Genomic DNA, 64,533 nt, shown 5'->3' with positions numbered 1-64,533 from the left:
CCTTGTTCCACAGCCTCTTCTGAATCTGGCTTGAACCTCTGAAAGTTCTCTGTCAATGTATTCTTGCAGCTGTTTCTGAATTACCTTTAGTAAAACTTTACTCACATGGGATATCAAAGAGATTGTCCAGTGATTTCCACATTCTGTTGGGTCACCTCTCTTTGGAATCGGCACAAATACAGATCTCTTCCATAGTACCCTTAATATTCTCCAACACTGTAATGCAAATGCATCAATTCTTTTATGGTCTTCCTTATTCACTGTTCAACTTTCATATGCATATAAAGCCATTGAAAATACCATGACTTGGGTCTGGGGCACCCTAGACCTCAAACTGACGTTTTTGCTTTTCAACACTTTAAAGAAGTATTGTGCGGCAGATTTGCCTAATGCAATACATCATTTGACTTCTTGACTGCTGCTTCCATGAGTGTTGAAGGTGGATCAGAGCAAAGTAAAGTCTTGGCAACTTCAATCTTTTCTCCATTTATCATGTGCCAGGGACCAGCCTCGACAAATTATTAGGAGGCTTTCGAGGGGGATATGGAGTCGGCGAAATGAATTACACGGAGTCAATGGGTCATTTTGAGTCTCAGGCAGATGATGGTGATGACTCTCTCTTTACTTAAAATTTTTGCTTCTTATATACCATTTAGAATATACTACGATCTCACAATAGTCACGTATAAGCAGTTACAAATCAATCAAGTATTATATTCTTACATCAAAGGTACAAGAGGAACACAAGGTCATCAAACATTCCTGCATCTCTATACTCCTTAGCTACTTTGATAATATCTGTCTCTTGTAAGTGATTTTGTTTTTCTCTAATCCTCCCTAAAATGTCTAGTTTGGCCTTGATTTATTTTTCTCTAATCCTCTTTAAAATGTCAGGTTAATTTTAAACAAAGTTCTACGTCTTAACTTCTAACTTTACTAACATCGATTACTTTCTATAGATTCATTAATTACAACTTACAATCAACAACATAATTTTTACTACTGGTCATACATATAGTTAATTTAACAATAAAAACAAGAACATAAAAGTACCCTAAAGTTTCATAGTTAATAACAAAGCAATAATTCTCTTATACTAACATTTTCTCAAAACCTCTAATCAAATTTTTACTTCTGTTCTTAAGCTCCCACTGCCCTTGACTGTTTCTAAGCTGCTTTCTAAAGGCCTTAATGTCCTTGACTGAAACTACATGGAATGTTTCTTACAATCTTAAGCTTGGATTGCTAAAACTTTAGCTAGTGTGGTTATCTCTAATGTTAAAACGTACTGTTAATGTAAAAAACAATTTTTATAACTACATAAGATTGAATATGGTGTGAAAGTTAATGTTAATGTGAAAGGCAACTATTATAAACTGAGGTTTGTTTAAAATATATTTATATTTTGTTACTACTAAAGGTATCTAATGATTATGCAAAATTTTCTAAAACTTCTTATAAGAAAATCAGAAATAAACTATTTTTCCAAAGAAAAGCTAGAAACCGCGGGGCCCCTGCATGAAATACCCCTTGTGGCTTTGCCAACCAAGGGGACATTCATTGTCACTTTGCTAAACAATGAACTTTTCATGCATAAGGCTTCTCGCTGTTCCGTTCCTTGGCAGGATGGCATCCACCAATCATGATATTATTTATGGGCCCAGTGGTGAGGATTTTTGTTTTCTGTACATTGAGGTACAACCCATTCCAAAGACTGTGGTCTTTGAGCTTCATCAATAAGTATTTTAAGTCCTCTTTGCTTTCAGCAAGCAAGGCTGTATCATCTGCATATCACAGGTTGTTAATGAATCTTCCTGCAATCCTGATGCCACATTCTTCTTCATATAACCCAGCTTCTCAGATTATTTGCTGAGCATACAGATTGAATAAGTATGGCAAAAGAATACAACCCTGGTGCACATCTTTCCAAATTTTAAACCATTCAGTGTCCCCTTGTTCTGTTCAAATGACTGCCTCTTGGTCTATGTACAGGTACCTCCTGAGCACAATGAAGTGTTCTGGAATACACATTCGCTGCAATGTTGTCCATAGCTTGTCATGATCCACATAGTTGAAAGACTGCATAGTCAATAAAGCACAGGTAAACACCTTTCTGATATTTGCTTTTGCCCAAGATGCATCAGTGGTCAGCAATGATATCCCTCATTCCATGTACTTGTCTGAATCTGGCTTGAACCTCTGGCAGTTTTCTGCCCATGTACTGTTGCAGACATTTGAAAATTAGCTTTAGCAAAATTTTATTTGCATGTGATATCAATGATATTGTCCAAAGATTTCCACATTCCATTGGGTCATCTCTCTTTGGAATGGGCACAAAAGTGGATCTCTTCCAATCCGTAGGCTAAGTCTTCCAAGTTTCTTGGCATAGATGAGCGAATACCTCCAGTGCCGTGTCAGTTTGTTGAAAGATTTCAATTTGGATTTCATCAATTCCGGAATCCACACCTTGGAGTTCTTCCTTCAGTAATAACATTGGCTCTTGATCATATGCTACCTCTTGAAATGGTTGAACACCAACCACTTCTTTTTGGTACAGTGACACTGTGCGTTTCTTCCATCTTCTTTTGATGCTGCCTGCATCATTCAATATTTTACTCAAAGAATCCTTTAGTATTGCGAGTCAAGGCTTGAACTTAGTTTCCTTAGTTCATTCAGCTTGAGAAATGCTGAGCGTATTCCTGCCTTTTGGTTTTCTGACTCCAGATCTTTGCATACTTCATTATATCTGACTTAGTCTTCCGGCATTGCCATTTGAAATTTTCTGTTCAGCTCTTTTACCTCATTTCCTCCATTTTGCTTTAAATAGTGATAAATACACTGCCTTGAAACAACAGTGTGCTGTGTGTAGCTACATAGACAGAGACACAGGCTGAATGGGCATGGGAAGAAGAGTGGATATGCATTTGAATTGTAATGTTGGCCAAGAATACTGAAAGTACCAGGACCACCAGAAGAATGAAGCTGTGTGGTAGGAAGCCCCCAAAGAAATGGCCATAGCAAGACTTGGACATGCTGTCAGAAGAACTAGTCTGTGAAGGACATCACACTTGGTAAAGTGGATGGTCAGCGAAAATCAGTAAGACTCCCAAGATAGGTTGGCAGTGGCAGCAGCAATGGGCTCAAACTTGTGAGAATGCTATAGGACTGGGCCGTGTTTCCTTCTGTTCTATGTGAATTGAATTGAATGTGAATTGACTGGGTGGCACCTAAAAACAAAAGCTTGTTAAGTGCTGTTGAGTCGATTTTGACCCATAATGACCCTGTTATTTAGGGTTTCCGAGGAGCAACTGGTGAGCTTGAACTGCCGACCTTACGGTTCAAATAGACTTTGCAGTCCAGCGCATTAACCCACAGCCCCACACCGGGAGGTTAAATATCTCCTTCAAGGCCATCATTTGAGTGAAGGGGTTGGGATTTGAACCCAATCAGACTGAGAACTTGATCTTAATTACCATTGATACAATTGCCTGTTTTTACTGACCACTTCACTGTCTCAACACATAAAGCTGCACGGGACTGGGTCTTTGCTGGGCCATCCTGCAGCCTCTTGGCTGCACAGATCAAGCATGAGTGTAACAGCAGGTGGCAAACTTGTGTCCTTCTGAGCTACCACTGGGTGGTGCAGCTTCCATCCTGCATTGCTTGCAGGATTTTAGGGAAGCATCACTCAGGCAGTAGGACTTGGCACCAAGCAACAACCTTCAGTGGGCTCGCTAGGCTATAACCCTCATAGCCGTCTTAAGGTTTCTGTTTAGAACTTCCCAACTAGGCCGGAAGTTCTTTATTATGTGTCCCCCATAGCTGATTCGTTTCACACCAGAGCACTTATAACTCGTGCTTGTGCCGCTATAACTTGAACAAGGCGGCCTAATGAACCTAAAGCCAGAACAAGCAAAACGGCTGAGAAATCTTCCCAAGGGTCTCCATGGTAGAGGCCCAGAGGGAAGGCGAGAGACAAGTCGTGACGCCGCGCCGAAGATAGGACCCAAGAGCCGGCTACGTCCACAGCTACGTCACCAGGACTCCGCCCCCGGGTCACCCGCTAAGTCCAAGCCCCCAACTAACGCCGCAGCAGCCCGCGCCCCCTGGTGCGCACGCTCAGTTCGAACCTGCCAGTGCACCGCCCACATAAGTCCTCAGTGCCTTCGGGTGTGCTGAAAGGGGAAACTGAGGCGGGGTATGTGCGTGTGAGCTCTTTCCTTCCTCAACCCACACCTCAGGGCAAAGCTGTCTCCCCATTTCCTAGAGCCGCGCGGAGCAGCTGATTATAGGACGAAGGGGAGTGAGCCCAATGTAAGCAGGTTCTGAGAAGCCAGCCGAGCTTGCCACACTCAATATGGCGGCGCGGCCGCGGCGAGGGCCCTCAGAGGCGGTACCAGCGCATGCGCAGCGCGGAGTCCCGGGCCGGGACACAAAATGGCGGCAGCGGCGCTGGGGAGGGCGAGGCGGAGGCGGCAAAACGGGCGGTCGAGCAGAACGTGTAGTCGCGTCCCCTCGAGTCCGCTCCGGGCAGGTAAGGGTCCCAGGAAACCATGGTCCCATCGCGAGCTGCGCCAGAGTCCGGGGATCCGATGCTGGGAGACGGCGGCCCCTCTAGCGCTTCCCGCTCGAGGCTGCCGCTTGCCCTGTCTCTGTCGCCGCCGCCATCTTAGGCCCGTGCGTGGGCGGCTGGGCCGGTGGCCGGAGGGAGGAAAGTGGGCCTGGAGAGCGCAGGCGGAGCGGCCTCCCAGGCCCCTCCGCTGCTGCCGCCGCCACCGCCTTTGTGTCGGGCTCCGACTCTGAGTCGCCTCAGCCCGGGGGCGGGAGCGCGCGGCGGGGCGGGGGGCGGAGCTCGGGAGATGGGCCGGCGCGCGCGCGCCAAATAACCCGCCCCCGCTAAGCCTGACGGTGGCGGTCGGGGGGAAGGTGCACGCGCTGCTGCTTGCCCCACCCCACTTCGCGTGTCCCTGCGCCGGCTCATTTTGCCAGCTCTTTGACTCCACCCTGTGGAGCCGGAGGATTCTGATTGGCGCATTCTTGAGACCCTCCCATCCCATCTTCCACCATTCCCGGAATCTGACTTTTTTGCTTTCTGGTTGCGCAGATACAGTTGTTTATACTTTAGCTGCTCTGCACCTTACTAACTGTGTTATGCGTCGGGAAGTCACAGGCCCAATAAAAATGTTATCTTAGGAGTAGCTATTTATTTCTGAGTGTGTACAATATGCTGGACCAGAAGGTCGAGTGGTTCTGATTTATAAAACGGATAATAGCTGAAGGATCGGACATTGTTTCGTTCTGCTGTGCATGGGGTCGCTATGAGTCGGTTCCGACTCGATGGCACCTGACAACAACAACTACAGCTGAATGATCTGGAGCCCGAGTCGGCCCAGCCTTAGAGCTGGAGCTAAGGCCACAGATCTACTGTCCCCAAATCACCTGGGAAATTTAAAAAAAAAAAAAAAAAATTTTTTTTAATGGTAAAAAATTTTTCAAACGGCGTGAAGTGAAAAAATAAGTCATTCTGTTTCCCCTTACTGCTTTTAGTGTACGTTTTCAAAATACTAGTTATTGTGTCCTTCCTCTCCCCATTTCTTAGTCCTGAGATTTGGACTTAGGTTCAGGAATTTGAATGTTTTCCCAAGCCCCCAGGAGATTCTGATAGCGCAGCCAGCGTCCTCATTTGCCTCTTTGCTAAACTGTTGTCTGTACCTCTTCAGCATAGTTCGACCTCCTGGCGCATCAGCATCATGGACTGTTGCTTGCGAGGGTTGAAATATTTTCAAATAAAGATGGAAAAGATGTATTATATTTTATATACATTGTTGTTGATAAGTGCCATCTAATCAGTTCCGACCCATAGCGACCCCTTAATAGAGTTCAGAGCAGCTGGTGAGCTTGAACTGCCAATCGTGCATTTCAAACTGACTGTAGTCCAGCGCATTAACCCACAGCGCCACACTAGGACTCCTTTATATGCATATATATGGTGGTGTGCCATGGAGTTGGTTCTGACTCATAGCAACCCTGCATAGTGTTTCTGAGGCTGTAAATCTTTAGGGGAGGAAAAAGCCTCAACTTTCTCCTGCGTAAGAGCTGGTAGTTTTGAACTGCTGACCTTGAGTTTAAACAGTACGACTTGTAACCACTACGCTTCTGGTGTTGAGCTGCCTGGTGTTGCACTGCCGGTTAATGCGCTGGACTGCAAGGTTGGTGGTTCAAGCTCACCAGATGCTCCTTGGAAACCCTATACAGGGTCACTATGAGTCAGACAGCCCTTAACAAGAACAATATAGTTAATTACTGTCAAGCTGATTCCAACTCATAGTGTCCCTGTATAAGGCTTCAGATTTGATATGTATGGAGTCCTGGTGTGGTGATGTAGGATAAGCACTGAACCATGAGGTTGGTTTTAACCACAAATTCTGCAGTTCAAACCCACCAGCCTCTCTGGAAACCTTGTATGGGGTCGTTATAAGTTGGAACCGACTTGATGGCATATAACAACAAACAACATACATATGTTGTTGTTGTTGTTGTTGTTACGTGCCGTCGAGTTCCGACCCATAGCGACCCTGTACAGGGTTTCCGAGGGTGTAAATCTTTACGGGAGTAGAAAGCCTCATCTTTCTCCCGCGGAGCAGCTGGTAGTTTCGAACCGCTGACCTTTAGGTTCGCAGCCCGATTCGTAACCACTACGCTACCAGAGCTCCTTTGTATGTATGTATATATGGAATCCTGGTGTGGCACTGTAGGATAAAGCACTGGGCTGCTAACCACAAAGTCAGCGGTTCAAACCCACCAGCCACTCCTCAGAAACACTATAAAGGGTCCTATGAGTCTGACCCAACTCGACTCTACTGCACTTAACAGCAACAACATGTAGTTTAAAGACTTGCTGTTGGTAGGTAGCTCAGGGTTGTGACCTCAGCTCTCGGACTGGTACGCCTGTTCAGGGAAACCCTGTACAGGGTCGCTGTGAGTCGGAACCAACTTCATGGCACCACCACCACCAGCAGCAGTTTATGGGAGAAAGACCTAGTGATTTGCTCCGTTAGGGTACCGCGAAGAACACCCCCTGGGGCATTTCTAGTCTGTCACATGGGGTCGCCGTGCTATCAAATTGACTCCTTCGGACAGAGCAACAGCAACAGGGGTCCTTTGCTTGGCTAGACTGGGTACCAGATTATCAATGAAAGCGTGGAGCTCTCTGTTAAGAAATGAAGAATGGGAAGACGCGTCAGCCAAACAGTAACTCGAGTGCAGACCCCCTCGGACTGTGGGAGCCTTGTGAGGCTGCGTACCTAGGAATCTTTGAAGAATGAAAAGTGTCAGAAGTACCATTTTCATTCCCTAGAGTACCAAATATCTCCACAGTGTGTTCTGCAATGTCCCGGGGGCTCCTGACTTGTGTCCTTGTCCCTCTTGCTGCTGTCCTGCCCTGTGTCATTTCACAGGTGTGTGACTTGCCTTCTGTTTGCTCTCCAGCTGCTGATACAAGGAGTTCCCTGGGCCCCCGTCTGCGCCACTGCTGACCAGCCCAGTCACGTGTGCTGAGCCTTCCTGCAGACCTCCCTTCTGCCTCTGGGATCCTGTGACAGAGGGTCCATCTGGCCAGAGAAGAAGCCCTCTCATGCTAGCGTTGCAGACCCCAGAGGGTGAGAGAGAGAGGGACCTCATTCCGTCCTGAGACCTGTGGGCTCAACTCCCAAGGCACTGGGATACCCTCTTCCCCAGAGAACCAAGGCAGCTACAGCTGTTTCTCCCCTTGGTCAGTGATTCCAGACCTTTTTGTTACAAAGACCTTTTGTTGTATACATGCCTTGTTGTCTTGCAATTTTTTCTGCCAGACTGTACCAATGAAATAATCATTGCTTGATCCTTCTCCAAATTAACAACTAATATTTATGCCAAAGTATAAAATAAAAATCAACGTCCCAGTGATTTCTATGATGTTGTCAACAGCCAATCAGAGCTTCTGATAAGCAAGAGAGAATGTGGCCGTACCAAGTTGATAAAAATTTCAGCAAGCAAAGATAATTCATGTTTAATGTTGCCTTTGTGGTCTCTTTGTGGTAACTGATTTCTGTTGGGTGTTGTGAAAGCAGCTTCAGCCTCTCCAGCCCCGTCTCCTTTGACTCCAGGAGTCCAGCTTCTCCACCGTTGGAAGCACTTTAGCATTGAGGCTTGTGCCACGGGTGCAGTGGGTGGGGGACAGACACAAATCTGAAGGAGCTGACCTTGTTGGGACTTCAAGTAAAATTTATCTGGGGATTATGAAGGACAGAATTAGATATTCCTTCTCAGTCTCAGTATCATATTGCTTCCTGTTCTGGTCCAGTGTATAATGGGCCATCCATTTACTTTGCATGCCCCTTCCCCAGCTGTGCTGGGCTCCAGTCCCATGTTAGTGAATGGAATGGCGGCTCAGGGCTACTTCTGTTCTGTTTGCCACTCTCGGTGCCTTGTGAACAATTGCAGAATCGGCTGCATTCGTATTGGAGCTGGTACCAAGCTGAGCACTGGAGAGCCAGCTGTGCCGTACCTAGTGCCTCGCTTTGGGAGAACTGGCAGCCTATGGGAGAGGAGGGGGAGCACCCCACCTTGATCAGAATGCAAAGGTGGCACCCCAGGCCCTGAGGAAAGACTGACCGCCTGGCTAGGGAATCAGGGAAGTCTTTCAAGGGGTGGTGAACCACATGGCAAGCCAGGCAGAGAATTGTGGGGAGAATATTCCAGGTCCGGGCAACTGGAGCGTGCTCCATTTTATCATTGAGGGAACTGCAACCTAAACCCCAGGGCTTCTGTGGCACTATGCTCACCCTGCAGGAGAGGACTGGGTGTCTCCCACTTGGGGTGGTCCCCAGAGTCCTCAGTGGGTTGAGATGGGTGGGTGGGGCTGGAGCTAACTTCCATATCTTGCTGGCCCTGACCCCCTTTGGTCCTCTGTGTGGCAGGTCCCGTGTGGGTGCTGAGATGGCCAATGAGAATCACGGCAGCCCCCGGGAGGAAGCGTCCCTGCTGAGCCACTCCCCCGGCACCTCCAATCAGAGCCAGCCCTGCTCTCCAAAGCCCATCTGTCTGGTGCAGGACCTCCCAGGTACTGGCAGGGGGCAATGGTGGGGTGGGGGTGTGGGGCAGGGTTTGCAGGAGGGCCCTGGGAGCAGCCCTGAGCCTGGCTGGGTGCCTGTTTGTTTACAGAGGAGCTGGTGCACGCAGGCTGGGAGAAGTGCTGGAGCAGGCGGGAGAACCGTCCCTACTACTTCAACCGATTCACCAACCAGTCTCTGTGGGAGATGCCTGTGCTGGGTCAGCACGACGTAATTGTGAGTACAACCTGGGGGCTCCACCAAATGTACCTTGGGCCAGGACCTGGGGACGCAGTGACAAGCAAAACAGAGCCAGTCCCTCTCTGTCCCTCACTTACTCTCAAACAGGGGAGACAGGACAAGCAAACAGACAGTTAACAATAGCATATGGGGCTGCACCGCACCAGGGATGCGTTCGTGAATTAGATGTGGTCCCTGCTCTCTCGGGGACAGGCATTGACCACATGTAGGATGACAGCTGGACGAGTGGACGTTAGATGGGTGGAGGTGGGAGTGGAGTAGAGAAAGCTGTTGTGAGAATGGTGGAGGGGAGCATCCGGGGATGGAACTGTCAGTTTGTGTGTGTGTCTTGGGGGGAAGCACAAGCTGGCTGGCAGCAATCGAGGGACCTTTAGGTCCCCCACTTGGGACAGACTTTCTTCACTGGACACAAGCCACTGGGCACACATCCATTTTTCAGATACAGAAACTGAGGCAAAGAAAGGGGGAGTGACTGGTGCAAGTTTTCACAGAGCAGGCCTTGCACATTTATCTGACTCAGGGCACATGCAAACACGTGCTCTCAAGGTCACAGAAATGCCATCAACAGGAGCCTCACCTTTTCTTTTTAAACAATCAAGCCTTTCTTGAATTTTTCCTTTTGTTTTGGTTGTGAAGGAAAAGGAATTAACAGCCTTGGTTCTGACCCATTAACAGCCCTCCCTATGTGGGGCAGTGGGCTCTGTGGTGTTTGGAAGGCGAGGGAAGAGGAAGGGGGTAACTTGACACCCATGGTCTCACAGCTAGTGAGAAGCAGGCCAGAGTGGAATCTAGGTCCCTGCTCCAAATTGAGTTGGCCTGCATCCTGGCCCCCTCTGCTCCTCTCCATGGGGTGGGCGCAGGAATCCACAGGACTTGGGCTCCCACACCGCTGGCCCGAGTTGCAATCTGCTGGTCTCCTCCACTAGTCGGACCCTTTGGGGCTGAATGCGACACCATTGCCCCAAGACTCAAGCTTGGTAGAAACCCCCCCGGCTGAGAACAAGCCCCGAAAGCGGCAGCTCTCGGAAGAGCAGCCGAGCGGCAATGGTGTGAAGAAACCCAAGGTGAGTGTCTGCCTCTCATCACTTGGTAGGGTGTGTTCAGCTCCATGAGGAGTGCCTGGGAGGGCAGGATGGGGCCTGCTGCTCAGGAGGGGGCCCTGGGACAGGGTCACTAGGGCTGGAGTGTTGGAGTCTGTCTGCTAACTTCTCAGCCTGATGATTCCTGTGTTCTCTTGCTGCAGATGGAAATCCCAGTGACACCCACAGGTCAGTCAGTGCCCAGCTCTCCCAGTGTGCCAGGAACCCCAACACTGAAGATTTGGGGCATGTCACCTGAAGATAAACAGCAGGCAGCTCTCCTCCGACCCACTGAGTGAGCCTTGGGACACCTGTCAAGGATGGTAGTGGGCAGGGCACCCCCTCAACTTTCCTTATTGCTTCTCTGTGCCCCAAGGGTGTACTGGGATCTGGACATCCAGACCAATGCTGTCATCAAGCACCGGGGGCCTTCGGAGGTGTTGCCCCCACACCCCGAGGTGGAGCTGCTTCGCTCTCAGCTCATCCTGAAACTTCGGCAGCACTACCGGGAGTTGTGCCAGCAACGCGAAGGTAACCACCCTGGGCCTCGGGCTAGCAGGGACAGACCTGCTGGAGCTCCAGCTCCACTAACTGCTAGCTCTGTGACCTGGGACTCTACCTCAGTGTCCTCATCTGTAAAATAGGAAGTAAGGGGGCCTGCTTAGAAGCGTGGCTGGCATCAATGGCAGCGGCAATTGCAAATGCTTCCCTTGTGCTATGTCCGAGTCCTCCTCCATATCTAGAAAGATGCATTGCATGGGGCTGTTATCAGGAATAAGTGGAGTGGATACGTGCAGCCTTTATTAGTAGTAAATAAAGTCACCAAACTTCGTGGAAACACGACGCCCCCCTGCCACACACACTTTCTTTTTCACAAATTCCACACACTTGAAACCAGTGATTCTGAGTCTACCCTGAAAATACTGCCTAGGATGTAGACTTCTGTCATGCCAGGATCTCGTCTCACTGGCTGTGCTCCTCCACGGCTGCCTCTCAGCCCAGGCTTTCATCAGCTCTCCTGTCATGCAGGCATCGAACCACCCCGGGAGTCTTTCAACCGCTGGATGCTGGAGCGCAAGGTGGTGGACAAAGGGTCTGACCCCCTGTTGCCGAGCAACTGTGAGCCAGTCGTGTCACCTTCCATGTTCCGTGAAATCATGAATGACATTCCCATCAGGTACCGCTCTGTCACGGGGAAGCCGGGCACCTGGCTTTTGAGCCCAGGCACGTAAGGAAGGGCTCTGACACCCCCTGCTCTCAAACCCAGGTTGTCCCGCATCAAATTTCGGGAGGAAGCCAAGCGCCTGCTCTTTAAGTATGCGGAGGCTGCCAGGCGGCTCATCGAGTCCAGGTTTGCCTCTCCTCCTGCCCCAGCAAGAGGGGTCCGTGACCAGAAGGAACTGGTCCACATTCACTCAGGATTAGTCTGTCACTACTCTTGGTGACAGACGTGGGACCAGCTCCCCTAACCGGCTTGAAATGTGCAGGTGGACGCCCCTTTGTGGAAGTGGAATGGAGGGGGCAGCAGACATAGAAGTGTAGGCCCTGTGCTTTGCTGAGCCACCTCTCTCCCTGTCACCTGGCAGGAGCACATCCCCTGACAGCAGGAAGGTGGTCAAGTGGAATGTGGAAGACACCTTCAGCTGGCTGCGGAAGGACCATTTGGCCTCTAAGGAGGACTACATGGTGAGTGGGCCCTGCAGCTTTGCAGCCACTCCAGGAAGCCCCTACCTGTCCAGTAGCTTGCTCTCACCCAACACAGCAACCCCAGACTCATGAATATGCAGACGTTTACCCCGGCTCCCAGTCTTCTCCCAAAGAGAACTTTGTGTGGCCATACACAAATAGCTGCCTCTTGACCTCAGTGTACATTCTACACCTCCCTTGAGGACATTTTGCTCTTTCCTAGTATGTGTGTTTGTGCCACAGTTAAGAGCTACCACCAAATTTGTCTTTCCTCTTAAGTAGCTGATAGCTCAGATTTCAAAGCTACAATGACCACGGATCCCCCAGTTGTAATGTCTCTCTGTAACTGTCAGTCAGTCAGTTGGTCTATTGCCCCAGTATTTATCGTGGTCTAGGGCAGTTGAGTCCTGGTGTGGCGCTGTGGGTTAATGTGCTAGACTGCAAAGCCAAAGCTGTTTGAACTGCAGGGTTGGCGGTTCAAGCTCACCAGCAGTTCCTCGGAAACCTGATAACAGGGTCGATATGGGTTGGAACCAACTCGACAGCACTTAACAACAGGGCACTTGAATGACCCCCAGTAACTGCTGGCTTGTGCTTCGGCGGGTTTCCTGCCAGCCTTGAGCCTTGGTGAAATGGTGGCTCTCAGGCTCAACAGTCTTATTAATGGAGGAGACTGCAGTGTTATGCCAGGGACTCAGTCAGCCTACACTGTACAGAGCTGTAAGCACATTCCTTGATGGTAGAGAGAGGCTTAAGAGAAGCCAGGGGATTTACCCACAGGACATAACTTGCACGGAGCAGGGCCAGGTTCACACTGGGGTCTGCCTTTACCTGCTGGCCTGACAGAGGTTCTCAGCCCTTGCCAGAGCCCTGACCAGCAGCCCTCCCCCAGGACCGCCTGGAGCACCTGCGGAAACAGTGCGGCCCCCACGTCTCAGCAGCAGCCAAGGACTCAGTAGAAGGCATCTGCAGCAAGATCTACCACATCTCCCTGGAGTACGTCAAACGGATCCGAGAAAAACACCTTGCTGTCCTCAAAGAGAACAACATCTCAGGTAGGGGGCAGGGGGCTGACCCCTGAGGGGAGGAACAAGTGAGACTGAAGTAGGGCTGTAGCTTGGCTTGGGGAGGCCGCTCCTTTCAGCAACAAGAGTGTGCATTGGCTCGGGTAGGGCATTGCAGCATACCCGGAAGGATGAAGAGAAGGCCATTTGCCCCACCCTTGGCACCTCAATCCCTACACCCTGTGCCGTGCCTGCCCTAGACTTCAGGGAAAGCCAGAGGTAGCCCCAGAGGACCCCTAAGGCACTGTGGCTATGGAGAGGAAGGAGACCCCTAGGCCAGATGGCACAGTGCAGCCTGTTCAGTACTCAGCTTCTATCGTGCCACTTGTCGGGGGTTTTTCCCATGCTTTTGTACTATGCCTCGCTGAGCCCCAGCCGACTCCTCTGGTTACTGGGAGGCTTTGGTGCACACTGGAGAGAAGAATGAGCTGAGCCGAGGCAGACCACTCTTCAATGCTGTCCGTGCCCACAGAGGAAGTGGAGGCCCCCGAGGTGGAGCCCCGCCTGGTCTACTGCTACCCTGTGCGACTGGCCGTGTCTGCGCCCCCCATGCCCAGCGTGGAGATGCACTTGGAGAACAGTACAGTTTGCATTCGGTACAAAGGCGAGATGGTCAAAGTTAGCCGCAACCACTTCAGTAAGCTGGTAAGAGCTGGGCATGGGCTGGCCAGGCAGGGAGAGGCTAGAGGGACAAATGTTCTAGCTGATGGGCCAAGGTGATCACACCAAAAAGCTAGTGGTGAGCATAGGGGCCCCTGTTAACCCCCACCACTCTGTCCCCAGTGGCTCCTTTACCGCTACAGCTGCATTGATGACTCTGCCTTTGAGAGGTTCCTGCCCCGGGTCTGGTGTCTCCTCCGCCGGTACCAGGTACAGGCCTGGGCAATGAGGGGAGGACACCCTGGAGGGAGTGGGGAGGCCAAGCCAGATGGTGACCGCGCCCTTCTGCAGATGATGTTTGGCGTGGGCTTCTACGAGGGGACGGGCCTGCAGGGTTCACTGCCCGTGCGTGTCTTCAAGGCCCTCCACCGGCTCTTTGGCGTCAGCTTCGAGTGCTTTGCCTCCCCCCTCAACTGCTACTTCCGCCAGTACTGCTCAGCCTTCCCTGACACAGATGGCTACTTTGGCTCCCGCGGGTGAGTATGAGGAGTGCTCCTCAGAGCACAGAACCCTCGTCAGCCAGCTGCACAATGTTCTAGGGCAGTGGTCCTGGGGTAGGCACGCGGGACCCCTAACGGGCCTGTTACTCAGGTTGGAAAAGGAGAGGAATGAGAAGTGGTAACAGACCCCCAAGATGTAAAAACTTAAGAGGTGGGGGTGAGCATGAACGTAAGGAGAGGAACACAGACGCGGGGTGGGGACAGCTACTAGAGGATTCTTGGGCCTGGCCTGGAGTTGGGCTTGAACCTGCATGTCTCCCCCACCTCCCTGTGGGCTTGGGCAGCCAAGCCCCTCAGGCTCTGTGGAGAGGGCCACAGCTCACCCCAGGGTGGGGCAGGAGGGAAAGGGTCACCTCGTCAATGCTCATGTGACGGCTCCTGTTTTGGCTGAGGGACCCGGGTGCTCACCTCTGTCCCCAGGCCCTGCCTGGACTTCTCCCCACTGAGCGGCTCCTTTGAGGCCAACCCACCCTTCTGCGAGGAGCTCATGGACGCCACGGTCACTCATTTTGAGGTGAGAGGACTGCTGCTGCCAGCTGGCCAGGTTGTCACTCACCAGGAAGGCAGCCCCTGATGTCCACCCCTCCCCTACCCCCACAGAAACTGCTCGAGAGCTCCCCAGAGCCCCTATCCTTCATCGTGTTTATCCCTGAGTGGCGGGAGCCCCCCACACTGGCGCTCACCCGCATGGAGCAGAGCTGCTTCAAACGCCACCAACTGGTCCTGCCCGCCTTTGAGCACGAGTACCGGAGTGGCTCCCAGCACATCTGCAAGAAGTAGGTGCCCAGGGCGGCCGGGGTCGTTGGGCCAGGCTGGCTCCGCCCTGGGGAGCTGGCCCTGAGTGCTGCCTTTGCCCCGCAGGGAGGAGATGCTCTACAAGGCGGTGCACAACACGGCAGTGTTCTTCCTGCAGAACGAACCGGGCTTCGCCAAGTGGGGGCCCACGGCTGAGCGGCTCCAGGAGCTCAGCGCCGCCTACCGCCAGTCCAGCCGAAGTCACGGCTCCGGCTCCTCCTCAGAAGCCAAGGACAGGGACTCCGGCCGCGAACAGGGCCCCAGCCGCGAGCCTCACCCCACTTAGCACATTGTGCAGGGAGGAGGAGCCCAGGGGTGCTCATATGGACTGCTGGGACTCAGGCCTCTTGACTGAGCAGACTCCAGGGCCCTCCCCCTGGGGTGGCAGTGGGTCATGCTGCCGATGACATAGGAAGATGATGGCTCTGCCAGGGTTCCCCTCCCTGCCCCAATGCCACACCTTGAACTCACTCCAATCTCCTTGTAAATAGACCCCGGTGCCCCACCCCCGTACCCAGCCCTCCTTTGACCACTTGTTTTGTTCATAAGAGGAAAATACAGAAACCCTCCCCAGAATGTGTGAGGGTCTTGAGGGCAGAGAAGGCTGAGGAACCTGGAGCAACTTCTAAGACTACACCCTGGCTATATCGTGGTCATATAAGTTCACCTGCCCACCCTGCTGATCCCTGAGGCTCAGCCTGTGCCCAGTGGCCCATAAAACCTGGGATCTGCTGTGACACTTGAGCCAGAGGCTGTGCTGTGCCCACAGTACAGCCAGATGCCAGCAAAGCCAATCTTCCACGTTCAGGCCTCAGTAGCCGTGTACACTTACAGAGGTGGGGAGGAAGCTGCCTGGTGGGGCCACTCCCACCCTTGAAGGGTGTTAACCATGCTCCACCTTCTTCTGCTTCCCAGGTCCTTGCCTGGTTCAGGCTGTAGCAGCAGTGGACAAACAAGCCAGCCAGGGCTGGACTCTGGTCCCTTTATTGAGACTGAGAGGCCAGTGGTTTCATCCAAATGAAAATAAAGTTCTCTCCCAAAGCCTGCCTGCAGGCTAAGACTCCCAGCTAGTCCTGGCTGGGGCCTGGGACACCCCCAGTCCTTGGCTCCTTCAGAGTCCCAGCACCCTGGTAGGGAGCTGAGTTCCTAAGGCCCCTGCTGCTCCCAGCCAGGTTGGCCCCAACATCCATGGTTGGCGCCAGGGCTCAGTCATCAGTCAGGGTGATGACGTCGTACTCGATGCCCTGGTGCTGCAGCTGCTGAATGTGCTCCGGCACCGTCTCCTCCGAGCTGAACAGGCCCTGGGCCTGGGCCATGGCAGCATCGGCCACAGCTGCCAGGGAGGGAGGGGGGTGAGCCTGAAGGCCAGGCACTGGGCCCACACCCACATCCCCACGGTCTGGTCCCGTACCTGTGACAGCCGAGTGTGCTGCGGCCTCCAGTTGAGCCTGTGTGACAAGCTGCTGGCCCGGGGACACAGGCACATACTGGATCTGTGGAGGAGGGGGGTGATGAGCTGTGGCCCAGAGGCTCAGCCCGTGCCCCTGCTCCCCAACCTCAAGGGCCCACCTGGGACTCCTGGAGGAACGGGGTCCCTTGTTCGTACTGGATGTGTGTGATCTGGCCCTCCTGTACCTGCAGAGAAGATAACCTGTGAGCCTGGGAGGAGACTGCGGCTCTCCCCACAACTCTCCGCCCTGGCCCCAAGCCTGGCCCACCTGGATGTGATGTCCCTCAGGGACCACGACGTACTCCTGGGGAAGCAGATGCTGGACCCCATCCTGGGAGATGATGTACTGCACCTGAGACAGCAGGGCCAGAATTAGAGGCAGCCGCCTACTGGTGGGGGCTGAAGGGCAGGCAGGCAGGGCAGAGGTGCTCCGCAGGTGTTTTACCTGGTTGTCAGAAGTTACCAGGTGCTGTACAGTCTGGCCGTCGGCTGTGGTGATCTCCTGGATATAGGTGGCTTCCTCCTGTCAGGGCCATGCCATCATTCCCAGCCTCAGTGCTCAGACTCCCCACCCCTGCCAGGGACGGTCAGCAGGGACCACTACCCTCACAACCTCGCACCTGGTTGGTCACTGTCTGTTCCTGGGCCACAATTATGTGGTCCTGACCCAGTGCCTGCTGCAGCCGCTCTGGACCCAGGACCCCATGACTGGACTGGAGGGCTGCTGGGCAGAGAGGGAGGACATGAGCTCAAGGACTCAGGAACCCTGAGCTGCCCTGCCCCCACTGAAGGCTGCCTTCTGGGCAGCGGCTCAAGCCCCTGGATGCCCCCAGTGTCCACCCTGTGGTCCCAGAGGCAGCTCACTGTGGAGTGTGGCCAGCGTCTCCTCATCGCTGTTGAGGATGATGGTCTGAGTGGGGGTCCTGGCTGGAGGAGCCCCTAGCTTCCTGCCATCAGGACTGTGCAGACGTTGGATGTGGAACTTGAGGTGCCCGTTACGGTTGAACCTAAGGGGAGGGGCAGAGTCTCAGGACTGGCTCAACCTGGGGGCCCAGAGCCCCTCCCTGGCAGCCTGGCCTCACCGTTGCCCACAGAGGCGACACTCAAAAGGCTTTTCGTTGGTGTGGGTCAGCATGTGCCGCCGCAGGTCCTTCTTGTTCTTGGAGGCGAAGCTGCACTGGTTGCACTGGTGGGGCCGCAGGCTCGAGTGCTGCGCCATGTGGGCCTGCAGAGGGCACAGGTGACCAGGCAGGCCAGTGGCAGCAACCCCCAGCTCCCCCGAGAACTGTTCTGAGAACTCGTCCCCAAGTGAAGTGGACCTGGGGGAAACTCACAGCAGACCAGAACCTTCTGTTCACGGGTGAGAAAAGCGTGAGGCCCTGTCCCTAGTTCACCTGGACAATCCTGACCCTGCTCAGAATGTTTAGCCATAGCTAGTCTCCCGGGTGGGTGAGCAGACTTTGACAGTGCTCTCAGGCCCCCTGGCACTTGAGGCACAGAGCCCATTGGAAGGTGAGGCTGAGAAGAGGTTCATGACTATTCTGAAGACTGGAGAGAGCCCACAGTTCCAGATCTGACTCACTTGCCTTCTCAGCAATGTCTTCCCTTGAACTTGAACCTCTGCCCTCAGTATTCTAGACAACTTAAATTTCCCAAAGCTCGATGCCCGTCTCCACACCTCTGTGCCTTTGGTCCGGAGGGCCGAGTTCAACTTCCCTGTGTATCTCCCCCAGCCCTCCTGACTTGTTCTCCGTTTGTGCTCTCGTCCATGTGCACTTTGTCCTCACTGGGGAAGCTTCTGGTGTGTGTCCCATTATGTCTGGTCTGTGAGCGGGGACCTTACAGTGAGAGGGCCGAGCTTGAGGGTGTACGCAATAAAGGTTTGTTACAAAAACAAGCAGCCATGTGAATGACATCCGGGCCCCACCTACCCGGACCTCGGGCCACTGGCGGGCACTGAAGGGGCAGTCGGGACACTTGAAGGCACTAGGCCCAGCATGGGCCCGTTTGTGACTCTCCATCTCGGCTCGGCCAGGGAAGGCCTCAGCACAGATCTTGCAAGAAAATTTCTTTGACGTGGCAGCAGCTGCAGACGGTGGGGACGGGGGCACTCCGAGGCCCAGTGCTTTGTTGGTTGCAGGAGACGGGGAGGCGGCGGCCTGGAGGTCCCCGCCTCGGTGGGTCCTGGCTGGAGACGGGGGCTCAGGGCCGTCTCTGGGCAGCCCCCCACACTGCAGCAGGGGCCACTTGGTGCCCGAGGCCAGGGCTTCAGTATTCGGGAAGGAGATGGAGCCATCAGCGGCCAGCTGTTGAGACACAGGGGGCATGAGGGGCCGAGGGAAGGGAGGCTGGGGGAAGTGAGGTAGGGCCACCCAGGGTCTCACCTCAATGTGGTGTAGCTGGGTGCCATCGGCTGCCATGATGTAGTGCGTGCCAGCTCCCTTCAGGGCCTCGTTCACCACCACAGCCTGGGCTGCCTCCCCGGGGGGCTCCTCACTATGGGCAGAGGGAGGGTTGAAGTGGGCTTCTGGGAGAGGGTGAAGGGCCACAGGTCCCCTTCCCCAAGAAGCAGCCATCCTGCGGGTGACGTCTACCACAGAGGACTCGGGAGTCAAAGGACCTGGTCCGTAGGCGCTGCGAGGCTGACCCAGGGCACAGCTACTGGGGACTCAGGTTCTCCCTGAGACCGTGTCAGCACTCCATGGATATATGAGCATGTCTGCCCAAAAGGTGCTCAGGGCAGGGAACGCTAGCACCTGGAATGCTGGGAAAGGTGCTTGGAGTATGGAACCCTCAGTGGAAGAGAACATGGGTGACTAAAAGGCTAGTTCACCTCTTCTTTGGAAAGCCGGGGATACATGCGTCTCAAGGACATGAGACAAGTGCCTGGTACAAGTGGCCCCACCAGAGCCCAGGCACTTTCTACTTAGCAGGGTTTTGCCTCCTGCCATCTAGGCTTGGAAGGGCAGAATCATCTGAACTCACGTACCCTGCCAGCATGCTTGTAAAAGACTGGAGGGGTCCCGCAGGTTGCAGGTCTCACCTGTAAGGGGTGCCAGGAGCTGATGTCCCTTCCTCCATGGGGGGTGCCGTGATGACACTGTAGCTAGACCCCCCAAATGACCCAGATGCCAGGGTGATCTGCTGTAGGTCTGGGGTGCCTAGCTGGCTCTCGGCTGACATGCTGCTCCCGGGCTCTGCCACGTGCAGGGTCACTACCTGCGGAGCAGCCCCCGCTGGGGAGGGCTGCCCACCAGAGGGCGCTAACTCTGCTTCCACATCCCCAGACTTCACGACAGCCACCTGCAACAGGATCACAGGGCATTATGGGTTGGGCAAGGGGTGGAGAGCTCTAGTTCTCCCAGTGCCCAGGGCCATCTCCACCCATTGCACAATCCAAGTTCCTTATAAAGCACACTCTTTGCAAACCTCACCTACCAACTGGAAATGGGCTCAACGAGAATAGGGATGGAGGGGTTTGTCCTCCAAGGGGCATGTGGCAATGTCAGTGTCACAATTCAGGTTGGGCTGGGGGCGGTGCTACTGGTATCTACTGTGCACAAGGCAGAGATGCCTCTGAACATCCTTCCTTGCAGAGCAGCCCCCTCCTCAAACAATGATTTGGTGCCAAATGGGAACAGTGCTCAGGTTAAGAAACCCTCCTATTGATGAGAATAAGATTCTTATGATTCAATAGTGAGTAATTGTTACCATAACTAATCACTATTGTCACAACTGTAAAGATGGAGGTTTTGTAGCAAAAAGGGGGGGGAGTAGTTAGTTTTACATTCCAGCAATGTAAGGTCCATAAGCGGACCCCTAGGACCATCAAGGGAGAAGAGCAGGAACGGAATGTGGGCCCTATCTAGAGAAGTGGTGATGCCGGGGTTGGAGGCAGAGATGATAATGTGGAGAGATGGAGCAGCTGAGGACTGGACTCATGGAGGGAGAGGGGCTGTGTATTGGTGGCCAGGGGGCAGGCTTGCAGTGTGTGCCCTTTGGTTGTTTGGATGATGTATATTCCTGAGTCTTTTGGTGTACATCCCCCGCAAAAAAAACCCAAAAACCCAGAAGGAATAGAGGCAGGTGCTGCTGAATGATGAATCATGGAGGGGATTGTAATCATTGCAATGATACAAAATATATAGGGTGATTGTAAAATTGATGTTCTCCCATGTAAACTATCACTCAATTCACAATAAAAACTTTTAAAAAAGGAAAGAAACCCTCCTACTATATATGAAAATGAACTCAATATGGATCGATGGCCTAAATGCAAAAGCTTAAACCTCTTTAAGAATGAAACATAAGGATAAATCCTCAGGACTTTGTACTTGGCAACAGATTATTAGATATGATACCAAAAGCACAAACAACAGAATAATATATTTAAAAAAAACAAAAAACAAACAGATCACTTGGGCTTCATCAAAACAAAAATGTCTATGCATCAAAAACATTATCGAGGACTTTCAGGCCAAGATGGCGGAGTAGGCAGACTTGTGGAGCAGACCCTCTACAAGGCCATGAGAGATGAAGTAAAACAAATACAGATTGTGATCCTGGAATGCGGAGCTCTGGAGGATAGGGACAGAAGCACATTCAGTGGTAACTGGAAGGCGAAGCTGAACAGGAACACACACCAAAAAGGAAGCAAAAATGGTGGTGGTAGGCTGGCCTGGAAAGACCTGGCTATTATGAGCTTTTGAAGGTAGCTGCTGATACAGTGGTCTAGAAACACAGGACAAAGCTGGAGGTTGGTGGCAAAGAGAACGCAGTTCTTCCTTGCTCCCCATGCCCTTGCCAGCCCAGCCGTCTGTAAGACGCCCCCCCTTCTGTACAGCCCCGGCTCCGTCTGGGGTTGGGTGTTGGAGGTGCACGAAGTTGCCCTGAACGATACAGATGGTAAACAGAGAACTCGGTTCATACTCCCCGTCTGTCACACCCACCCAGACTTGGGTGGTCAGTGCCTGAGAACACACCAAAATCATCAATTAAATAAATACAATGTCTCCGAGAAAACAATTTCTGCTTACACGAAGAAACCAGGGAGAGTGTCTCAAACAAGTGTCCAAAATAGTCAGAAAATACAATACCAGCAATGGTGTTGAAACACCTGATAATCAATTTATCGGCATACTTTCACTGACAGAGAAAATGGCACAAAGAATTAAGGAAAACACAGACAAAATAGAATTCAGGAAAGCCCAAGAGCAAGCTGACAAAATAAATGAAAACTGGGAAACCATATAGAAACAGCAATCAGAAAGCCCGATGAACAAGGCTAAGACTTCATAAATAGTTAATACACTGAAAGGGTAGAAAAGCAGAATTAAATCAACGGAAAGCTGAATTGGTGAGCTTCGTTCAACATACAGCCACTCGCTAGAGGAACCATCAGAAAAAAACAAAAACAACAAAATCTGGAGAAAGCCTTTGATGTATGTGGGACACTATAAAGAAAAAGAACTTACAAGTGATTGGAATTCCAGAACAGGAAGAGAGACACACACACACAAAAACAAAACAAAAAAACCAGAGAAAACTGTCGAAGAGTTGTCAGAAGAAAGCTTCCCCAACATCATGAAAGACGAGAAGATATGTATTCAACCAGTTGAACAAACTCTAAAAAAGGATAGAGCCCAAAAGAGAATCACCAAAACATATTATAATTAAACTTTTCACTATCGAAGACAAGGAAAGAATCCTCACAGCAGCTCACACACACACAAAGCTGAAAATTTGCCTACAAAGGAGAGCTAAAGACTAAGCTCGGATTTCTCACTAGAAACCAGGCATGGAAGACAACGGAATGACATATACAAAACTCTGAAAGAAAAAATGACTAATGAAGATTCATATACCCAGTAAAATTGTCCATCAAATATAACCATAAAATTAGGACATTTCCAGAGCAACAAAAATGAAAAGAATTTGTAAAAACCTGCGCAGCCTTACAAAAAACACTCAAGGGATTTCATTGGACAGGGAAGCAACAGCGGCAAACCTGAGGTTAACATAGACCACCCAGAACTCAACCCAGATAGAAAAGTATTCAAAGTAAAACAAACCTACAAGACTAAAAACGGGGAGCCAGAGACCCCAGTTTACAACAAGAAAACCAGAAAGCATAAAGAAGGAGAATGTAGTTATAGAACATTTCAATGAAGACAAAATCAAGCAGATTTCAAGAATAGATCAAAATAAACCCACCTGTAACCCTAAAACTAAACCAAGTTTTAGTTCTAGCCTTAGCATAGCCCCAAGCCCTACCTGTAAGGACTGAACTGCAAACCACAAGGTTGACTGTTCAAGACCAGCAGCCTCTGTGTGGGAGAAAGATGAGGCTTTCTGCTCCCACAAAGATGTACAGCCTTGGAAACCCTATGTCAACTTGCTGTGAGTTGGAACCTACTCGATAACAATAATATTCAGTATAAAGAAGTTCAATACATAAAGGAACATACAATATTTATTTTATGTCTGATTTATTTCACATAGCACAGGCTCACTCATAAGGAGCCCTGGTAGTGTTGTTGTTAAGTGCTGTCAAATCGATTCTGACCCATAGCAACCCGGTATAGGGTTTCCGAGGAGCAGCTGGTGAGCTTGAACTGCTGACCTTGCAGTTCAATTGGCTTTGCAGTCTGATGCATTAACCCACAGCACCACACCAGGACTCCCCCGTTAGTGTAGTGAGTTACTATTGGGCTACCAACGACAAGTTCAGTAGTTCAAATCTACCAGCCACTTCACAGGAGAAAAATGAAGCTTTCTCTCCCATACAAACTTATAGCCTCAGAAATCCAATATCGGGGCACTGTGTCGGAACAGCGCCACACCAGGACTCCAGAGTAATATTCCATTGTATGGATGCACCATGTTTATCTTAAAAGGGCAACTTTTAGGCTCTGTAAGGTCGTGGTTATGAGTTGCGTTGCTAATCTCAAGGTCAGCAGTTCAAAACTGCCAGCCATTCCACAGGAGAAAGATGAGGCTTTCTACTTCTGTAAAGATTTACAGCCTCGGAAACCCTTTGCAGGGTTGCTATGAGTCAGAACTGACTCCACTGGACACCACCACCATATTTGACCACAATTTAAAAAAATAGGGTCAAGTGGGCAAAGCATTTATGAAAAAGACAAAAAAAAAAAAAGAACTAGAATTTTCTCTCACATCTTACTCGGTGTCCAGCTCAAATGGATTAAAGATTGAAATGTAGTCAATGAAACAATAAACATATGGAAAGAAAATCTGTTCTTTCAGTCTTGGAGTGGAAGATTCTTCTATGACAGAAAAAGATGATAAAACCTGCAGCAAAACAAAAGAATAAAACGAAGCCAAAAAATAAAGGAATTATGGGAGTTTTTAACACCTTTTAAGAAAGCAAAAGGTGGGTTCCTTCATTTATAAGAGCCCTGTGAGCACCGTATTCTCAGCTGATAACCATACGATTAGTGGTTTAAACTCACTAGCTGCTTCATAGGAGAACACGGTGGCCGTCTGCTTCTGTAAAGATCTGTTGTTGCTGAATACCATCGAGTTAGTTCTAACTCATAGCAATTCTGTATAGGGTTTGAACCACAGACCTTAATGGTTAGCAATCCAGTGCTTATCCTACAGCACCACACCAGGACAGCCTTGAAAACCCTATGGGGCAGTTCTACCCAGCTGTACAGGGTTGCTGTGAGTCTACCTGATTCGAGAGCAATGGATTTTAGTGAGTTCCTTCATATACAAAGAGCTCTTGCAAATCATCAGTAAAAAGACTGACAATTCAATGGACAAACAAATATGGACACAGCAGGTAATTCAGAAAAAAGGAAAACAAAACTGGCCTCTGACCACACAGAACTTTTTAAAAGTCCCCTCAAAATAGAGTCCTGGTGTGGCACTGTAGGATAAGCACTGGACCCCAAAATCGGTTTGAACTGCAAGGTCGGCAGTTCAAATCCACCAGTCACTATTAGAAAATTCTACACAGAGTTGCTATGAGTCGGAATCAACTCAACGGCACTAAACAACAACATAAACCTAGAAGTGTACAATGGGCTTTAAAAAGTTCATGGAAAATGGAAATGAAAAGATAATGGAATTTCTTCCATAAATACCTTGAAGCTCCCTCGTATAATCAGGCCTTTATAAAGTAAGACCACGCAGTATATTTCTAGCAAACTGGCAGACATGAGACAAGAGATACAACTAGGGATGGCCTCTGACCACACAGTGCCCCTGTAAATGGCCCTCTGTCCAGAGGGTTTCATAGCCTCTGTCTATACCAATAGTACTTTTGATGGTGGTGTGCCGTGGAGTTTGTTCCGACTCATAGTGGCCCTATATAGGTTCTCCGAGGCTGGAAATCTATGGGAGCAGAAAGCCACATCTTTCTCCCGTGGAACGGCTGGTAGTTTTGAACTGCTGACCTTGAGGTTAGCAGCCCGACTTGTAACCACGATGCTATCAGAGCTCCTGTAAGTCTATACAGTACAGAGAATTCATCAGTTACAGAAGAGGACTTGGTCAACATCTTTTTCTCTGGTTCTGTGCATGTTTCTTTCTCACCATGCCCATCTCCCATCTAGACAACAGAAATTCTGTCTCCTAAGGAGTAACTCCCTAAGTGGGGCAGTGCAACCTGGGCATAGGAGGCACTGGGACCTGTGAGGTGCAGAGACTCACCTGCAGAGCAGCGCCCCCCAATTCCCGCTGGGCGCTCATGTTCAGCAGCAGATCTAAGGCTGTCTGGGTGGCCACTGCAGTTGACTCGTCAGCTCCTGGGGAATGGGGACCCAGGCTTTAGGAAGGGCCAGACAACTGGTACTCAAGGCTGTTCTCCCCTCTCTCAGCCCCACCTGCTTGACCTGTGTCCTGGGCCCCCCGCTGTCATGCCCCTCCCGGAGCTCACCCTGCTGGTAGATGATGGTGGCACCACTTAGGGCATCAGAACAGAGCAGCGGTGTGGGCTCAGGTGATTGGAGAGGTGATGCTTCTGAGCGAACCTGTGGGATGGGGACATACTCTGAGAAGGTGACTGAGATTTGAGAGTCACCCCCTCAGCCCCTGTGCATGTCAGACACACTATGTCTGTTGGCTTATTTCACCGTCATCTCCACTTCCTGTGCTGCTCACCGGCCCTGGAGCCCTGAGCTACAGATGAGTACACCGAGGGCCAGACGGGGGATGTGGCAGAGCTGGGACTCGAACACAAGCCTGTCTGGCTGCAGGGCATGGTGTTCTTTTGATGTACCATGCAGTTCATCTGCGCAGGGCTGTTGCAGGAGTGCGTGTGTGGCTAGAACCACTGGCTCCGACGCAGAACCTATGCTCTCTTCTTTCTTGTTAAGAGCTGAGTTTTATCAGGGAGACAATGTCCCCAGTACAAGACTATATTTCTCAACTTCCCTTGCAGCTAGGTAGAGTGACTAAGCAGGAACTTCAAGTTCCTGAGGAAAAACATCATTTCTACCCTTCTTCTAACTCTACTTTCTGTTTCTGCCTAAGAGGTGGCTCCAATGGCCGGAGCTCCTGCAGATACACCAGACCATGAAGCAACCATGAAACTGGAAGGCCTGCATCTAGGATGACTAAGCCAAAAACACAGAGGGAATCTGCTTCCTGATGACTCTGGAGCCATCACGCCAGGTCTGGACTGCAGACATTTAGTATTCTTTTACGGCGCTGTGGGATAATGCACTGGACAGCAAGGTAGGTTTGAACCACAGGGTCGGCCCTGTATAGAGTTGCTATGAGTCAGAACTGACTCGATGGCACTCAACAACCACCTAAACTGAGCTACAGGCCATTTCTGTTCTCTAGGATGAGCACCAAAACACCACCCTTGCTCTGAGCTTTAGCGTTAGTGAACAAAGACCTGACCGCAGCCCAGCGCAGCAGGCACATGCCAATAAAGATGCTGAGGCTGAGAGAGGGACCCTCACACTGTCCTCCTGGCCCATGTCCCAAGCCTCTTTGGTAAGGTGCTGCTTCCTTGGCTAAGCTTACCTCAGAAGGCCTGGAAGGGCTGGAGGGCGGCCCAGGGGCCGAGCTGTGTTGCTGCTTCAGTTCCTCAATCTGCTGCAGAGAGAAGAAGGGGCGGCGGCGGGAGGGGGGCTCCTCGGGGTGGCGCCGAGCCCACTCGTCAAAGCTGCTGGCATGACGACACCGCACGTGTAGACGCAGGTTCTTCTTGTGCCTCGTGCTGAAGTGGCAGTACTCACAGGCGAAGGGCTTAGCACCTGCGGGCACATGTAGAGGATGCGTGTGTCCACCCTACCCTGGCCCAGCCCCTCCAGGAAGCCATCCATGACCTCTCCACCTGGTCCCCTTCTAGCGACTTGCCCCTCGGCGCAGGTGAGTCCACACCGTGTCTGCTCTGGTGACCTGAGTGAATCAGGTCCTCCCTTCCAGGTCATCTGACCAAATAGCCCTCTTGTGAACTATCTCACCTGGGACATGAGGCAGGAATCTGGCTATTTCTCAGACTCCCTTCAACTAGTCACCCAGAGTACCAGTTCAGGTACTGCCCAAAGAAGCTACACTGGCTTGATGCTGCTGCATGGCTAGGGACGGGGGCCTCGGGCAGAGCTGTTTCTGGCTCCAGTGCCCACAACACAGAACAGGACGGACTGGCTCCCTAACACGCCCAAGGCAGGCACGTCTGGTGTCCCCATTTCACAGCTAAGGAAACTGAGGCCCAGGGAGGGCAAGTGACTGGTCCAAGGCCACTCAAGAGCTGGAATTTGAGGCAAAGGTCACGAGCTGAACTTCCCCTCCCAGGGGTGGGGCTGGGGTGCAGCTAGCCCACCTGTGTGCTTGACAGCCACATGGGACAGCAGGAAGTCCTCTCGGAAGGTACGGTAGGGACAGAAGCTGCACTTAAAGGGCTTGTCGCTGACATGGGACAGCTGATGGTTCAACAGGACCTTCTTGTCCTCACAGACAAATTCACAGAACTCACACTTGAATCTAGAGGCATGGAGGGAGGAAGCTCAGTAACAGGGTGGGGCAGGGGTGCTTCCAGCCCCCCCAGGAGAACCTCAGGGGGCGTACCTGCGGTTGGCGACAGCCTGGATATGCGTGAGCAGGTGCATCTTGAAGGTGTAGCGCTTCTTGAAGGATTTTCCACACTGGGAGGGGTGGGGGGAGCGTCAGATGGTAGTGGGGGTGGGGGGGGCGCTCAGCCAGGAAGGCCCCTGGGCTCCAGCCCTGCCCTTGGCTCCCACCCACCTTGTCACACATGTGGGGCTTCTCGGTGCTGTGTGTCTTCATGTGCTGCGTGAGCCTCTTCTGCATGGGGTAGACACGGCCACACACGGGGCAGGGGAAAGAGCTCAGCTTCGGGGTCTGAGAAGGGACCAGAAGGGCCGATGGAAGGGATGGGAGAGAGTTAAACCTACCTCAAAAGCAGCCCTTCCCAGGCCAGGGCCCCACACTCACCGGATCTGGCCTCTTCTTCCTGTGGGAGAAGAGCACAGGAGCTGGACCCAAACCCCCCAGGCCCGGCCCACAACCCCTCATATGGACCCACCCAGCCAAAGCCAAGTGTCCCTACTCTGCACCCAAGTCCCTCTCCAAATGGGTTCTCTGGGGGAAAATATCAAGGAGCAATGAGTAAGCTCTGTATTCAAGTAGGCAAGGGAGATGGCGCACTCTCCCTCTGAGTCACAAAACACACTCCTATGTTATTACAAGCTTTGAGAAGTCCTGTGGGAAACAAATCTGGCATACCACCTTTAAACTCGGTATCCCCTAGTTACACTGGAATCCTGTATCCAACCTCTGCCCACCTGTCCCCACAGGACATGAGGTTCACTCCTCCTTGAGGCTGCTGAGTAAGTACTTCAGCGAGCTATCACTGCACCTCGAAGGACTTTGGTCTCTCCCTGGCCTTGTCCAGGTCTGCTCTCTCTGCACTGTGTGAGGTGGGCACGGGCTAGCAGGGGGTAGATCCCTGACTACATCCCTATAGGCACACAATTTTCTTTAATCCCCGTAACAACTGTCCCCATTCTACAGACGGGAAATTAAGGCTCAAAGCAAAGACAAGCCTGGATTGGGTCCGCAGGCCCTTGTTGAGCAAAGTCATCTGGGGTGAACCGCCTTGCTGGTGCTGCGAGTGGGGCTGGCCCAGAGTCGGGGAACAATGGTCCCCAGGCCTCCCCACACCTACTGACCGGTCCCGGCTGTGCACAGCTGCGTGTCGGATGACGTCCTTCCGGTAGACACTGGTGTAGCTGCACTCATCACACTTGTAGGGTTTACTGCCCACGTGGTTGAACATGTGCTCCTGGGAGAGAGGTGGAAGGACAGTGGGCCAGGGCTCAGCCTCTCATATCCCCACCCTTGGTGCTACTGTGGGGAAGAGCACACAGAACCAGGGGATCTGGACAGCCGACCCTCTGGAACAAAGGCTGGGAAGACCCTTTCCCATGAGCACACCTGTCCTGCACTCGGCAGAGCTGGTTCTCCATTTGACAAAGCAAGAAACCAGCTCACCTAGGTCCTACAGTGACCTTGTGAGCAGCTGACCTCACAGGGCATACTCTTTTCACCAAGCTAGGCTCCAGAGAATAACTTCTAGGCCACAGGCTGCTGGTCTACAAGGGAGTTAGCCTTGTTCACAGAAAGCAGCAAAAACCAAATGAGATGCTGTAGGTCGACTCTTGGCTCATGGCAACCCATGTGCCACATCAGAACTCCAAGGCTCTCATGGCTGGTTTCTTGAAGTAGATTGCCAAGTCTTTTTTCTGAGGTATCTCTGGGTATACTCAAACCTCCACCCTTTCAGCTGGCAGCCGAGTCCGTTTATAGCACTCAGAAAGCTTCCAGCAAAAAGCACCCCAAACCCCACCGCCATCAAGTCAATTCCAATTCACAGATATCCTACAGAGGGTTTCTAAGACTGTCGATCTTTATGGGAACAGACAGCCTCATATTTCTCCTACACAGCAGCTGGACAGTCTGAACTGCTGACCTCTTGGTTAGCAGCCCAGTGCCTGACCCACAGCGCCACCAGGGTTCCTTACAGCAAGCTTCCTCACTCCTGGTCCGCTCGCTGTGATACTTTGACCAAGCTAAGCCACAGTTTCTGGGTCAGGGCTCTCAACAGCATCACTAGACCACCATGAGGGTGAAATGAGAGGGCTGCTGTTGCCCCACATGGCACCTTTAGGCTCACAAGAAAAAGGAACCCCCTTTTTACTGCCACCTGCTGGAGAACTTCTCTAACATTTGGAATCAGTTAAAACAAGATTTTGACGCCATCTGTCAGTTTGTGGTCAGGACAGACAATGGTGTGTAGCGCAGCGGCGCCACTATGCATGGCACAGCCTGCAGAGCCACCATGGTGGCCCCTTCTCCCCAGGCCCAGGCAGACAGTCCTCTGTGTGCCAGACGCAGGGGGCGGCGACCAGGACGAAGCTAACCCCTCTGCCCACTGCCTCCTCCCTGCCCTGCCCCACCTTGAGCGAGGACCAGCGGCGGGAGCGGTAGCTGCACTGCAAACACTTGAAGAGCTGGGGGTCGCCGGCCTCATGGGAGTTGACGTGGAAACGCAGGTCCTCGTGAGACAGGAAGCGGGAGCCGCAAATGCGACACAGGAAGGGCCTCAGCAGCGGTTTGGGTGACTTGTAATAGTATCTGCCAGGAGGGTGTGGGGGGTTAGCTGGACTGGGGACCGAAGGGGGACAAGAAGCACACCCCCCCACAGCAGCTTCATCTCGACTCCACGTACTTGCGGTATTTCTTGCCGAGGAAGCGCCGGGAGGGCCGGCCGCGGCGACGTGGTGGGACTTCAGGCTCATCCTGGCTAGAGGGGGCTGCGTTCTCTGTATCCGACTGGTTCACGGTGGGTTCCCTGGGGACTCTCCCAGCTGTAGCCTGGGTTGCCTGGTGTCCGGGGCCTGAGGAGCTGGGAGGCTCGGGGTCCTGCGGCTCTGGGGGTCTCTGTCCGCTCTGGGAACTCACCAGCGGCTCTCCTACCACACCTGCTTGGACAGGTAGATAACAATTAGTCCCAGGCTCATCACACACTTGATGGGCACAGGCGCAAACAGTCTGCTAGAGGGGGACCAGGACAGCTTGCTTCCTGCAGAGCAAGAGTTGGGGAACCGGGCTCCCGGAGTGAGTCAGGAGACCTGGGTTCTAGACACAGCTATCACAGATTTGCTGCGCACCCGCCCACATCCCTGTGCCTTATTTTCCCCATCTGTCAAAGGTGCACTACTGACCTCGTAGAAACATTCTAAGGTGTGGGAAACAGCAGCAGTTCACACTGGGTGCTCCCAGGGAGGGGAGCTGAGTGGCTAGAGACAGGGAGAAGATGCCACTGTCCAAGCTTTCAAACCTATTCCATTCTGAAATATCTGAATGTGTTCCTCATTCAAAAAACTACACTGTTTGTTGCTGTTGAGTTGGTTCTGACTCATAACGAAGCCCCACATTAGGACAGAACTGCCCCATCAGTTATTCTTAACGGCAATCGTTACAGCCGCAGATTGGTAGGCCTTTCTTTCGTAGTGCCACAGGATGGAATTGAACTGCCAACCATTAGGTTAGTTGCTGATGTGTTCTTAAGTGCTGTCCATTGGATTTCCAAGGAGCAGCTGGTGAGCTTGAACTTGCAGTTCAAACAGCTTTGGAGTCTGGCACATTAACCCACAGTGCCACACCAGGAGTGCAAAATGAGCAAACAGGGGTCTTCAAACCAGTAAATCGTGAAGTATGTTGTTGCTGTTGTTAGCTACTCCCAAGTTGGCCCCTGACTCATGGCCATGCCCTGTACAAGACAAGATGCTGCCTGGTCCTGCACCAGCCCTCTGATTGGCTGTGGATGACACTGCTGGGATCCATGGGGTTTATTACTGGCTGATTTTCAGCAGTGGATTGCCAGGCCTTTCTTCCTGGTTCATCTTCATCTGGAAGCTCTGTGGAAACTTGTTCACCATCAAACTTATCCAGCAACAAGCCAGCCTCCACTGACAGGTGGGTGGTGGCTACACCCAAGGTGGAATGGCTGGGACTTGAACCAGGGTCTCCAGCATAGGAGCAGAGAATCCTGCTTCAATTTGCACGGCTGACCCTAGCCAATGACTGGCAGATGCAGGAATACAAAGTCCCTCTGGCTTCAATTTGGGACAGGATATTCCAAATTTGGGAAGGATATCCCAGCCTCAGAGTGATTTAATCTATAGCTTTTGACAGTTTTTCTGTGATGTGTATACAAGTGGATCCTGCGTGATTGAGCTCTTTGGATATGCAGATTCATTTAAAAATGAAATTTAGGACATTTTGGCCATTATTTCTTCAAATACTGTTTTTGCCACTTTCTTTCCTCACCTCTAGGATTCCCATTATGTACACATTGCTAAACTAGATGGTGTTTCAGAAGCCTATTAATTTTTCTTAATTTGTTTTCATCCTATTCCTCAGATTGGGTTTCCAAGGAGCGACAACATCGTTACTGTTCTCAGGTGTCTACAAGTCAATTTTTTTTTTAACATACTTAACCACATTGTTGTCAGGGGATTGTCAACTAGCAATCCCATGACAGAGAACTGCCCCCACAGGGGTTTCTAGGTTGTAATATTCAAGGGGAGGCTGGTGTTGGGTTGTAGGATAAGCACTGAACTGCCGACTGCAAGACTGGTGGCTCTAACCTACCAGCTGCTTCTCAGGAAGCCTATACAGGGGTCACTATGTGTCAGAACTAACAATACTTAAGGGTGCAGATCACCAGGTCTTTCTCCCGTGGAGCTGTATCAGTTGTTTTTTTGTATGTAGCATTAAAGACTCACAACAATATTTAAGGATTGCTGTCGCCTCCAGTGATAAAGGGAACAGCAGACGCAAGAGGCAGAGCTGCAGCAGTGCATGGCGGAACCAGTCCGGGTCTTTCCTGCCTGCTGGAATGTGCCAGGACAGGACTCCCAGGACATGGTCTCTGCTGTTAGACTGACTCCTCCGCCTGCAATTCAGTACACACAATGCACACATACCTCACTCCATACCAACTCACACACAAAGACTCAGCTTCGTTTACCACTGCAAGGCATTTTCATGAAGTTCAGGGTTTCTCAAGCTTGGGTCTAGGAGGTCTTTCCCCTCCAGCTCCATATGCACACGTGGCTCTGCAATGCATATAGGGTATGGGGTCTCCCTGGACCCCAGGGACTGAGGTCCCTTCCCCAAACAATTCTCACCATCTGGGAGGTCTGAGGTCTCCAGGCGAGGCAGCTTCCGGGGTCGGCCAGGTCTCCTTCGCGGTCTCGGGGTACTGGGGACAGGGCGCTGGGGCCGAAGCTGTCGGCTACGGGGCTCATCCTCAGCTGGATTGTAGTCACTGTCCTCTGTGGCGGGAGTAAGAAGGGGTTGTGTCTGGAGCTCATAGCTCCCCCAGGAAGCGGCCCACTTTCCCATCCCCGCCTATTAGCACTTCTACTCCTCCTTCAAGCCCACGAGTAACGCCTCCACCAGGAAGCCCTACTGGCTGACCGGGCACCTTTTGCAGTCCTTTCTCTGCATCTTTCCTGACACCTACACACAGCATCCTTATGAAAATCAGAAAAACTCTTCCCTTCCTCAAAACCCCTCACAGCCACTGTTAGAAAAAAGAGTTGAAATAAGCATTCTAGTCAAAAATTTGGACTGAGCCGTCAAACACAGCAGCCAGTAATGCGGTTACTGAGCACTGGAAATGGACCCTGTCCCAGCTGAGGTCATCCTTCAATGTAGAAGGGACCTTAATGGTGCAGTGGGTTAAGCACTGGGCTGCTAACCACAAGGGAGATGGTTCAAACCCACCAGTTGCTCCTGGGGAAAAGAAGAGGCTGTCCGCTGCCGTCAAAATTTACTATCTCGGAAACTCAAGATGGGGTTGCTTTGAGTAGGAATCGATTTGATAGCAGTGAGGATTTTTTTATTTACTGCCCAACATACTGAACTTAGTATGAAAAAGAAAAAAATCTTATGGTGCACTTTTATGATGACTGCACATCAGAAGACCATAGGAGAACTGATGCTTTTGAGTTATGGTGTTAGAGGAGAATATTGAAAGTGCCATGGACTGCCAAAAGAACCAATAGATCCGTTTTGGAAGAAGTACAGCCAGAGTGCTACTTGGAGGCCAAGATGGCCAAACTCCATCTCTCATACTTTGGACATATTGTCAGGAGGGACTTAGTTGCTGGAGAAGGATATCATGTTTGGTAAGGTGGAGGGTCAGAGGAAAAGAGGAAGACCCCCAACAAGATGGATTGGCCAAGTCCATCGATGGACTCAAGCGTGGCAACAGTAGTGAGGCTGGCCCAGGATCGGGCAGTATTTCGTTCTGCTGTGCATAAGGTCGCTATGGGTCGGTACTGACTCAATGGCACCTACCAACAAGCACATCAGAAAGATAACATTTTAGATATTATTGTTAAATGCCATCAAGTCTGTTCCAATTCATAGCAATCCTGTCTAGGGTTTCTGGGGAGCAGTTGGTGGGTCTGAACTGCCAACCTTGTGGTCAGCAGTCCAGTGCTTGTCTTACAGCAGCACACCAGGACTCCATTTCAGATAGAATGGGTAGGTAATACACATGACAAAGCTCGTCCTTTCTTTTGGCAAGGTTTGTGCTCTATTCCTAGCAGACCGATGGAGCTCTTTTCCAGGGCAAAGCCTGCACAGCCGTACACAGCAGGCCTTGTTCCAAAGCATGGCCTCCTTTGTCTCACAATGAAGCCACCTGTGGCTGGGTCTGTGCCAATTCCCCCTTCCTGGCCCTCCAGCCAAAAGCATCTGGGGACAGGGACAAGGGTGGAGGTGGCAGGCCTGGGAGCCATGGTGGCCTACCTTCTAGGTCGTCAATGGCGCCAGCATCTACAATGTCGTCATCCTCCTCCTCCTCAGGACCCTCCTCCTCCTGGGCCTTGGCCGAGGCACCCCACTTCCGCAGACGTCCTTTCTTATTGGCTGCTGCCACTGCTGCTGGAGAGGGTGAGACAGGGTGGCCAGGTCCCACTCCCTGCCCACCCCGCGCCCCCTTCTGTGCAATTCCAGGCAGGTGGGCTGCTATGGACGGACCTGGGCGGAAGTGTCGCTCGCGCATATGCCGCAGCAGTATGGCCTTGGTGCTGCTCCGATACTGGCACATTTTGCACTTGAACTGCCGCACCACCACCACCTCCATCATCGCCTCCAGGCTCTGCAGGTCTGGCTCATCGGTACCAGGGCCTGGAGGAGGCTGAGTTGTTGGGGAGCTGGGTCCACCCTGCGCCTCCTGCAGCGGCTCCAGGCATGTGGATGTGGATGTGGGTCCATCAGCCAGAGCCTCGATGGCTGCCAGGCTGTGGGCCAGTGTGGAACTGGACATCGGCGATGCCAGGGGTGCGCCTGCAGATGGGTGAAGGGAGCAGTGGGCAGGGAAGTAGATGGCAGGGTTGGCTCGAGGTCCTGGACCTCAATTCCCCACAGAGGCCACCTGCCAATGGGAAAATGGAAGTCCAGAGCAGTGGATAACCTGCTCAGATGATACAGTGAGGTGCCAGCCAAGTCCAGCCTCTCCCTGAGTCTAGTCTCTGGGGTCTTACCATCATCTGGGCCCTGAAGGATCAGGAAGCGAGTGGTCTCGGCCCCACCATCCTCAGCGCTGGTCACAGTGATGCAGCCTGGGAGAGATGGGGGAATCCCAGCTGCTGACTCACACTCCCTACTCTGGCTGCTCCTTTGGCTCAAGCCAGCCCTATCGTTCCTCTCAACCTTTGGTGTCTCCACCAGAAGAGCTGTTCGAGGCTCTGTGTGTGACACGCTTGCTTTGTGCCTCAGATTTCTCATCTGGAGTGTGAGGATCCACTGTTTGGGGTTACTAGAAGGATTGAATGAGCTACAGTATGTAGAGTGTTTAGAAGACTCCGCAGCACAAAGGAAGCTAGTCCTGTCCTGGGATTTACTGAGTGCTCACTGTGTGCCAGGCCCTACGCTCAGACCTCACGGCACTGTCTCAGTACCCTCGTTCCGCTTCCTCGTCTCAGACAGGGCCATCACAACGATTTTGGGCTTTCTGAGCTGTAAGGTTACTTGCCAGAGGTCACTCTACAGGGAGGGAAACCCCATGGGTGACCCCTTGCCCCTTGTCTGACTCACTCTGGATGAGGTCTGGCCCGATGGTGGACTCGATGATCTTGTCGATGGCTGAGCCCAGGTCTGAGGAAGAGGCTGCGCAGTCGGACACCAGCATGGCGGGCTCTGGGAGTGCGCTGGAGTGTACCAGGGCTAGGGGGCTACCTGTCACCCCTGTCACAGGACCGTGGGACACAGAAGATGAGTCTGGGAGGTAGCCATGGGGCAGGGGATGCATGCTGGAGCTGCTCTCAGACACCTCCTCCTGAGGGTGGGGGAGATAGAGTGGGAGCAATTCAGGAGCTAGGTCTGGAGACATAGTAACCAGAGATACCCACACTCTCAGCCCCACCTGGGACCAGTGGATGAAGCCCTCCAATCACAGAGCTCCCCATATCAAGCCTCAGGGTTCCAGGCTCTGTCTGCTTAGGGGCCACCCCACAATAAAGAGCAGAGGCTCCCATCCCCTACATCACAGCCAAGCGGCGCTCTTTCCACTGGGCCTTTGCATAAGCTGTTCCCTCTTCCTCCCATCACTCCACAGTGAACCTGTCTTCTCACCACCTCTTAGCTGGCCCCTCTTCTAGGAAGCCGACTCTGACTCCCACGGCCTAGTACCATCTCCCTGAGAGCTACAGGTTCAGGACTTTTCCTAGCACATCACTGCTCACTCAGCACTGCAGTGTCCCCACGTCAGTCAGACTGTCCTCCAGGAAGGCTGGGCCCATGCCAGTCAACAACCCTGCTGTATCTCCCCAAGGCCCAGCCTCGCGTGGCACACGGCAGGCCCGTCTCAGCTGAATTCAGGAATCCTAGGATTTCAAAGTGGGGGCTCTACTGCTGTCAAATGATATGGATACTATCCTCCGTGTTTTATAGAGGAAGAGCACAGTGCTCTGTATGATAACCATTCGACCGCAAACCACAAGGTCGGCAGTTCGAGCTCAACAGTCGCTCCTCAGGAGAAAGATGAAGTTTTCTGCTTCTGCAGAGATTCACAGCCTCGCAAATCCTATACAGGGTCACCATGAGTTGAAACTGACTCGGCTGGCATTGAACAATAATTTACAGAGAAAGCGGCCCTGGTAGTGCTGTAGGATAAGCTCTGGGCTGCTAACCTCAAGGTCAGCAGTTCAAACCTACCAGCTGCTCCTCAGAACGATGTAGCTTTCTGATGCTATAAAGACCCACAGCTTCAGAAACCCTCTAAAATCATTATGAGTTGGAATCAACGGGATGGCGTTGGGTTTGGGCTTTCTTTTATAGAGGAGAAGCCCTAGGTGATGGAAACAGTTCACATGCTCGGCTGCTAACCCAGTGGTTGGAGGTTCCTGCCCACACAGAAGCACCTTGGAAGAAAGACCTGGCTATCACCTGTGAATCAACCACTGAAAACCGTATGGAGCATAGTTCTACTCTGACACATGGGGGTTGGCTTGAGTTGGAACTAGTTTCACGGCAACTGGTTTGGTTTTTTCAAGAAATAAACTTGAATATGGTTCACTATTTTGCAGACCATAATAATGAAAATGACTGGTTCTCATCTAATCCTCTAAAAAACTTTGAGGTAGGTATATTTATGGTCCCCACTTTACAGATAAAGAAATTGAGATTGAGAAGTTGGATAGTTTGCCCAAAAGCACAGAGCTAGGAAGTAGAAGTCAGGAGGAGATGGTTTAGAGCAGGGGTGTGGAACGTCCGGCCTGTGGGCCTTATATTTGGTATGCCCCTGACAAGGCAACCGCAGTTCCAGCCAGCACATTAGGGGTGAGTCGATTAAATGTTTGACCATATAAAGCAGGCTAATTTTAAAGTTGATAATTTTAGATGGCCCACGAATGATGTTATCAATTTTGGCAGAAAAAAAGGCTCCCCACCCCTGGTTTAGAGAGGCAGGTGGCAGCCTCTGAGACAGGTATTCTTGGTCCATCTCACAGATGGAGAGAACAAGACTCAGCTAGGTCTCCTGGGGGACCCGGGGCTAGGACGCTACATCTCAAAGTGTGAGGGCAAAGTGTACTGGGTGACAACACAGTTTAGATCTGAATCCTGGCTCTGTCTGCACTCTGTGCCCCAGTTTCCTTTTCTGTAAATCACGGATGTACTTTATAAGGTATGAAGTTTAAATGAGAAAGTCCATATTAAGGGCTTGGAGTTCTGGTTTGGTGATGTACGATAAGCCCTGGATAGCAAGGTCAGTTTGAACTGCAAAGTCAGCGGTTCAAATCCACCAGCCGTTCTTCGGAAACCCTATATACGGTCACTGCTAGTCAGAACCGACACAATGGCACTAAACGACATGGTCCCTGGCTCACAGTAAACCAAGAACAACCGACATTAGCTCTCAGTCAGTCTTGCTGGGGGCTTCCCTTGGCTGCCTGGCCCTGCTGCCGTGGAACCTGCCTCCACCCGCGTCGTCCAGCCCAGTCCAGTCCAGTCCATACCTGAGAGCTGCCACGGTCCGAGCTTTGCCCGACTCCCGTTTCGTCAGCCTCTACAGGCCCTGGGGTGGCCGCGGCGTCGCTGCTGTCGGCCGAAATGGCTTCCGAGGTGCCCACATCCAGGCCACTCTCGGACGGTTCCTCGGGCCGGCCAGGCCCAGGGGTCGCATCGCTACTGCTCTCCACCTCGTTCTCCTCCATCAGCTCCAGGACCCACCTGGTAGAGGGGCGCAGGGTCTGTGGTCCTCACTCTGCAGAAGAGGTAGTAGGGGCTGGAACAGGTGGGCGACTTGCCGGGCCTCGGTGACCACAGCCCACACATCTGAACCCTTGCGCCCATTTCGCAGCTTCAAAGACTGAGGCCTCCGACGGGGCGGGGCTTTCTCCAGTCCACAGAAGGGAACTCTGGGAAAACAAGACTGAGAAGCCTTGCTTCCCAGTCGAGAGTCATTCCCCATTCCCGGGCGTGTGGTCAATGATCAGTAATCTTGACCATATCCCCGCCCCTCCCTCACCCCATGGCTTCCACAGAGTGGTTTGCTCTACGAGCCCCATTGAGGCTTAGTGGTTCAGCCCTTCGGCCCCCGGGCCCCCCCTCAGTGCAGGGTGGGTGGTACAGCCCGCAGGGCCCCTGGGTCAGTGGTTTGCTCCCCCCTCCCTTCTTTCCCCTGTGGAGGGGGCTGACAGAGACGGTCCCGGGGCCTGGTGACTCGGGGCTGTCCCTGGCGCTGCCTGAGCTCCAGACCCGACGCCATCTTGCGGCGGCGCGGGTTTCCGCTCAGGCAAGTACGAGAGCGACTAAAGGGCCTGGGACCCTGGGGCCCTGTTCGGACAGCCCCGCCGGCCTGGTACCTCGCTGCCGGGTGCCCCCGTAGTGCGGCCCCACTCCGCGGCAGAGAGCAGTGGGACGACCTGATTCTGGCCCCCACTCACCCGACGCTCTTGTAGCCGCGTTCCTCTCTAACTCCGGCATCGACGAGGTCGCCATCCTCTTCCCCCCGCCGCGGAGGGACCCATCGGCCTACAGTAGGCCGGAACTACTTCCACTGACGTCTCGGAGAAAAACAGGTTTCTGATATGCCGGAAGGCCGTTCTGAGGTCCCAGAGCCGTAATCCTGCCTGTAGAGCATCTAGTATTTTGCATTTTGCCTAATTTGGGGGAGGGAAGACGATATGAGTTGAGGACTACTTTACCTAGTGGCGGAGGGTTACACAGGTGCGTGGTATGACGTCACTACCTGGGTCCCTTCCTTGGGTCGCAGGGTTGGACGCGACGAAGCCGGCCCCACTTTCTGGGGCGTGGCTCCCAGTGGCCTAGTCCCGCCCCTCTCAGAACGGAAGCGGAAAGCATTCCCTACAGCGTAATAAAGTATGGAGTGATAGCAAGGTTTTACTTTGGTGGAAAGGAAACGGATGCGATCAGTTATTTTGCGAAGGCTCTTTACCATTTATTTAACGCTTCATCATATTTAATCGGGTCCTCTCTGGTTAGGCTTAATATGCCCTGTGTTGTTGTCTTCGCCCAGATGGAAAACAGAAGTGGCGAGTCCAAGGTCACATCAAATAAGGGTCGTCCAGACTCAAGTCCGGATTGGGGGGTGTGGAGAGGAGCCCTTAGTGGGAATTGCATGCATGTTTATCAGATGATTAGACCTGGAGGTCAAGACATCTGCCTTACCACAGCTGCCCTTTGCGCAGTGTAGATAAGGTGGAGTTGTGTTTAAAGGCCTCAGCCCCTCCAAAGAGATATCCCCACCCCCTGAGACTCGAAATGTCATCCTTAACCTTAGGGTTAAGTCTTTTTAGTATTTGGAGAAAAGGCACTAAAGGAGGGAGTCAGGCTTCCTGGTTTTGTTCCCAAGTCTTTATGTTGCCCCGGCAAGTCCCCGACCCTCCTGAGTATGAGAGGGTTTACCTGGTCCCTTTATAGTAGGTTTTGGTAGGAATAGTAGAGCACAAGAACCCTAGATGTGTTTGGCCCTGCGTAGGACCGGGCCCCCAAGGCAGTCCTGAAGAGCCAGGTAAGCACCGCACGGATGGCTGGTTGGCTTTGCCTTCCTCAGGCAGTTTTGGAATATGGTCCTGATTCCTCAGCTCCACAGCTACCTCCTTGTTTTGCACCCTATGCCCCCCACCTTGCCTATGGGATGTGTCCCATCCTCAACCCTGACACTGAACTTTGCCACCCAATCACAAGACTGTAGAGTGTTATGGTCCAGCCAATGAGAGCCTCATGGAATACAAGGGGAGCCCCAGCCAGAAACAACATATCAGGATCCGTCAACCAAACCCTGGTTTCCTGACTGCTAATCCAGGGTTCTGGTGTGGCGCTGTGGGTTAATGCACCAGACTGCAAAGTCGTTTGAACTGCAAGGTTGGCAGTTCAAGCTCACCAGCTATTCCTTGGAAACCCTATACAAGGTCGCTATGGGTTGGAACCGACTCAATGACACTTCACGACAACAACAAATCTAGGGTTCATCCCAGCAGAGCACTAGTCTGTAGGTCTGACCTTAGCTTGTTGAGACTTGAAAACAGTGAAGGGGTTCCAGGTCAGAAGAACATTAAAGTGGACTATTAAGAAAAATGCACAGAAGAGAGTGGCCAAGAGGGAAATGTTGTTAAAGTGCCATCGAGTCGATTCCAACCCATAGTGACCCTGTATAGGGTTTCCAAGGAGCAGCTGGTGAGCTTGAACCACCGACCCTGCCAGTCAGACTGATTTTGCAGTCCAGTGAATTAACCCACAGTGCCACACCAGGACTCCAAGAGGGAAATAGAAGTGCCGGGAGCCAGCCCCAGCAAACTTATTCCAGGGTTTTTCCGAAAGCGGGTGCGGCGTCGGCTGTATACGGAGTCATGGATCATGATAAATTCAAGATCTTCTCATTACATGCTTTGTTATTATTATTTCTATGGCTACTCTAATACTCTACTTCTCTCATTCTTTACTGTCCCGCTCATTCTTTACTCCCTTGCTCTCCTGCTCATATCTTTTGCGTCCTTTCTCCCCTCCCCTGCTCCTGCTTCCATTCTCTCCTCTCCTGCTCCCCTCCTGCTCTCCTCTTATGCTCCCTTCCTCTGCTCCCCTCTTCTGCTCCCTTTACTAGCTTCCCCTCCCTCCATTCTTGTCTCGTTCTATTTTCCTCTACTTACTCTTACTTCTACTTCTTGCCTCTAATTCTTCTTCCACCCATTCTTCTACTTCCCATCTTCGCTTCTTTCTTCTCTTCATCCCTTCTACTTCTTGCCTTCTTTACCTCCTTCTTCACCTCCTTCTTCTTTGTCCTACACCCCTTTTGTTCTATCTTCCAACCCCCTTATATACCATTACAAAAAACATTGCTTTCATAGTAATCAATGACATCAAGGTACAATCTATCTTGGGGCACATTTCTTATGGTTTCCAATACTTAAATTTACAACAGGGATGAGAAGTTACAGCAAAAACATTATCTCAAGGCATAGGAGACATTCAGGCGCCTTGAAACTTTTTAGTTAAACATTTGTTCATACATAAATCTATTCTTTTCTCTGAGAAGCAAGTTAACCTTCACATATTTCTTAACCTTTGTCTGTTAAGTCTTGTTAATTTTAGTTGTTAGGTGCAATTAACTCTCCATTAACTTCTTCCATACTCTATCTGTTTATAGCCTACAAAAACATCACTTATTAGGGAAACTGAGGTTATGAAAAACAACTTCTCTAATTTACTGATCATTAATTTAAGAACGTCTAAGTCAGACTTTTTATTTAGTATCTGTATATACCTATAGCCTTTATCTAATTGTTTTTAGAAATTCTTGTACCCACGGCCCTTATTTATTGCTATTCAAGTTTAGGATTCTTTATTGCCTTAAACTAAGGCTACAAGGAAGAATGTTTACAATCACTAAACCTAAGCTGGCAGTAATTCAATTGACAAATCCTGTTTCCTAGCAGTCTTAAGAATATTGTTAATATAAGTATTAAAACTACCTATGATTACAAGTAGAATGAAATGTAGCTAATGTGTGGCTTCTAACTTTTAATAAAAATATACTAAAGTGTAGGAGAGTCAAAAATCTAAAGTAAAAGGGATACTAATAAAATCATGAATAACTCAGAGAATGATTCAGCAAGAGAAAAATTTAACCTAGGGGTCTGTGCATAAAAATAATAAAAAAAACTCTTTGTGGCTCTGCCATCCAAAGAGAGAAAGAAAGAAAAAGAAAAAGAAAAGAAAGTATTTCATTGTTGCTTTGCAAAGACAATGAATTCTTCATGCACAGGTTTTCCCCATGTCTCATTTATTTAATTCCTCGATTAATATGTCTCAATTTATTTATTTTAATTCCTTAATTAATTATGGCCCTGGCCATAGAAGTACTTAATTTAAAAAATAATTTACTTTTTTAGACCAGTTCAAGTTTCTACATGTACATTTCAGTGACATTGATTGCATTTTTTGAGCTTGCAGCCATACTCACCCTCCTTTTGTGAGTTCTTCCCCCTTAACATAAACTCACTGCCACCTAAAGTTCCTGGCTGGTCTCTTGAGTTGCTATTGTCACTTTGATGTGTTATAGAGAGATCTTAAAAAAGCACAACACTCAAGGTATTCTTTACTAGTTAAGCTAAGCTATTGTTTGGTTTTAAGAGGGCTTCACGGGTAATTTTGGTTTAAGGTTTAGAGATTATTTTAGGACATTGACTTCAAGGATTCACCCAGTATTCTTAGCTCCTGAAAATCTGGATTCTGTAAGAATTTGAAATTCTGTCCTATAGTTTTTTCCTTTTTGATCAGGTTTCTTCTGTAGAAGTTTTGATCACAGTGTTCAGTAATGGTAGCCAGGACCATCCAGTTCTGTTCTCATGGCAAAGGAGGCAGTTGTCCGTGGAGGCAACTAGCCACACATTCTATTTCCTCCTCCTCTTTCTTCCTGACTCTTCTTCTGTTGCTCCAGATGAATGTTGTTGTTGTTAAGTGCCTTTGAGTTGACTTTGCAGTCCAGTGCATTAACCCACAGTGCCAGCTGAGATCAATTATTGTGCCTTGGATGGCTGCTTACAATCTTTTAAGACCCCAATCACTATGCAATGAAACTAGGAGGGTGAACAGAAACATAAGAATTTATTAAGCCAATTAACTGGGATGTCTCATGAAGCTATAACCCTAGACCTCCAAACCAGGAAACCAAATCTCATGAGGTGTTTGGCTACAAACAAGCAACCTCAGAGTCACTCTTCCCTTTCGTCACTGTTGTAAATCTATCTCAGCCCGCTTTTGCTTTTCGTCACTGTTGTAAATCTATCTCAGCCCGCTTTTCGCTTTTCGTCACTGTTGTAAATCTATCTTAGCCCGCTTTTGCTTTTCGCCCGTTCGGCTTTTTTGCAGGTAGGTGTAAAACTGACTGGCAGTGTAATCCTAAGGGGAGGTCGTGTTCTCAAGGAGCCGGGCACAGGGTGGCTGCTTTGCTGCCTCATGTTCTTTTCAGGGAGGCAGGGTTATCACCCTCCACTGTAGAGAAGGGCTCTTGGAGTACCACTGGAGGAGCAGCCAGTTTCATTTCATTGTCACCACTAATCACAAGGTCGGTGGTTTAAACCCACCCTCTGCTCCTCGGAAACCCTAGACAGTGTTGCTATGAGTCAGAACCGACTTGACAGCCCTTAACAACCAAGCTATAGAGAGGAGAAAGCTGAGGCTCAAAGAAGGAAAGTGTAGTCGCACAGCCAGACAACATGGAGCTAAGATGTGGCTGACTGCAAAGCAAGTTAGGTGCCATGTGACATAAAACTTCTAATACTCTGCGCCAGGCAACATTCTCACTGCTTTACCTGCACTGATTTCTTTAAACCTCACAGCCAGACTCAGAAGTAGATGCCACTGTTAGCCCCATCATACAGGTGATGAAACTGAGGCACAGAACAGTCAAGGGTAGAGCTAGGATTGAAGCCCAAGCAATTTGGCTCCAGGTACCCCACTTGTACAGCACTTTGCCACCTCTCATATAATAGGAATACCTTGTTCTTAGATGAGGCTTGAACTGTCTTCCTGGGTCAGGCAGGATAGTTCTGTTTTCCCATTTTGTTGTTATTTGCTGCCATCACAGTGATTCCAATTAACAGCGACTACAACCCATAGCAACCCCCTGTGTAAGAACAGAACTGTCCCTTAGGGTTTCTGCGGCTGTCATCTATATGGGAACCGATTGCCAGGCCTTTCTTCCACAGAACTGGTGGGTGAGTGTGAACCACCAGCCGTTCAGTAGCACCCAGTTAGTACCACTAGGGCTTCTTTCCCCCTTTTTATACATGAGGAGCCTGAAGCCCAGACAGAGGGACTTGCAGGTCCCCAGGACGTCTACCGGGAAGGGCTGCAGCTCCAGGCCAGGTCTCTGGTAAATGGTCTCTGTAGCTCATGTTGGCCGAGCGCTTACCCGGTGCATTCAGTACGTTCTTGCACTTTAATCACAACCGGCAGTGACAGGGACTCTCCATGTTCCCACATTACAGCCTGGAGAGCAGTGAAGTGTCTTACCCAAGGTCATGCCCGTGGGTCTCAACAGGGTTGGAGTAAAACCCTGGATGGTGGCCTCCCAGTCTAGGGTTCCTTCCATTGTAGCAGATGCCCCAGGAGGGCAGACTGAGTAGGCAGACAGCTGGTGGGTGCTGTGGGGCACGTTACCTTCTCACTTCACTCTGTCATCTGTGGGTTTAGTGAAACCTTTTTTTAAAAGTCTATTTATAGTTTAGAACTGTACCACCACTTGGGATAATGAGTCCCTTAAGTTGATCTCCCATGGTGTAGATTAAAGCTTCCTTTTATTTGTCCTAAGTCTTCGTCTTTCAGAGGGGGATGGGGACAGTCAGGAGAGGCTGGAGGATGATAACACTGGAGTTCAGAAAGCAGGCTGATTGATGTCCAGAGAGTGTCTGCTTGTTTGTATATGTGACCACTCCTGCCCCCAGGCAGCAGGTGTCTTGTTTCCTGTGGTATCCCCAACACCTCGCTCACTTTGGCGTAACAAGGCAGACACCGCATGCTTGGTTGCTGTATGATCGACGCTCATTTTATAAACGTGGAAAGAGCATCAGGGTCTCACTAAGAAAACAAGAGCATGCCAGATGATCAAAAGAGTACTTTTAACATGGGGGATTCAGTACAAAAGTGTTTGAAGGACAGAAAGAGGGATCAGAGAAAGTTGAGACACACCTGAAGATTGCGACTTTAGGAAGCCACTCCCTAGACGGTATTGCCAAGACCAGGAACTGAACCTACTGGCCCAATGGGCCTGGCTAGCTAGCAAGAACTGAAACCATGGAGAAGTCAAAAGGCAGAAAGTGGGGAGAAATATCCCGCCTTTTCCTTTCCTCCTACCCTCTAATCTCACCAGCGCTTCCCACTGACAGAAGCCAGTTGGCAAGGGCACTGTTATGGATGGGATTGTATCCCCCACAAAATACACGTCACCTTGGCTTGGCCTTGTGCCTCAGTGTTATGTCAGCATCCTCCAGGCTGTGAACTGATGTAATCGTCCTACGTGATAGCACTGGATGTTAACCACCAGGTCGGCTGTTCAAATCCACCAGCCACTCCTTGGAAACCCTACACAGGGTCATTATGAGTTGGAACCAATTCAACGCCACTTAACAACAGTAAACTGTGAGAGGATAAATTCGTTTGGTAAAGCCGTCCAATTGTGGTATATCTGTTATGTTGTTGTTAAGTGCCATTGAGTTGGTTCTGATCCACAGCAACCCTGTATGGGGTTTCCAAGGAGCAGCTGGTAGGTTTGAACCACTGACCTTGCGGTTCAAACTGACCTTATGGTCCAGTGCGTTATCCTGCCAGCAGCACTTAAAAACTTTGGCCCTCAGGAAACATGGCTTGCAGGTATCGCCCTCTGTGATAAGAGCAGACGTGCACAGAATGATTTGAGAGAAAATAAGCCGGTTCACACAATTCCATACTGAGAAAAGACACATGCCACCTATGCTTTGTGAGGTCACCTTGCCCCATATCCCATGTGGTCCTTCTAGGCTCCTCTTCTTTCCATGTCCGACTTAAGCATCACCTTTTCCTCCAGGATGCCTGCCCAGACTCCTTACCCCAAGAGTTTTCCCTAGCAGACTCTGCATGCCTCCATCATTAACACATTGAGAAGCTGCCTACTCAAACACTCAGCCTCCAAAGCCAGAACTGGGTGGCTTTTCTCTCTGCTGGACAGAGAGTGGTTCTGTGAGTCTGCTCATGGGGCAGAGAGTTGGACGCAGAGGCTCCAGAATCAGACTGTTGTCCATCAAATCCCAGCTCCACTTTGTGACCAAGCTCTCTGCCCCTCTGCTTCCTCACCTAGAAATTGGGGTTACTAGTACTTCTTAAGGCTCTCTGAGGAAAATGAAACCATGTATGGAAAGCAGTGTAAGTGCTCAGTGACTATGGCAAGTATTCTAGCCCGGTGGGTGGGTAATAGACCACAAACAGGAATCTTGTCATTCTTGCTCCCAAGAGGAGTCTGTTAGCCACTGAACAGTGACTGAGTGAGTGCAGGGCTGTGTGACCTCCCCTCTACCACAGGAAACACCCCAACACCACTGATCCAAACCTGCCGCTGAAGCATCTTATCCAGGTCAAGGAAGAGAAGGGGTGGACTGCTGGGCCTGTGGGGAGGGCTGCACACAGGTGACGGGTCTAGAGAGAAGGACCAGCGAAGGGATGTAACACTGATTGAGCACCAACTGTATATCAGGTGCTGTACACACTTGATTCCATCCCCACAGTAGTCTACAAAGCCCGACTATTGTCCCCATTTTGGAGGTCATGAGGTGGGGGTTCAGGGTGCTGAAGAAACTTGCCCAAGTGCCCGGAAATGCAGTGACACAACTGGGTCTGAACTCCAGACTGCCTGCTTCCAGCTCCTACTCTTTCCATTGTCCCAGCTGTGCCCCAAGCCCTCAGGGAAACCCAGTGTGGAGGCTCAGGCTGAGTGACAGCTGCAGATCACGAGTGTGACAGCTGTGCCCAGGTGGCCGGGAAACAAGTGGTGTTTGGGAAGAAGAGCTGTGATCCGATCGACAGGAGGTGGCCAGGGGCCTCGGCAGGGCACTGTGGAGGTGCTGAGCTGCAGCAGACTGCCCTTGGGCTCACCCCAAAGGGAAGAAGCTTCTTATTAACTTGCTCTGTGACCTTGAGCAAGTCCTTCAACCATCTCAGTTCAACTTCCTCCCTTGTCTGTCAACAGTCACCAAGCCCACCGGGCCTGTTACACAGACCAACACAAGGAGTCAGAACAGGGTCAAGCCCTTCCTGGTGTGTGCTATGAGGCAAGTCACTCACCTTGAGTCTCAGTTTCCCCACTTGTACAATAGGGGTATACCTGATTCACCAGATTACTATGAGATGCAAGGATTAAAAGTACAGGCTCTGAAAAGATTTTGGCAATGACCTGTCCAACAAGGAACTACTGTCTAAAATGTATAGAACACTTCAATACCTCAGTAAGAAGATGCCAGATCATCAAATTGAAAAATGAGAGCATGAGCAGATACTTCACCAAAGGACGTTGAAGTGGCCAACAAACAGGAAGAAATGCTCCTGACCACTAGCCATTGCTGTTTTGTTGTTAAGTGCAGTTGAGTTGGTTCCATCCCTTAATGACTCTGTATAGGATCTCTAAGGAGCGGCTGGAGAGAGATGCAAATCAAACCAACAATGAGCTATCATCCCACTCCAGCATTAATAGCAAAGTTCCGAAAAAGAGAAAACAATGAATGCTGGAGAGGGGGTGGAGAGTATGCGCCCTCCTAGACTTCTGGTGGGACTGGAAAATGGTACAACCGCTATGGAAAATAGTATGGTACTTTCTCAGGAAGTTGGAAAGAGAAATACTGCATGACCCAGCAATCCCTCTACTTGGTTTATATCCTCAAGGAAAAAGAGCAGTAATACAAATATCTGCACACCCATGTTCATCGCAGCAGTATTCACAGTCGCAAAAAGATGAAGACAGCCTTGATGCCCATCAGCAGAGAAATGGCTGAACAAACCTTGGTACACAGCATTAAAGGATAACTGAATCTGCAAAATACCACATAACATGAGGGAACCTGGAGGACTGGATGTGGAATGGAATTAATCTGTCACAAAGGGACAGACTGAGGCCACTACTGTGAAAAATCAAAGTTTTCATTCTCTGATGTTTACTTGGTGTGGTGCTATAGAGTAAGCACTGGACTGTTAACTGAAGGGTTGGCAGTTCAAACCATCAGGCGCTCTTCAGAAACCCTATATGGGGTTAGTATGAGTTGGAACCCACAATATGGCACTTAACAATAATGATGGTTCCCAGGGGTGGGCGGGAAGGGAGAATTACTCACTGGGCAGAGTGTTAACACATGGGTGACAGGGAAGGCACAAAACAAAACAAAAAAAGTGTGGGCTCGACTTCAACTGCCTGGGTTCAAATCACATTCTCTCATCTGTAGGCTCTGAGCCTCAGGGTAAGTTGTTTGGTCTCTCTGTGCCTCAGTTTCCCCACCTGTAAAGTGGAGGTGAATACAAGAGCTCTCATCTCATGGAGCTGTGAGGAGGACAGTACCTGCTCACATACAGTCACTGAGAAATCAGTAGCCCAGGGCTGGCATCTAATAATAATTAGTGCTTGCTGCCTGCCAGGCACCACTAAACACTCCACTTTTGGTGCTAATCCTCAAAACAGTCCTGTGAGATAGGTGATGTTACCACCCCATTTTATTTATGAGGAAACGGAGCTATTCCCAGGCTCAAGTACTTGGCAAAAGTCACATGGTGAAGTAAGTGGAGGGACCAGGGTTTGAGCCCAGGCCAACTTCTGAATTTACTTCCTCAACCGTCTCTAACAAAAGCACTAGAAATGGGAGCCACTAGAATGTCTTTCTTACGTGTGAGGTTTTTTTAAAACCAGAAGTGTTGTGTCCAGGTCGGGAGGCAGTAAAGGTTGGTGGTAAAGGCAGGTGAGGATACCAGGTGAAGGGATGGAAGAACCCTTTTGCTCAGCTCCTGTTGTTTCCAGTAGGGGGCGCCCGTCACCTCCACTAGGTCTCGCAGACCTGAACCAAGCAGGTGCTTGGCGGCTGACCCATAGGCTGACCCATAGGGGGCCGTGATGAGAGGCAGCATAAAATGGACAGGTTAGCCTGTGCAAGGGCAGGGGCACACCAACAGGGCAGTCAAGACCCTTTTTCTCCCCTCAGTTCCCAAACCACACTGATGGGCTAACCATTTAGTTTCTTTGATATCAGAATCTTAGGTGTGAGGTCAGGATTTTAAAACTTGAAGGAAATACAGTGTGGGAGTGAGAAATCAGTAAATCAGAACTATAGATAGTCACATAAAGCTGAAAAATGTAATACTGAGAGAATGAAAGTTGGGAAATGTGTAGTTTGTAATGTGTCGGTAGAGGGTTCAAGCAAGAATACAAGTGGAGGCCCTCATCTCCATCCCTTTCTCTGGTCCCCTCCCCCGCCCTCTGTGCTCCCTAGTGTGGTCACTCCCCACTCCCATTGACTCTGGGATAGGGCATGGACTGACCCTGGGCAGAGGCCTGCACACGTGCTGGAGACAGGCTCCACTAGACCTCGGGTATGGTCTGCAAGAAGCTCATAAATGAGATGAAAAACATGCATGGGAATGAAAACGCGTGTTTTATGACACCAAATTCAGTATGCTGTTACCTGTAAGGAGGAAAGAAGGGAATGGGGTCCCAGAAAGGTGCACAGGGTCCTTCAAATTGTACTTTTGTTAACTTACTTAAACTGGGTGGTGGAACCAGGATTTGTTTCAGTATTAGCTACATGTGGCCTATGATTAAGCTATTCATAAGTGAAGGTTTGCATGTTGCTATGATCCTGGTGTGGCACTATGGGTTAATGAACTAGACTGCTAGTCTAGTTGTGGTTCAAGCTCACCAGCTGCTCCTCAAAAACCCTATACAGGGTTGCTATGAGTTGGAATCGACTGCACTTAACAACAACATAGTCAAAAATAATTTAAGGACCACTAGAAAGGTATAGCATTCCAGTAAATCTCTCTGTGTCCCCCAATCTCAATGCCCACTTCCTAGCATCAACATCACTAGGTAGGTAACGGGGTATGGACCACACTGGGTAAAACTGTCAGAGGAGGTGACACCAAAATATTTGTCTATAAAATTTTTATCTAGTGTTTCAGCTGAAATTTATGACTTTTTATAAAAATATCCCAGTAGGTATAACAAAAACGTTTTTCATAAATCCTGCTTCCATGAATCAATATGCCTACAAAGCTAACACTATGCTACTTTACTTTCGAACCTTCTAATGCACTGTCCACCACTTGTCTGTCAGTCTGTCGTGCTGGGGTGGCTTGCATGTTGCTGTGATGCTGGAAGCTATGCCACCAGTATTTTAAATGCCCGCTGGGTTACCTATGGTGGCCAGGTTTCAGCTGAGCTTCCAGACGAAGACAGACCCCATAGAGAGTTGGACTACTTCTGAATGTTTTGTCACTGAAAACCTTATGAGTAGCAGTGGAACACAGTCAGAGAGCACCAGAATGTTGAATACTGAAATATGATGAAGAGCACCAGAATATCATCAGATATTGTCCTGGAAAATAAGCCCCTCAGATTGGAAGGCATTCAAAACAACTGCGGGAGAGCTACCTCCTCAGAGTTGACTGTGATGACACGAATGGAGTAAAGCATTTGGAACAAGTCAAAATGAAGTGAAACAGCTGTAGACATCCATTAATAATCAGCACATGGAATGTATGAAGTATGAATATAGGAACATTGGAAATTGTCAAATGGGAAATGAAATACACAAATATCGATGGCATTAGTGAGCTGAAATGGACTGACTGTTACTGGCCATTTTGAATCTGACAATCACATGATTTACTCTGCAGGGAATGACAGATAGAGGAAAGATAACACATTCGTCATCAAAAAGAACATCTCAAGATCTATTTTGAAGTACAATGCTGTCTGTGATTGGATAATATCCATAACCTACAAGGAAGACCTAGGAGCTCTGATAGCGTAGTGGTTATGAGTTGGGCTGCTAACCTCATGGTCAGCAGTTCAAAATTACCAGCCATTCCGCAGGAGAAAGATGAGGCTACGGTAAAGATTTACAGCCTCAGAAACCCTATGCTGGGTCACAGTGAATTGAGAACGGACTCCGAACTGACTCCATGGCACACCACCACCATCGCCACAAGGAAGACCAGTTAATACCACTATTCAAATTTACGCACAAACCACTGAAGCCAATGATGATGAAATGCAAGAATTCTACCAACTTCTTCAGTACAAAATTGATCAAATACACAATCAAGATATATTGATAATTACTGCCAATTAAAATGCAAGGGTTCAAAACAGAGTAAGGATCGGTAGTTGGAAAATATGGCCTTGGTATTAGAAATGATGCTGAAGATCACATGACAGAATTTTGCAAGACCAATGACTTCATTGCAAACACCTTTTTTAAACAACATAAAAGATGACTCTATACATGGACCTGACCAAATCAAATTGGCTACATCTGTGGAAAGAGACTGTGGAAAAGCTCCATATTATCAACCAAAACAAGGCCAGGGAAAACTGTGGAACAGGACATCAATTTCTCATATGCAAGTTCAGACTGAAGCTGAAGAAAATTAAAACAAGTCCACAAGAGCCAAAATAAAACCTTGAACATATCCCATCTGAATTTAGAGACCATCTCAACAGATTTGATGTATTAGACATTGAAGACCAAAGACCAGAAGAGTTGTGAGATGACATCAAGAACATCAAACAGGAAGAAAGCAAAAGGTCATTAAGAAGACAAAAAAGAAAAAAACCAGAAGATGTCAGAAGAGTTTCTGAAATTGTTCTTCAGTATAGAGATGCTAAAGCAAATGGAAGAAATGAAGAGGCCAAAGGGCAGCTCGAAAATACAAAGTCAACTATTATAATGAAATGTGCAAAGATATGGAGTAAGAAAACCAAAAGGGAAGAACACGCTCAGCATTTCTCAAGCTGAAAGAACTGAAGAAAAAATGCAAGGTTTGACTTGCTGAAGGATTTTATGGGCAAAATATTGAATGATACAGAAAACATCAAAAGAAGATCAAAGGAATCCACAGAATCACTATACCAAAAAGGAATGGTCAATGTTCAACTATTTCAAGAAGTACTCATCAAGAGCCAATGGTACTGAAGGAAAAAGTCTAAGGTGCACAAGGCTCTGGGAATTTATGGAATAAAAATTTTAAAAATACTTCAACAAACAGATGTAGCTCTGGAGACACTCATCTATACCAAAAAATTTGGAAGACAGCTACCAAACGATTGGAAGAGATCCATGTTTGTGCCCATTCCAAAGAGAGGCAATCCAATGAAATGAGGAAATCATTAGACAAGAGCATTAAAATTACATGCAAATGAAATTTTGTGAAGATAATTCAAAAACAGCTGCAATAGTACATTGGCAGAGAACTTTCAGAGGTTCAACCTGGTTTCAGACAAGGACTTGGAATGAGGGATATCATTGCTGATGTCAGGTGGATCTTGGCTGAAAGCAGAGAATACCAGAAAGATGTTTACCTGTACTTTATTGACTATGCAAAGGCTTTTGACTGTGTAGATCTTGACAAGCTATGGACAACATTGCAGAGAATCAGTATTATGGAACATTTTAATTGTGCTCATGAGGAACCTATACATACATAGACCAAGAGGCAGTCATTTGAACAAAATAAGGGGACACTGGTTTAGGATTGTATTATTTCACCATACTTTTTCAGTCTGTATGCTGCACAAATAATCCAAGGGGATGGATTATATGAAGAACATGACAGGGTTACAGGAAGACTCAGTATGAACCTTTGATATATAGATGATACAGCCTTGCTTGCTGAAAGCAAAGAGGACTTAAGATACCTAAAGATGAAGATCAAAGACCACAACTTTAGGTATGGCTTGGACTTCAATGTAAAGAAAACAAATATTCTCACAACTGGACCAATAAACAACATCATGATGAATGGAAAAAAGTTATCAAAGACTTCATGTTGCTTGGATCCAACATCAATACTCATGGAAGCAGCAGTCAAACAATCAAAGGACATATTGCATTAGACACATCTGCTGCACAAGATGCCCGTTTGAGCACTAAAGTGTGCCTGACCCAAGCCGTGGTATTTTCAGTAACTTCATATGCATGTGACAGCTGGACAATGAATAAAGACCATAGACGATGCATGTGAATTATGATGTTGGAGAAGAATATTACAAATACCATGCACTGCCAGAAGAACAAACCAATTTGTGTTGAAAGAAATACAGCCAAGAATTCTTAGAGGTCAGGATGGTGAGACTTTGTCTCTCATACTTTGAACATGTTGTTGTTGTTGTTATGTGCTGTAGGGTCAGTTCCAACTCATAGTGACCCTGTACAGGGTTTCCAATCTTTACCGGAGCAGAAAGCCTCATCTTTCTCCAGCGGAACAGTTGGTAGTTTCGAACTGCTAACCTTGCAGTTCGCAGCCCGATTCGTAACCACTATGCTACCAGAGCTTCTCTGAACATATTATTAGGAGGGACCATTTCCTGGAGAAGGACATCATTCTTGGTAAAGTGGAGGGTCAACGAAAAAGAGGAAGACCCTTTTTTTGACCACAGCAGTGGGCTCAAGCGTAACAACAATTGTGAGGTTGACACAGGACTGGGCAGTGTTTCGTTCTGCTGTGTATAAGGTCGGAACTGATTCAATGGTGCCTAACAAGAACAGCAAATTCACTTTGGTCAGAGCTGTCATTATTACCCAATTAGGATGTTTCAAATCATGTGGTTTTGTCTGTACGCCCTACAAGCAAGTGCTGTTGTCTTTGTTGCTTCCAGTGGTGCTTTAAAAAAAAAAATATTTCAATGAACAGAAATTTATTTTCTCAGAGTTTAGGAGGTTAGAAGGGAGTGCCCTGTTGGCACAGTGGTTAAGCACTTGACCGGTAATGGAAAAGTTGGCATTTTGAACCTACAAGTGGCTTTGTGGGAGAAAAGAGGTGCCAGACTTTTTCTACAAAGACTCACAGCTCTGAAAGTGCTCCGGGTGCTTCGACTCTGTCCTTAGGGTTGCTCGGAGCTGGAATGCACTTGACAGCAATGAGTTGGATTATGTGTTTTTTTAGATGACGACAATTTCAAATTTGAGGTACTGACTTCAGGGGAAGGCTCGTTCTTTTTCTGTGGATGATGGGGAAAATGTCTTTGTTTCTTTATCTTCTCTTCCTTGGTTTTTTGACACTCTTCATGTAGCATAGCATCTACCTTCTCTCATCTGTGCTTCCTTACTTCTGTGCCTGTTCTGCTTGTGTGTGTGTGTGTGTGTGTGTGTGTGATTGGGGTAAAAATTTACAGAGCAAATTGGTTTTCCATTCAACAATTCATACACATTATTTCATGTCATTGATTGCAATTCCCACAGTATAACAGCATTGCTGCCACTTCCTGTGTTTCTCTCCCATTCATTCTTCTTTGCTGCTCCTTCTTGCCTTCTGGGCTGGATCCCTGGGCAGATGCTCTCCTTCTGATCTCATATGGCTGGTTACCCTATGGAGCGTTACTGCCCTCCTTACAGGCCTATCTGATGTTTGGCGGAAAGTAAGCCACAGCGGTGGTTTCAGTTCTAGGCTTGAAGGGTGTCTAAGGGCCATAGTCTTGAGGGTTCCACCAGTCTTTCTATCAGACCAGTAAGGCTGGTCTGTTTTATGATTGAGTTTTTCTCCCACTTTATCCAGGGCCTCCTATTGTGATGCTTTGGGAGCAGTCTGCTGCCACTGTAGTCACTGATTTTGTCACCTTTTCTGGTGTTTTAGCCACAATTTCTTTATAATTAGGATTTGTGAACTTATATAACTTTTTTTTTGAGAATGAAGTAATAATTAAAGGAAAAGGAGAAAAATCACAAAAGGCTTCCGCTCAACTACAAATAATGTTGTAACTAATGTTGTAATTCAATGTAGAAAGATTTTACAAAAACAATTTTATTAGTATTTTTTGTAATCCAAGAACTATTATATTTAAACTGCTTACCACTATATTTATCTCATAGTATTCTGTGAGTAAAACTGAAAACATTATTCAGGATTCTATATGGTCTGGAGGAGAGGAGACCTTGGTGTATGTGTGGTGGTGGTGATGGTGATGGTGATGGTGGTGGGGTTAGCACACTGGATGACACAAATCCTAGTGACACCACCACTTCCTAAAAGTAACCACTGTTTAACCACTTCCCGCGTACCCTCCAGAAATGTTTGAAGAATATACACATCCTGGATCATATATCACTGTTGTGTAAACTGCTTCTCACCCCCACTCAATAGTTTTTATCTTGAATAATTTCCCACAAGGATTGCTCTTTATGGATGTACCATATTCCCTACTGGCAGTCACGTAGGCGGTTTCCAGTTTGCTTGCTATTATTAAAAAATGCTGTAAAAGACATTCTTGAGTCTATACATTTGCTTGAGTTGCAGGAATAGTACAATAAACACTCATATGAGCATATCTGTAAGAAAATCTCTTAGCAGTGACATTACTGAATCAAAGGTATGCCCATTACATGATTTCTAAATTCCATTCCCAAAAGTTTATGGCAGTTTACATTCTTAGCAGTAATGTATGAGGTGGTCTATTGTTCTGTGCCCTTACCAACACTAAATTGTTTGTATTATTGATCTGTAGGAACTTTTTGTATATTACAGAAATGAATCCTTTGTCTCTCCTTTGTGTTGTAAAATGTTTCCAGGAGGCCATTTGTTTTCCATTTTTAATTGACTTAAAAATTTGTCTTCCTAATTGTTTTGCGTGTTGTTTCTATAGTGTGAAATTCACATGATATAAAACTAACCATTTCGAAGTTCATAATTCAGAAGCATTTAGTGACAGTTAAGGTTTTATGTCAACTTGGCTAAGCCAGGCTCGTCAATGGTATCATACCCCCAACGATGAAGACTGGCTATGAGCAGCCAACCAATTCGCCCGCACACAATACATGTGGACGCCGTGGAAAAGCTGGCTTGCTTGTTGCTGAGTGTGGATCCTGCATCTTTTTCATCATCTAACCTCCGGTTCTATGGATTCAAGCCAATGGTCCGTCGTAGGCATCCTGATCCTAGGAGTCATCAGCAGCTTGCCATCTTGCCCACTGACCTCGGATTCATTCATCTCTGCAGCTAAAAGCCTGCCTTCTGACATGCTTATCATGGGTTCATCAGCCCCTGCAGCTTTGTGAGTCAGAGCAGCCTTCATTCTGACATCTGACCCATGGACTTGAAACTTGCCCTCCTCTACCACTGTGAGCCATTTCCTTGGCGTAAACCTCTCTGCATATATATATGCAGAGAAAACTTACACTAGAGAAAACTTACGTTTTGCTGCTCTAGAGAACCTGGCCTAAGACGATGTTCTCAATGTTGTGTAGCCACTCCCATTATCTAGTTGTAAAGACTTTGCTTTACTCCAGAAAAAAAAATCAGACCATTAACAATCTGACCCCATTTCCCTCTCTTCCTAGTACCTGGTAACCACCCATTTGCTCTCTGTCTCTATACATTTCCCTATTCTAGATATTTCTGTTAACTTATTTCTTGATAGTCTACACATTGCATGTATACATGGAACCATATGATATGTGGACTTTTGTGTCTGGTTTCTTTCATGTAATGTGTTTTTGACATTCATCCATGTTGTAGCATTATATCAACACTTCATTTTCCTCCCATTTTGTTTAAAACGATTTGTTTTTATGCAGTCAAATATATTAATCTTCACTATGACTTTGAGATTTGATACTGTACATAGAAATGCTTTGCCTCTTCTAAGAGTATTAAGTCAAATATATTAATCTTCACTATGACTTTGAGATATGATACTGTACATAGAAATGCTTTGCCTCTTCTAAGAGTATTAAGTCAAATATATTAATCTTCACTATGACTTTACATATGATACTGTACATAGAAATGCTTTGCCTCTTCTAAGAGTATTAAGTCAAATATATTAATCTTCACTATTCACCTAAGTAAGGGACTTAACAATTATTAGTGATCAGGGAAATCTTAAAGACGGGGCACCCCTGTTCTAGATCACCCTCACTCCAATGTGAGTATCAGCAGGGCAGCCATCTTTATTCTCATAGGTGTCTTGTGTACCTTGAAGTTGATTCTAACTCTATTGCCCCTTAGGACTTCCTATCTCTAGTCTTTATGGGACCAGGGGTCTTTTCTCCTAAGGAGTGGCTGGTGGGTTCGACCACCAACCTTTCAGTTAGCCGCCGAGTGCTTAACCACTGGGCTACCAGGGCTCCTAAGATTAGGTAGAGGAAGTATTCAGTAAAAGTTTGCTAAAGGCAGCTCTTACCTTAAGACTTAAACAAAATGTTCTTGTGTTCTGTTAGTCCTTGTTTTAATTCAAATTTGTTGTTGATCTGGAATTTATTTTGATGAGTAGAATGTGGTAGAGATAACAGCGTGATTTTTTTTCCAGGTGGCAAGCCAGGTGAAGCAATACCACATTGAATGATCCGTCTTCCTCCACTGATGTGAAATGTCACTTTACCATATACTGAACGCCTCTGGGGATTTGGGTCTATTTCTGGCACCCCATCGTGTCCTAGTGCTGTCTCTGGGATTCGGTATTTTTTTAAAGCTCCCTGGCTGATTCTGATGCAGCCAGTGTGACGCTGGTACTTATCTGTGATGAGACAGCTTTACAGATTCTGAGCAAAATGAAAGAAAAGTATCATGAAGTTAAATTTCATCCTAAAGCCCTGTGTTCATTTCTTAGGGATGTTGTAACAAATGACCACAAACTGGATGGTTCGAAATAATAGAAAAGTGTTCTCCCGTGGTCTGGAGGTTAAAAATCTGAAATCAAGGTGTTGGCACAGCTGGTTCCTTCTGGAAGCTCTGAGGGAGAATCCGTTCCGTGCTTCTCTCTTCCTTTCTGGTGGCTGTTGGCAATCCCTGGCTTGTAGAGCAGTCTCTGCTCTTCTCACAACAGGCCCTTCTCCCTTGTGTAGCTCTAAGTCTAACGATGTGGCAGTCTGCTTCCAGAAAGATCACCGTTTTGGAAACACGATGATGCAGCACTACTCTGTCCTAAAGGATCACATGACTCACAGTTGACTTGACTGCAACTGATTTGGTTTTGGGTATTTGGGGGGGCTGTTTTTTTCCGGTTACAAGGACATCAATCATACTGATCACCCCCTGCTCGGTGCCTGATGGAATGAATGAGTGGTTGCCTAGTGTGAATGAGTGAAGGAGGGTGTCTCCCTCAGATCTCACTGGAAAGGAAGGACAGAGAAGACAGGAGATGGTGCTGCCAAGGAGAAGCGATCTGGCCTGGCTCAGGAAACTCAGTTCCTGTCCAGGCATTGGCCCTGGCTCATGTGTGTGTCCCTGGCAAGGCCCTTCTTTCCTCTGGGGCTCAATTTCCCCAACTGTAAAATGCATTAACTAGATTAGTTTGGGGTTCCAAGGCCAGCCCCTCTCTATGCCATCAGAATGAACAAAGCAGAGCTTCCAGACTAAGATGGACTAGGAAGAAAGACCTGGAATTTGACTCCCAAACAGCATCTTGTCATCATCATAATCTGTTTTACATATTAGGATGTCCTAGAGATCCAGTTTACGAAAAGGTTTCTGTTGCTATAAAAGCAGCTCACTGAGCCCAACCAAGGAGGCTCCCAGCACCTGGAAGGCCAGACTGAGGACAACCTGCTGTGGAGTTTTGGAGTGCTTTATAAAGAAGAGAGGAGAGAGGAGGCTTCCTGGTGTACCCTACAGGCTCCAAGGCTGCTCTGAGTCCACACCTGCCTGGAGGTGTGCATGCTCAGGACTTCCTTGGTGTGAGGCAATCCCTACAACAAGGGGTGGCACTTCCAAACCAAAAATTTGAACCTCAAGGTTCTCGCCCACGCAGGGACCAAAGGACTAGAGCCCAGGATGAGTGTAATTTACCCTGCCCCGCCCATAGGTGACTCAGACCGAAGCTGGGCTTGAGTTCACTTGGTGTAAACCTCCTTGTCAGTGTCTGGAACACTGTTAGTTGCCTTCAGGAAAATGCAAACCGACAGGTGGGCCCAGATGAAAAACCCCATGTGTCTCTAGGTGGAACTGTACTCAACGGCTGGTATTTTACAAGTTGATTACCAGAACTTTCTTCCAAAGTTATCTATGATTGGACTTGAACTGTCAACCTTTTGATTAGCAGCTGAGTGTGTTAACCATTTTAACGCCCCCAGGAAATTTGAGGCCCAGATTATCAAAACACAAAACACCAAACCCACTGCCGTCAAGTTGATTCTGACTCCGGGCCACCCTGTACAGGGTTCTGAGTCTGTAAATCTTTATGGGAGCAGACAGCCTCATCTTTCTCCTGCGGAGAAGCTGGTGGGTATGAATCACTGACTTTGGTAGCAGCCCAGAGGTCATAAAATCTGAAAAGCCCTATTTCTCCCTGTCCACTTGGCAGACTCCTGTTCACTCTTCAACATCTGATTCAGGTTTGTCTCTGCTTATGTCTCCTCTGACCTTTGACTTCTTGGTGGAGTTAATCACCCCCTCTTCTAACATGAAAATCTTGAAGCCAATTTTCTGGGTTTGAATTCCTACTCTGTCACTTACTAGCTGTATGACCTTAGGCAATTTACTTAACTTCTTTATGCCTCTATTTCTTCATCTGTGAAATGGGAAAATAGCATCCATCTCACTGAGTAGTTGTGAGGATGAAATAAGCTAATACACATAAATGTTACCAGCACACGGTAGGTGCTCAGACTTACCCTTGCGGTGTTCCAGGCTGCAGGCAGAGATTGCAGATGAACAGGAAATTTACTCTAAGTTGTGAAAAAACAACACAAGAAGGGAAGTGGTATATCAGGGGGGTCATGGGAGCACATAAGCGGCTCCCTTCCCAGGTTGGGTGGTCAGCAGCATTTTCTTGGAAGTGATATCTCTGCTGAAATCTAAAGGGTGAATAATATTTAGCCAGGCAGAAACAGAAGGCAGAAAGGGAAGGCGTGGGAAGTGTTTGAGTCAGGGGAGTGCAGAGTGCAAAGGCCCTGTGGCCAGAGCCTGGTGTGCTCAGGAACAAAGGCTCAGGAATAGCAGTGTGTGCAATGTGGTGTGAGCACTGGGGGAGAAGGGGAGGTGGGTGCTTTAGGCCTGTACAACAGGGCTACTGAATGTGTCTGTGGGGTCTGCCTCCCTTCCGGGATCCTGAGCTCCTTCCCAACACAGCTCATGTATCCTTTTAACTCCCTCCATAGGCCCAGCACATAGGCTGGCTCCCAGCAGGAGTTCAATTAATATTGGCTGAATGGAAATGAGAACAGAAAACCCAGCCTTTCCCATCAGGGAGCTGCCAGCAACCTTTTTCTTTGCTTATACCTGAAAGTTAAGCCTCCTTAATAGCCTCGGGAAGTCAAGTGCATTTGTTTGTTAGAATTGTCATCTGCTGTAGATCCCAGACGGCTGTGAATTCAGTGGTTCTCTCAGAACAAAGTCAAGTTTCTCACCCAACAACGTGACCACAAGGGGCCTGCTCCCATTGGTCCTCCTGTTGATGCTTTTGGTATCTGGAAACTTTCAAATTTTAATGTGCATCTGGGGATCTAGTTAAAATGCAGGCTCAGATGTCCACCTGAGATTCTGCATTCTAACAAACTCCTGAGAAGTCCTGGTGGGGCCATGATTAAGTGCTCAGCTGCTAACCAGAAGGTCAGCAGTTCGAATCCACCAGCAACTCCAAATGATATGCTCCTGTAAGACTACAGCCTAAAAAGTTAAAAGAGAATGCAAGTAAATCCTGTTGTATATGTTGTTGTTCAGTACCATCAAGTCGGTTCCGACTCATAGCGACCCTGTATAGGGTTTCCGACCAGCAGCTGGTAGATTTGAGCTGCAGACCTTATGGTTCACAGTCCAGTGTTGATCCTACAGCACCATACCAGGAATCCACAATAACAATGAGGTATGAGTGTATACATGGTGAGATATACAGACTGAATGGGTGTGGGAGGGACACAGGGAGTATATCCACATATCTATAAAGGTTGGACAGAGGATATTTGTATGTGCGTATTTACCTTAGCTGTAAACATATCCATGAATATGGTGGAACATTGCTGTTGTTAGGTGCCATCGAGTCAGTACCGACCCATAGTGACCTTATGCACAGCAGAACGAAACACTGCCCAATCCTGGGCCAACCTCACTACTGTTGCCACGCTTGAGTCCATCGATGCTGCCATTTGGCCAATCCATCTCGTTGGGGGTCTTCCTCTTTTTCTCTGACTCTCCACCTTACCAAACATCATATCCTTCTCCAGCAACTGGTCCCTCCTGACAGTATGTCCAATGTATGAGAGACAAAGTTTGGCCATCTTGGCCTCTAAGGAGCACTCTGGCTGCACTTCTTCCAAAACATATCTATTGGTTCTTTTGGCAGCCCACGGCACTGTCAATATTCTCCTCCAACACCATAACTCAAAAGCATCAATTCTTCTACAGTCTTCCTTATTCACTGTCCACCTTTCACATGCATATGAGGTTATTGAAAATACCATGGCTTGGGTCAGGCGCACCTTAGTCCTCAAACTGACATCTTTGCTTTTCAGCACTTTCAAAAGGTCTTGTGCAGCAGATTTGCCTAAGGCAATAAGTCGTTTGATTTCTTGACTGCTGTTTCCGTGAGTGTTGATAGTTGATCCAAGAAGGGCCAAAAATATGAAAACTTCTTGGATATTACCAAACACCTTGAGGGAATAAGTTGCTGGGCCCAGGGTCTTGGGGGACACCATGGTCAATTGGCATAACTTAGTCCACAAAGACAATGTTCTACATCTTACTTTGGTAAGTAGCAACTGGGAACTTCAAAGCTCATGTATGACCATCTATGGGGCAATTGGTGCTCTCCCTACCCAAAGGAAAGAAGAGTGATGAAAATTGAAGACACTTGTGAACAGTTAGTTCAGTGGCCTAATGGACCAAGTGGACATCAGTCTCCATGACCCTGAGAGCGGAACTGGACGGTGCCCAGCTCCCATTACCATCTTCTCTGAAAGGGATCAGATTAGAAGGTCCTGGATAGAATGGGAGAAAGTGTGGAACAAAGGTCAAAACGATAAAAAATGAAAATGAAAAAAAGGCTAGGCTTACTAGTCAAATAGAGACTGGTGGGACCCCAAGACTATGGTCCTTGGTCACCCTTCAGCTCTGGAACTGAACTCATCTCTGTGACTGAGTTTTCAGCCAAGCAGCAAATGGAAACATAGCAGGGACAACAACACTAGTGAGGTATGCACACCAGAGAATGGTAACCATTCAAGATCAGAAGGGCAGTATTAAAGACAAAATTCAGAAGAGTGGGGAAGGGAGGAGAAATGGAAACAAGAATTACAGGGAGGAAGATAAATGATGGTACACTGAAGGGATTGCAATGTCACTGATACGAAATGACATGGTTTATAGAAGATAAAATTGATGACCTGCTCGGTAAAGCTTTCCTCAATTCACAGTAAAAAGAAAAAAGAAAAAGCTGACAGCCTAGGAAACCCTCTGGGGTAGTGCTCCCGTCACAGGGGGTTGCTCTGAATCAGAGTTAAGTCAGTGCACGGCAGCAGCAAGTTTCAGGTGATGCCAACGTTTCCAAAACCAAACCCAAACCTGTTGGCGTTGAGTTGGTCTGACTCACAGGGACTCCACAGGTTTCAGAGCAGAGCTACTCTACAGGTTTTCTGGTTGCACTCCTTACGGACGAGGCCTGGTGTGCCGCTGTAGGATAAGCACCAGACTGCTCATCGCAAGGTTGGCAGTTCAAACCCACCAACCTCTCCTCAGAAACCCTACACAGGGTCACTATGAATTGGGGCTGACTCGAGGCTCTTAACCACAACAACCGCAATCTTTATGGAAACAGATCACCAGGCTTTCTTCTGTAGCACCTCTACGTGGGTTCAGACGGCCAACTTTTAGGTTAGAAGTTGAACGCAAAACGTTTGTACCACCCAGGGTTCTGCCAATGTTTCTGGTCCACGCATTATGTTTAAATGGCAAGACACGAGCAGCGGTGGCTCAGTGGTATTCTTAACTGCAGTATGGGAAACCTTGTTTCAATTATGGACCATGGCACCTGTGCACAGCTGCCAAGATCTGTTAGTTGGAGACTTGCTTGTTGCTGTGATGCTGAGCAAGTTTCAGCAGAATTCCCCACCTTGAGGAAATAGGAAGACTAGGAAGAAAGGCTGGCAATCTACTTCCAAAAATATCAGCCAATGAAACCCCAAAAGTTTGGGGTCACCATGAGTCTGGGGCTGACCTGGTAGCAGCAACGAAACAATAGATAACATTCCCATTTCTTTCTAGCTTTCATTGCAATAATTGCAAAAGCAGGTGGGAGCTAGATTCTGAAGGGCTTTGAGTGGCTAAGGTGGATAGACTTTATTCTAGAGACACTTTATTCTAGAGGATCTATGGAAGCTCTGAGCAAGGTGCAAGAGAGCCAAGCAAATTGATGGAGCTGTGAGTATGGGCGCTGGGTACCAGAGGAACTGAACTATTGCAGTTAACAGGTGAGAAGCGACAGGTCTGAGCAGGAGCAATGGCAGTGAGAAGGCAGAAGGTGGAGGTGATGGATTTAGATGACTGTCCAGCTTGTTAACTGATTGGATAACATGGGTGGGGGTGGCACTATCAGATTATGTACTGATTGTTTAGAATCAGGGCCCGGGAAGTGAGGTTGTCCTGAACTGGAAGCAGGAGGGAGAGATCAGGGGAAGGAGCAGGGCTGAAGAGGAATGCACTTGGCCTGCTTTGAGCTAGAAGTGTCACTGGGATCTTCACTAGAGATTTCCAGAAGGCTTTTCAAAATGAGGCTGGGCATTCAGGGAGCTGAGGAAAAGAAGAGAATGGTCCTTGTGCCGACTGGGGTCCTTGATTGCAGGCGATCGAAGCTGGGTCTGGCTAACAAGCGAAACAGAATGTATTAGAAGGGGTTCTGGAGGCTCACAGCATTGATTTGGAGGCTCTAGGTCAGACTTGGGAAGTGAGCTGGACCCCTGACCATGGCCAGGGATGTGCTGCAGGGACAGTCTGGGGCTTCCAATGCTACCTCCTGCAGGTGAGGCAGTGCAGCAGTCTCTTAAGAATCAGAATGCTGGGTGACAGCATCCTGTGGCCCAAGCCCAGTCGCATGTGTGCATCCTAGACCCCCCTCGGGAGGTGTCAGATGGGTAGCTGCTTCTGTCCCTGGAAGAGTGAAGATGGCTACAAATTCTTTGACAATCCTTCTATTCAGAAGTGGGCTCTGTTGCCCTCCCTTTGAAGGGAGCACGGCCTATGACTGCTGTGGCC

The 64,533-nt window shown here is 49.1% G+C and overlaps 2 protein-coding genes across 2 annotated transcripts; one reads left to right on the top strand and one right to left on the bottom strand.

Annotated features, from left to right (window-relative positions):
- Positions 1–4,407: 4,407 nt before the first annotated feature.
- Positions 4,408–15,479, top strand: PCIF1 (PDX1 C-terminal inhibiting factor 1). Its single transcript, XM_006839236.1, has 17 exons — positions 4,408–4,534; positions 7,489–7,658; positions 8,958–9,100; positions 9,202–9,326; positions 10,277–10,414; positions 10,594–10,724; positions 10,806–10,960; positions 11,459–11,606; positions 11,697–11,780; positions 12,016–12,115; positions 13,008–13,170; positions 13,652–13,824; positions 13,963–14,049; positions 14,131–14,315; positions 14,760–14,853; positions 14,940–15,115; positions 15,201–15,479. Exons 3-17 carry the CDS (start codon positions 8,977–8,979, stop codon positions 15,418–15,420), a joined length of 2,103 nt encoding a protein of 700 aa, XP_006839299.1. The 5' UTR covers positions 4,408–4,534; positions 7,489–7,658; positions 8,958–8,976; the 3' UTR covers positions 15,421–15,479.
- An 860-nt stretch (positions 15,480–16,339) lies between these two features.
- Positions 16,340–38,324, bottom strand: ZNF335 (zinc finger protein 335). Its single transcript, XM_006839235.1, has 27 exons — positions 38,127–38,324; positions 35,707–35,947; positions 35,154–35,231; positions 34,648–34,956; positions 34,417–34,551; positions 32,784–32,930; positions 30,317–30,569; positions 30,045–30,222; positions 28,758–28,870; positions 28,021–28,039; positions 27,811–27,927; positions 27,634–27,710; positions 27,389–27,549; positions 26,587–26,819; positions 25,490–25,583; positions 25,264–25,358; positions 19,628–19,887; positions 18,969–19,080; positions 18,516–18,890; positions 17,667–17,809; positions 17,449–17,591; positions 17,205–17,308; positions 17,030–17,107; positions 16,853–16,936; positions 16,704–16,769; positions 16,546–16,627; positions 16,340–16,467 (listed from the first exon to the last, which is right to left on the bottom strand). Exons 1-27 carry the CDS (start codon positions 38,322–38,324, stop codon positions 16,340–16,342), a joined length of 4,023 nt encoding a protein of 1,340 aa, XP_006839298.1.
- Between the last annotated feature and the right edge of the window lie 26,209 nt (positions 38,325–64,533).

The sequence above is a fragment of the Chrysochloris asiatica genome, unplaced genomic scaffold (genome assembly GCF_000296735.1).
Source record: "Chrysochloris asiatica unplaced genomic scaffold, ChrAsi1.0 scaffold00023, whole genome shotgun sequence".
In the NCBI taxonomy this organism is placed as follows: domain Eukaryota; kingdom Metazoa; phylum Chordata; class Mammalia; order Afrosoricida; family Chrysochloridae; genus Chrysochloris; species Chrysochloris asiatica.
The sequence above is the reverse complement of the archived record's forward strand: the minus strand, read 5'-3'. Positions and strand labels throughout refer to the sequence as shown.

What these genes read in the sequence shown, in the direction of transcription:
- ZNF335 (XM_006839235.1), bottom strand. Translation starts at nt 38,324, where the DNA reads ATGGAGGAGAACGAGGTGGAGAGCAGTAGCGATGCGACCCCTGGGCCT. An exon ending in TGGTAACTTCTGACAACCAG is followed by an intron (nt 16,937 to 17,029) that starts GTAAAACACCTG and finishes CTGCTGTCTCAG; the next exon opens with GTGCAGTACATCATCTCCCA. An exon ending in CTGAGGGACATCACATCCAG is followed by an intron (nt 16,770 to 16,852) that starts GTGGGCCAGGCT and finishes TCTTCTCTGCAG; the next exon opens with GTACAGGAGGGCCAGATCAC.
- PCIF1 (XM_006839236.1), top strand. Translation starts at nt 8,977, where the DNA reads ATGGCCAATGAGAATCACGGCAGCCCCCGGGAGGAAGCGTCCCTGCTG. An exon ending in CAAAGAGAACAACATCTCAG is followed by an intron (nt 13,171 to 13,651) that starts GTAGGGGGCAGG and finishes CCGTGCCCACAG; the next exon opens with AGGAAGTGGAGGCCCCCGAG. An exon ending in GTCTCCTCCGCCGGTACCAG is followed by an intron (nt 14,050 to 14,130) that starts GTACAGGCCTGG and finishes GCCCTTCTGCAG; the next exon opens with ATGATGTTTGGCGTGGGCTT.